This window comes from Odontesthes bonariensis, chromosome 16 (assembly GCF_027942865.1).
Source record: "Odontesthes bonariensis isolate fOdoBon6 chromosome 16, fOdoBon6.hap1, whole genome shotgun sequence".
In the NCBI taxonomy this organism is placed as follows: Eukaryota; Metazoa; Chordata; class Actinopteri; order Atheriniformes; family Atherinopsidae; genus Odontesthes; species Odontesthes bonariensis.
Genome location: NC_134521.1, coordinates 27409247 through 27481335, shown reverse-complemented (window position 1 = coordinate 27481335; position 72089 = coordinate 27409247). Strand labels below are relative to the sequence as shown.

Genomic DNA, 72089 nt, shown 5'->3' with positions numbered 1-72089 from the left:
GCTGGCCACACATGCCACTGCAGTGCCTTGTCTATCTTTCCTCTTTGATCTGACACACACAGAGCGTAAACACACAGATGCTCTGTCCCTATCCCACGCAAACCCAAACGCTGTCAGAAACACACATGCACACACACACACTTTCTGCCACTATACTGTTGCCTCATCTTCACTTGCGTTGCTCCAAGTCATGGGCCCAGCACCAACACATGCTGATAAGCTTTTGGCAGACAGGAGGTATCTATATTCTCCATGATGCAGTCAGAAAAATAAGCAGCACTACATGTTACAAAAACAGAGAAAGAAATCCGAAATCCCCTCATGCAGGGATATATTTTAAAACTATTTCTTAACTCTGGGGCTGGGTGTGGAGGGGCGGCTGTTTATGGAGGAGAGAAATATTGTCTCTTGAAAGGCAGCGCACCCACTTGAATTTCAATGCAGGAGAGGTTCAAGTGTTGCTGCAATATGGAAAAAAACAAAACAATAATAGCTTTGACTCCAGCTGTGATTGAGCATTACCTTTGAGTAGTCAATTCCATTCTCATTCCATCAAGTTGGGTTTGAGTAGAGCCTGAAGGCGTGTGATTTGCAGGCTGTTGAGACCATATGATGTGTGAGAACATACTGTAGCTGTGGGATTATAGACTATTTATAGATTCACTTGTATGACTTCATGTGATTGCTAGGTTCTTCCCTTTTTTTGGTTCATTAGGAAGGATTGTGCACAGGTTCTAAAGGGATCAGTAGGGGAGTTGAGGTGACAAATCTGTGTGCATGTGTGTGTCACAGAAACACAAGAGCAGCAGCTGATCAAAGGGGTTGTGTGTTAGAGAAGGTGTGGGTGGTTGTGCATCTTCCCATTGTTGACAAGACAAAAACTCACAACACACTCCTGTTCTTGTTGTTTTTAGATACAGCACTTTGTGTGTTGAGTGTGTGAGGGTGAAAAAGAAATAAGAGAAAAAGTATTCACTCAACTCATGATCTTTTACACTGGAATATAAATCATATATGTACAAAACTTCTTAAAACTGACTGCAATCTTAACTTATTGTCACTTCATGAAGATGTCCTTGAACACTGCATCTTTTTGGACGCTCACAGGCTTCACAGTGGTGTGGTGGTTAGCACTGCCATCTCACAGTTTGAATGTCATCAGGGGCCTTTCTGTTTGGAGTCTGCATGTTCTCCTCTGTGCACGCAGGGGTTCTCTCCAGGTACTCCAGCTTCCTCCCATTGTCCAAAAACATTCATGTCGGGTTGAGTGGTGATTCTAAACCCACTCTAGGATTGAGTGTGGGCATGTATGGCTGTTTTGGTTTTGTGATGAACTGGCAACATGTACAAGGTGTACCCTGCCTTGCATCTGGCTGAGGCTCCAGGCCCTCCACAACCCAGAATACAATGAGGTGAGTATAGAAAATAGACGGATGGACAGTTTTTGTCACCTCTACTCAGCAGTGTTGGAATTTTCTCTTTTGAAAAGGTATTGAAGCGACTTCACTATCTTTGAGCCTGCATGTGAGGCAAGGAGCAGCTCACATACAAAGACCCCGCATAGGTGGGATTCCACCACAAGGTGCTGACAATCCTGCAAATCTTGCACACATAATGGTGGAAACACCAGCAATCTGTACTTCTGGCAAAAAAAATCTGTGCACTCTGCAGGTTTAGTGTCCCAGGTACAGTATAAATGTAAGTGGCCTGGAATCATTATATTATTGTTATATTATATTTTTGCTATATTTGATTTGATACATCTTCTACTAGAATTGTCAATTCTAGCACTGTATAGATGGCTCTATTTCAATAGATAAAAAGCCCACATTTAAAGATTTTCAAGCTCGATGTTATTTCATGCAAGGTCATATAGAAAACAGATCAATCTTAATTTGTATAGGTTTTTCTATTCATGATAAGGGTGCTGTCAGATTTGGCACAGCAGGGGGTGTAAACACTCCTCAGACACAGCAGGAGGTTAAAAGGGTTTGGAATCATAAGAGCATTAGGAGTTTGTAGATAAGGAGCTCAGAAAGTCAGCACTGGGTGAGTGGTACTGTTTGTACGTCTTCACAGAATAAAGATGGTCGATCTCCAGCGCTTTCCTCATGCAGCATTTTTATTCAAACCATATCGCTCTACAGGGATATTCTTCAGTTTCAATGATTCCTTCAGAATTTAGAAAAACATTTGAAGTCCTTGCTTTTGTTTTTTGTGATTACCATACACATATGTAGTTACTCTCCCACGTGTGATGCCTGGTCCTTTGTGACCAGAAGAAGAAATAATTGACACAAACTTGCTTATTGTCTGACATCCAACAGACTGCAGCTGTGAAATTTTACCTCCTGTCCAAAAACTTGGCAAGTTATCCCACTTGTGCCTGCCAGTGAGAGAGTGATTTAATGTTTTAATATACAGTAATTTGAAGAACAAGGTACATTTATAGGCTTATACATACACACAGCTTCGAAATTTTTCTTTTTTTCCCAAACAAAGAACATACTATGACATGAACTGTTATCTGAAGTTGTATTTACCCCATTTTAAGACTTTTTAAGGCCTGATTTTGTAACATTTGGCATAGAAAGACAGTGTACTTTTCCCCCTCAAATGACTGCATGCATGTCTGTATCTGTGTCTGTAGTCATTAGGTGGCATGTTTTGTAGATCACTGTGGAAAACCACTGTGGAAAGAAAGACTAAAGCCACTTTGCAGTCCAGTACGGGTCGGTTCGGAACGGTACGGTACGGGTCGGGTCGCTTTGGGGTCAGCTTGCGTTCCCACTGTACAAAGGGGACCCTCAGGGGTGGGCGGGGTGCGTGCCGAAGCGTAAATAGCAAATAAACCACTCTCTGCCATTTTTGCGTTAATCAGCTGGAAAACTTTTTCGTTTGGCACACCGCCATCGAGCTCCCGGTGCACAGCCTCCTCACAAACAACGGAGAGCAGAGCCTGGAACCGGTCCTGTGTGTTCGGTACTCCAAGCAGAATGGTTACGAAAATGGTAACGGTACAGTACGGATCGGTACGCTTCCGTGGTAATGGCAACACTGAAATAACCGTTCCGGCCCGACCCGTACCAGACTGCATAGTGGGAACACGCCAATAGAGGGCAAACACATCCAAGATAAAACAGTCAAAGTTACAGTATGGTGACTTTAATGTCACAATGAAACCAGTAACCTTTTGTTTTCATTATGATAAACTGTGCATCCTTTATTTCACGATAACCGAACTGTCCCCAACATGTATGAATAAACAAATTCTTGAATGTGGAACGCCTCTTACTATAAGCAAGCACAAATCTAATTGTTATAGTATAAAAGTATAACAGCAGCTGTAGCTGGCGTGGTTTAGGAGTATTTGTGTTCTTTGTGAAAATTTTGACCAAAATGTTCACGTCTTCTTCTAGTTTTCCTTTTTGTCATCAGTTCATTCTTCCCTCGTTAGTTACCTTGCGCCCGGTTCTTGTTTGTATTCACCACTCGGAACAGGGAGTTTTTGCACCATATCCTTTTTCAGAGTGAATATACCACAGTCAAAGTGGCACTACTGATAAGAAGCAATGAGAATATTGAAAAGGCTGTACTGAGATGCATCCCAGATCTTGTCGGGGCTTGCTTTTATTTTATCGGTTACAGACAGGAAAACCTTTTTTAGTCTTCCTTTTTTAACACACCAAGTTCCCATTTCGTGTCATTTTGCTGTAGGAGGAAGTGTAACAAACTGGTTTCACACAAATATGTAAAAATGGGTGTGACCTCATCAAACCACATTACATGGTGAAGGCATGTACAGTAATGTGTCAAGACTTTCTATTACCATGTGAAGCAATACTCATCTATTCCACCGACTTTTCTGAGTTAGGATGTCGTGATAATTTAACATCAGACCAGCCTGCTTGCCTACCAGGGTGTATTACAGCCTGTGTGAAAGCGTTTAGAGATTCGATAATTCACAAAGGAACAGACACTGAATTCTACAGTTGTCTTTCAGGTAAATTACCCAAACCATATTTCTCTGACACCAACACAGTATTTTGGATGCCTTTATAACCACCTGCCACCTTGTATTGTGTTACAGGGTTTGTGTTCATGTCATATTTTTACGTGAGTTCAGGTTGCATAAAACATTGCCAACTTTGTTACACATTTCTGGCCAGAGCCTTATATTTATGAGGAAAGGTAATGTTTTTTTTCTTTTTCTTTACAAAAAACAATCCCTAAAGACTAACATATCCATCTGAATTGAACACAACTTAATAGTTCGCCTTGAAGAAATCCTTTCTGAGTTCAGCAGTGACTTCCATCACATCATGGCTTGGATTTTGCTCTGTCAGTTCTGACTGTGACTTAACAAACCAGGTTCATCCATCCATCCATCCATCCATTCATCCATCCATCCATCATCTTCCGCTTCTCCGGGGATTGGGTCGCAGGAGCAGCAGCTTAAGCAGAGAAACCCAGACGTCCCTGTCTCAGGCCACTTTCTCCAGCTCTTCTGGAGGGACTTCCCAGGCCAGCCGAGAGATATAGTCTCTCCAACATGTCCTGGGTCTTACCCGGGGTCTCCTCCCAGTGGGACGGGCCCGGAACACCTCACCAGGGAGGCATCCAGTAGGCATCCTAACCAGATGCCCGAGCCACCTCATCTGACTCCTCTCGATGCGGAGGAGCAGCGGTTCTACTCCGAGCCCCTCCCGGATGACCGAGCTTCTCACCCTATCTCTAAGGGAGACCCCAGACACCCAGCGAAGGAAACTCATTTCGGCCACTTGAATTCGCAATCTCATTCTTTCGGTCACTACCCACAGCTCGTGACCATAGGTGAGGGTAGGAAAATAGATTGACCGGTAAATCGAGAGCTTCGCCTTCTGGCTCAGCTCCTTCTTCACCACGACGGGCCGGTGCAGAGCCCGCATCACTGCAGACGCCGCACCAATCCGTCTGTCAATCTCCTGTTCCATTCGTCCCTCACTCGTGAACAAGACCCCGAGATACTTGAACTCCTCCACTTGGAGAAGGATCTCATTCCCGACCCGGAGAGGGCATTCCACCCTTTTCCGGCCGAGGACCATGGTCTCAGATTTGGAGGTGCTGATTCTCATCCCAGCCGCTTCACACTCGGGTGCGAACCGCTCCAGTGATAGCTGAAGGTCATGGCCCGACCGAACACCCCCTATCAAGGGGTCCGGCACGCCATACTCCCGGAACACCCCCCACAAGACTCTACAGGGATTTATGGGGACCACCTTATGGGGACACGGTCGAACACCTTCTCCAAGTCCACAAAACACATGTAGACCGGTTGGGCGAACTCCCATGCACCCTCCAGGATCCTGCTGAGGGTGTAGAGCTGGTCTACTGTTCGATGGCCAGGACAAAAACCACACTGCACCTCCTGAATCTGAGATACAATTTTCCGGTGAATCCTCCTCTCCAGTACCCCCAATTAAACCTTACCAGGGAGCCTGAGAAGTGTGATCCCCCTATAGTGGGAACACACCCTCCGGTCCCCTTTTTTAAAGAGGGGGACCACCACCCCGATCTGCATGTCCAGAGGCACTATCCCCGATGTCCACGCGGCAGAGGTGTGTCAACTAAGACAGCCCTACAGCATCCTGAGCCTTGAGGAACCCGGTACAGACCTCATCCACCCCTGGGGCCCTGCCACCGAGGAGCTTTTTGACCACCTCGGCAACCTCAGCCCCAGAAATGGGAGGCCCCACGTCCGAGCTCCCCAACTGCTTCCGCATCGGAAGGCGTGTCGGTAGGATTGAGCAGGCCCTCGAAGTATTCCCCTCACCGACTCATGACGTCCCTAGTTGAGGTAAGCGGAGCACCTCACCATACACGGTGTTCACGGTGCACCGCTTTCCCCCCGAGCCGCCGGACGGTGGACCAGAATCTCTTCGAGGCCGTTCTCCATGGCCTCAACGAACTCCTCCCAAGCCCAAGTTTTTGCCTCAGCAACCGCCGAGGCTGCATTCCGCTTGGCCTGTCGGTACCCATCAACTGCATCACACTAGCCAAAAAGGCCCGATAGGACTCCTCCTTCAGCTTGACGTCTTCCCTCACCTCTGGTGTCCACCAGCGGGTTTGGGGGTTGCCGCCATGACAGGCTCCGACCACCTTACGGCCACAGCTCCGATCAGCCGCCTCAACAATGGAGGCACAGAACATGGACATTCGGACTCGATGTCCCCCACCTCCCCAGGGACATGGTTGAAGCTCTTTGCATAAGCACAAACAACAGTCAGGACTCTTCCCCCCACCCTAAGGCGGAGGGAGGCTACCCTCTCGTCCACTGGGGTAAACCCCAATGTACATGCGCACAGCCGGGGGGCAATAAGTATGCATACACACCTGCTCTGCGCCTCTAACCACGGGCAACTCCAGAGAAGAGAGTCCAACCCCTCTCGAGGAGGCTGGTTCCAGAGTCCAAGCCATGCATCGAGGTGAGTCCAACTATATCTAGCCGGAACCGCTCAGCCTCGCGCACCAGCTCAGACTCCTTCCCCAACAGAGAGGTGATCCCAAGAGCCAGCTTCAGTAGCCGAGGATCAGACCGCCAAGATCTCCGTCTTCGGCTGCCACCCAGCTCACATTGCACCAGGCCCCTCCCACGGGTGGTGAGCCTGTCAGAAAGGGGACCCACGTCATATTTTCGGGCTATGCCCCACCGGGCCCCATGGGCACAGACCCGGCCACAAGGTGCTCGCTGCCGGGCCCCACCCCTGGGCCTGGCTCCAGGGGGAGGCCCCTGTGACCCGCATCCGGGCAAAGAAACGTGTTTTCCAATCATTTCATTCATCATAGGGGGTTTTATGAGCTGTTCTTTGTCTGGTCCCTCATCTAGGATCCGTCCTTGGGTGACCCTACCAGGGGCTTAAAGCTACGGGCAACATAGCTCCCAGACTCATTGGGGCATGCAACCCCCCCCCCCACCCCCCACCACGGTAAGGTGACAGCTCATGGGGGAGAAATCAGGTTCAATCAATTAAAAATACTGGAGGCAGAGATTTAATTCCAATTAATAAAATCTCAAATGCCACAGAAAAAGGTCTGAATATTTAACAGAAGTGTGACATTTAAAAATTCTGCCAACAGTTTTGCAAAGTTGTTTCAGCTTTGTCATTACATTTTGAATTTCCCCCTTTGGGGGATGAATAAAGTATTTTTCAATTCTATTCTATTCTATTACAGGATGTGGAATTAAGATTCATGGTGGGAAATGAACTCAAATGATTGTAGCATAACATTGTAACATATACATATGTACTGTAGAAAGAGCTCAGTGTCTGCAGAAGACACATAGAGACACCATGTGCAGAGTGAGAACACATTCTGAAATATGTCTGTCAGATTTTACATTCATACATTTTACATATACTGTATGATAACCAAGGGGATTTCTTCACCCACATTTCCTCTCAGAGGGTCAGATGCCCTTGTATACTTGTATGCATGTATGAATGTATATGACTCACAGGATGGAGGGAAGACCCTCCACATTGCAGTCTTCAGCGGGAGAATCTGGCTGTCAGCATCCTACACGTTGTACATCCCGAAGAGTCAGCAGAGCTCGACACTGCTGCGTCACATTAAAGGCAAGATGACCCGAGGGTGGTGGCTGCCTGCTTTGTCAGTCTGACAAAGCCTGTTTGGCCATTTTCGTACCATTGCAAGGGCAATTGGCTATGTGTGACCTTTCATAAGGCAACGTAATATGACAAGAGCTGTTAACATCTGAAGAGCACCCAGGGGTTTCTGGAGATATGGGTCATTTTCACAGTTGAAAATGTGCCTTATTGTCATCTTTAAAATGGACTTCCCCTTTGTTTTCCATACAGACATCTTTGATGTCTATGAAGTTTTCTATTGGCCAGTAGATCTCTCTTTCCTGCAAAACATTTCATGATGTTATGGCTCACAGTAGAGTCACTCCAACAAGAATGGGAAGATTGACAAAATAAGAGCAAGTTGTCAGTAGAAATCCAGAAATAGGGTGCCCCATTGGTCTCTAATACAACAGTTTCACCTTACTTTATACAAACCTCAAATATTAATGAAATCAACCAGAAAATATTGTCATCTGGCATATAAACTTAAATATAGTTGATACTATTCCACTTGTTGGTGCATAATGTGATAATTTTAGCAAAGAGCTGTGACCTATTGAGCAGTGTCGATTGAGCGGGCTGCATTGGAAAAGACATGTGGCAAGATGTGATGATTGCTCAGTTAGCCTTAAAAAAGTTCCCTGGAAGTGCAGCTTTTTTCCTTGTAGATGTGTATTTGATTTAACCCTCCTGTTATCCTTGGGGTCTATTTGACCCCTTTCAATGTTTGACCACTCACAATTCACAAAGTGCAATTTCTTTTTGCTTCATACTTGATGACTTTTCCTAATTAAGTGGGGGGAACATGGTAAACTGACATTTTTCATCATAACACTTTCTTGATGTCCTGTACACATCTTGTATACATCTGTGTTCCTTGGGGTCAATTTGACCCCAAAGCAATTTAGCTGCATAAAACATACAAGAAAATGTAGAATTACTGTAAATTCACTTACACTGATGCTTTATTGGTCTCAGTTCACATGAAGGTCACACTTGTACATACTTCAGAGGGCTTGTTTATGTTTAGGGCCCTAACACTTATAGTTCTAATGACACAAACATTTGTCAAACAGAAACGATTCCCACGAGAACTTTGATATTTGATCTTTCCCGCGCTTCAGTGGGAGGAGCCTCTTACACTGCAGCATAAAATATAAAAAGACCTGACCATCACACAATTTCCTTCTATGATATCTGTTAGCCAGAAGAACAGATGACTTCGAAGGAAAGATTTTCTACTACTGAGGTTTTATCCCAGCTTTTTGATCGTGACAGTGACATAGAGGAGAATGAAGATGCTTCTGAAACAGAGGATAATGTTGAGGAGAATCCTAACCATGACTTATCATCAGATGAGGGAGAGGAGAATGAAAGCCTTCATGTTGATCCCCCTGTAGTGTCAGACGCTCCAGCAGACAGGTTGCAGTCAAAAAATGGCAAGATATCATGGTCCGTCTCCCCACTTGAACAGCACGGGAGACGAAGCGCTGCTAATGTAATCAAAATGGTTCCAGGGCCCACCAGGTATGCAGTTAGTCATGTCCAAAGCATGAAAACAGCATTTGAGCTTTTCATTACACCACCAATAGAAAAGCTCATACTGGACATGACAAATTTAGAGGGGAAACGTGTATATGGAGACACATGGCAAGACATCGATGACACCCTTTTCCAAGCCTATGTGGGGTTACTCATTTTAGCAGGGGTCTACAGATCAAAGGGGGAAGCTACAGCTAGTCTATGGCATCCTAAAACAGGAAGGGCTATTTTTCCTGCCACAATGTCTCTGAAGACATTCCATATGTTGTCCCGTGTCATCCGCTTTGATGACAAAGAAACCAGGCAGGGTATTAATAACCATGATTGCCTTTCTTATATCATATTAAAAATTACAGAAATGTGTAGTGAGAGATAATAAGAAGGTATTGAAGTAAAATAAATGTCTTTCTTTCCAGTTTTAAATCAGCCAATGAGATTTTATGGATATTTTCACATTTTCGTCTAGTCATTGATTAGGTGTTTTGGACAAATGGGGTGTGTGTGAGGGGGGCAGGAACACTTGAAGGGCTTTTTTATGCTAACAACAAATAAACCTGAAGGGCCAGACACAAATGGTTGGGAACATTTCTGAATTACAGTCCTTTTTTTATAGATTAAAATCGCTGGGGTCAAATTGACCCCAAGGATAATAGATGTCTGAAAAAACGAGGGTAATAGGAGGGTTAAGAAGTAATGAAAAAACACATTGCAAAAGTCTCAAGCCATCTCTTATTTCTTTCTGTTTTCCAGGGAAATGGGAAATAAGTGCAGTCACTTATTGAAAAGTGCACATGTAAATTGAAATAAAGTACATGAGGCAAGCTTGAAAGTCTAAAGTTAGTTTGAGCTCCTTTATCCTCCAACACAGCCTGAACCCTCTCAGACGAGCTTTCTGTCATTTCTTTAAGGAGTCTTCAGGAATAGTTCTCCAGGCTTCTTGAAGGACATCCCAAAGCTCTTCTTTGGATGTGGGCTGCCTTTTGTTCCGTTCTCTGCCAAGATGATCCCACACTGCTTCAGTAATGTTGAGGTCCTGGGGAGGATTCATCCCTCCATCAGACCTGCTGCCACTGATTTTCAGTCCACTTCTTGTGTCATTTGGAACAGCTCAGCCTTTTCTCCCCGTTTCCTTTCCTAAGAACGGCTTCTTGACAGCCACCCTTCCATGGAGCCCATTTCTGATGAGGCTTGGGCCAACAGCAGATGGATCAGCTGAAGGTCCAGATGCATCTCTCAGCTCCTGTGTCAGGTCTTTGCTGGATTCTTTCCTCTTTCTTAAGGACATCACTACTGTTCATCTGCTGTCGACATTTTCTTTTCATTTGTCCTTTTACTTTGCCAGTTTCCTCAAATTTATTGAGGACTTATTGCACATCATGCTGAGATATGCTAAGTTTTCAGCTCATAGCTCTTTGGGAATCCCCTTGTTGCTGCAAAAATACTATTTCATGTCAGTCAAACAGTGTACATTTGGTGTTTTTATTAAAATTATTTTTTATAAATTATATACTTTTGTGACAGGCCTTAAAGCTGCAGTCTGCAGGATTTGTTGTTGTCATACGTAAAGTCCTAATTTTTGGCATTTTAAGAGTTTACATGATCTATCAGAACGCTTGAAGTTGAAAACGGTGACCTCCGTAGTCGCAAAATGCAAGAAATGCTTATTTTTTAACCGAAAAATAAAAAGTTATTCAACTTCCTGTCCCGCCCCATCAAAACACATGAGAACTTGTGCACGTAGACGTGCACGCCAGATGCGCTTACACGACTCCTCATTCATCAACTCACCTGTCATTTGCGATCATGGAAGACACAGTAAGTAGACAAGCCCGTAATGAAGTTCAATAGTCTAGATAAATAAGCGTGGGGACGAGCCTACCTTGTATCGCGCGTGCACAATCGGTGATTGACAGGCAGCAGAGCCCAGCTCCTAACCTGATTGGTTACCTTTTACCGGTCCGGTCTGCAATTTTGTAAACAAACCTGCTGGCTTTGGAGGGACCTAGCGGGACATATAGGGGACCTAGAGAACTCATTTTTTTTTGTATTGGGGTATTTAATGTACTACTTTCAGAATCCCCGGACAGTTCCAGGCATTATGCTTGAAAAAGAGTTGCAGACTGCAGCTTTAAGATACAATTTAAATTAGTTCTTTGCTAAGTTGTCACTTATGTGCAAATACCACAATGGTCCATCCGATGAGCTAGAGGCTGTCTTTATGCTTGAATAATTCTCACCTTCAGTGGCTCAAAGACAAAAACACATTGTGAAAACAATGTTAGGCACAAGGACCAGACTGAAAATTATATAAGAAGCAGCCAACGTCCAAATAACTTTGAAAGACCAACACCAAATGCCCCTTTTCCACCACCAAGCTAGTCCTACTCTACTCGATTCGATATGGCCCTACACTACACCACACGACACGGCACCAGTAACATTTCCTGTTCCACCCAAACTGTGACCTGGAAGTGGGCGGAGTCGGCCCGTTCACCACTAACATGACGTCGGTTTCAGGTGACTACAAACTGTAATAAACACAACGATGGAGTGTAATGTGTAATGCAGTTGACAATCCATATTGTTTAGTTAAACCAAGCTCTTTATTAAAAAAGACAGTACAAAAGTAAACAGCAGGAGTTGTCTCAGATACAGGCGTCGACGCCAGTGTTGGTGCCGGTGGAATGCAGATAGCAGCTGTTGCCTCAGCTGCAGATTGCGATGCCAGTGTTGGTTCTGAAGCCTGCGGGATTGGAGGATCTTCGCTGACCTCAGCAACCGAACACTCATCGGTTGCACAAACCGAGTCTTGAGGGGAAAAAAATACAAAGTGTGAACATATGAAACGCATACACGTAACTGCATAGGTGAGACACTGTGCTAGCCTTCCAAAACAGCGTTGTTTGCTAGCTCACTCAGAACAACTTACATGAGACATCTGTGTAACGTTTTACACAAGTTAAAGACTGAACATGTATTTGTTACGATATAAAACATGCATTTGTTAAGATATAAGCGTTGCACCAAGGGGATAAGAACACTTACCATTTTCCATCGCCTCCAACAAAGACGTCACCGAATCCACGCTGTTCGCCGGGCGGTGACCGTAAATGCCGTCCATTTGGTCGAACCACTTCCATGTCTTTCGGTTTGACCCACTCCGGCTGTTGTGGTCCTTTACCTGCCGGTAATCACTCTTCAGCTTGTCTCGGCACTGCTGAGAATTCCAGTGATAGCCATGGTTAGCCATCAGCTTGGCTGGAACTCCTTCTCATTTCGTGTCGCTCCGTCCAGTTCCTTCTGTATGCGGTCCTCGGCCACCACACAGAAAGGTCTGCACCTCGCTCACTGTCCATGGGTTGGCTTTCCTTCTATGGTCTTCCATTTTCGCAATTCTGTTTATTCTCTGTTGCTCTCGCAGGTGTGTTTTCATACATGGCGAGTGATTATTTAAAGCTCCCCGAGCTTCGTTGCGTGTATGACATAATTTCACCTGACCAATCAGTGGACAGCACTGATCACGTGACGTTTTAGCACCGACTAGTACCGACTAGACCCACCTCTGAAGCAGGTACTTGCCGGGGCTAAAAATTGTAACGGGTTCCACCTTCAACCCTCGGTGGAAAAGCTCCCAATCAGGGTAGAGTGGGACCGTGTAGAGCTGTACTGGTACAAAAATGTTCGGTGGAAAAGGGGTAAAAGTATTGCCTCAAACCATTTAAAAAAAAAAAAAAAATCAGATGAAGGTTTGGTTCCTTGGAAGCAAGATATAAAGAAACAAATGTAATGGGATGCTTGGCTGCTAGCTTGGCTTTAATTGTCTTTTGTTTTTGTACCACTGACCCACAATACACAAAACTCTGCAAAAGATGCATATCAGCTTCAGATGGCATTTGGTGGCATTTCTTGCAAGATAAGCACAGATTTTCACCTGCTCAGAATATGGCTACAGCTGGGTTATCGACAACAGTAGAATCAACTGCTTCAGTTACACCCCTCACTGCATACCTAATACAGTTTAAATAATTACTATTGATTTGGAGATATGTTTGTAAATGATTTTACAACTCAGTCAGGGCAGTTAGCATTACTTTTTCAACTAATCACACTGTGACTTATGGTTTATTGTCAGTCATACAATTTGGGTTGTTCTTATTATATTATTACATTAAAGAAATTATATAAATTAGTTATGAACAGGCCCAGCGTTGTTTTTCTTAATCGTGTGCCCTATTACTCGATTCGGGCAAATTAGATGTGTTTACCTTATCTATACCCCCCGCCCCCCCTTCCTGAAATGGTACAGTCTTCAAAGTTACCGCATCGGAGGTGGTGGAGCATCCTCCTACCTGGCGTTTTCCGAATTATGCCCGTTAACAGTGAAGAAGATTTAGAATGTCAAGTAAAAGGCCACATGATTCTGGCGCTGACAAAAGAAAGAAAAGAAAACGGAGAGATGACGCTCGTGCATCCCGTGCTGGTAAGTTCGTGTTTTTGGTGTAATTGTTTTGCTAATCTAACGTTCAGTGATATTGCTGCCAGCTAACATCAGCAACCTAGGCTAGGTTAGCGATTGGATTTGACGAAAAGTTTGGAGTTACGAACAAAATCTACGAATGCTGGCGACCGTGTGTAGAGTTTGTGTATAGTTTTCGTTAGCATATATAACGCTTGTCACTGTTGGAATTTGGAAATGACATTATTTATCCATACTGCGCTCTGTTATGTACACAAGACGCAGATGCCTTTGAAACAGGCGATCTAAAAACGAGTAAATATATTACACATGTAGTAACAATTGTTGGAAGTTGGCAGGTTTAAGATTAGGTTCATGGTTGTGAATTATCTATGTAAATCGACTCTAGAGATTGCACGTTCTTTCTACATGTCGAATGATAATTGCGTAATAAAAATATGGGCTATATATACAATCACAAAACTGCAGTGGGCTATATGTTATCCGTATCCTTTGTTAAAATGTTCAATAGCTCTATGCCAATGTGTACAACAGAACGTGCACATTACATATAGACCAATGTGACACGTTCAGTACGGCCGTGGACCATAGACTGTGGACCGATAAACACTCGTACGCACACCAACCGGCATTTGCGTGTTAAACACCTTGTTTAACACTGGCGTTACCGCCGCTTAACTTAAATAATGAGGAACTGCTTTTAATTACGACTTGGCCGAGATCTTAAAGTCTTATTCATGCGTTTCCCTTGAATTCTGCATGACAGTGACCTGCAAGAAGTGTATCCAAATCTTTGGATTGCTCTAAGAATTCCTTTTACTCTTCCAGTTACAGTTGCCTCTGCTGAGCGCAGTTTTTCTAAACTGAAACTCATTAAAACCTATCTACGGTCAACAACGGGACAAGAACGCTTAAGTGGCCTTGCTGTCATTAGCATCAATGCTGACGTGGCACATGGTGTGTCTTGTGATGACTTGATTAGTGATTTTGCTGCCAGGAAAAGTCGTTGTGCACCTTTGTAAAGCCTCCTGCAGCTGTGGAGAATGCACACACAATTTAGTATTTGCACACTATCCAATAGTTACAGTTCTGCATATTTTAAGAAAAATATTTTGATTAGGACAATACTGCACTTTAAGGTAGTTTTTGCGTGTGTGAAAAATAGTTACATGTGTGTGTGTGTTTGTTTCTTTTTATGATGCTGGCTTTCTTTTATACGTTATTTGTGTGCATAATTTTTTTCGTTCATCTTTTTAGCCTGCAGCTGTTGTTATTGTAATGCTGTTGTTAAGAAAGTTTTGTATATTTCATGTAAATTTTAAAATAAAAGGCGAAGGTTTGAGTGGGAACTCTGTAGATTTTTTGTGTGTTTGGGGGGGGGGGGGGGGGGGGTCCTTGAAATTTATGCTTAGGGCCCCCAAAAGCTTAGCAGCGGCCCTGGTTGTGAGCTATATGCACAGCTCACAAACCTTCCGAATACACATAAACTGATATATGAGCAGTCCATGATGGCAAAACATTCATATAGGCAGACTATACCTCTTGAGACATGAACATTTTATCATTCAGCAAGTCTCAATCCAAAATGATGGACATTAATATCAGACCTGCATTGATAAACACCCCAGTGTTTGTGGAGGATGTTTTATGAATAGATAAAATACTTGGGGGAAATTCAAATTGCCCAGCAGCTCACAAATATACATATTCCAAAGAGAAACTGAGAAATGTGAAAAGAAGAAATGGCTTTTCCAAAGCTACTGTTCTAAAAATGGAAGAATGTGCCTGTTAAAGGCAGTTGCTACATTAAGATATCTTATTATTGCAACTAAGGGCACTGGCACAGCACAACCTAACATGCCAGACGGTTTGTTACACAGAACCATCTGGAAAGTTGCTTGTGGAAATGTCTGGAAAGGGGAAGACACTTTGAAAAAGTACTTGGCAGGTGGTTGGATGAACCACCTGTGTATTAGTGTCTAATTCAAGGAAAACTTAACAGGGCAGATCAACAAATCCCAGCTGAGTCAGGAAGTAAGTCGAACTCGGCTGAGGTCAGCTGGAAGTGGTATTTTCCACTGAAATAGCAAAGAGTTCGAAATAAAGCTTTTCCTTACCTTAAATAGATCTTAAAGCAGCCCTTATGATGACCTTTCTAGAAACTAACATTTTGACAAAAGTCACATCTAAATCTCACCTATTTCTGCCATCATAGAACACTGATTGGCTGTGCAGCCGTCACAAGGGCATAGCTTGATGCCTGACATTTTGGATTATTCTGGGATTATGTTCTGTTTGAGAAACAAATTCCGCAAGGTTAACTTGCACCAAAAGCAGGTCTAAAAGGTCTATATAATTTACAATGAAATGATGTAACACACAGAGATCAAAGAAGCCATTTGGGAGAATGTGAGAGGAAAACCTCATATGGTAGATGTTGGGCATGACAGAGAAATCTTCGTGTTAAATTTAGTTATTTAGCAGCATTTTAACAATGAAATAAAAAAATGATAGATTATTCAGTATTAAAGAAAATGTAAAATCTGTCTTGATCTGTTGCTCTTCGCAAACAAGTGTTGGTGAGTGAGTGTATGTTAATATTAATGTGAGATCGCTAAATGCATGCGTCTCTGTTCAGTCATAATTCCAAGTGCTCACACTTTCTTTTCATTTTGTTGACTCTTTCTGCCTGCCAGTGTTTGTGTTTGCATGTGCATGTGTCTAGCAGCCAGTTTAAGTACTACTACTTCTGAATAGAGGATGTCAGCCTCTGGGGTTTAGCTTCCGCTCCCCATGCTGTGAACACTGTTCTATTCTAGGAACCTGCCTAAAAACCAAGAGGAACACAGTTGTGACACTTTCTGACACTCTTACCTCTTGTGCAGTTGCTGTTTAGTTTTGACTGGGGTGGGCAGGAGGGAGCAAAGGAGGGGCAAGGAATACCGATGAAAGGACAAAAGAGGGAGAAACTGATAAGTTCACCTTAGAAGTATTTCTTCAGGCAGCCAGCCATGCATATACATAACCAGCTGGCAAGCTGTGTAGTCAATCAGCTGGCTCGGCTGTTAGCCATCAATCTGAACAGAAAGCTAGCCCAGTAAACAGCAATCCAACATGCTGGAAGCAAAGTAAACTGAATGGTAGAGATGCGACAGGCTTTGTACTTTGGCTGAGGCAGGTGTGTGTCTCACTTTCATACGGCCACCTGAACAGAGAATGCTAATAGAAAGTGGCAAGACAAGAGGTGTGAAACAGGAAGCACAGTGTTTGACATGAACATCCCATAGCTTTATTAGGTACATGGAAAGTAGAGATGGACAGAGAGCAGCAGAAAGTGCTACTCAACAAACAGATGTTAGTGTATTTGTATTTTGTGTGTGTGAGACTTAAGTTTGTTTCCTTGTTCTGTTACTGTTGGTCTGAGTTGCTCTCGATGGGGCTCTATGACTACTAACAATCGTGGGCATTCCTGCAAAATTCTGGGCTGCCTCACTGTTCATATCATGTAACGACTGTTGAAACAGCAAGAGAGATAAAACAAAGCTCTTGTTTTTCCTCCTTGACATGATTTACGAATGGGAATTAATATAAAAGATTGAATTAATTGGATATACTGAATGTTGAATCACCACACAGTCGCTGCACTTTGCTATTAAAAGAGCAAAACAGATGTTTACTTCACTGAAAAGGAGAACGTTTCCTGTCTCCCTCTAGGTTGACAAAAATACCACTCCATGGGAATGTAAAATACTGAAGAACAAAACGAGACAAACAAAAAGAAAGGACCAGCATGGGACAATAAATAAATTAGTAAATAGACACTGACCAAATGCCTTCAAAAAGAATTTCAGAAACAATATTTCTCTCGTGGAAGGACAGCATATCAAAGGGCTCTAGACTTGAAAGTACTCAGCATTTGTTTGATGCATGCATAGTGATTTCTGTTTATAATTAAGATTTCAGAAAAATTGAATGGATTTCATAAATAATACCATGAGAAGTATCATTAGTAGTTGGGGACAGCTGCATGGCTGCAGGAAATTTCCAGCCGTCGTGTTTGTGGGTAGGTATCCAAAAATTCACACTATTTTGTGCAAACAAATGTACAATAAAGGGACAAATAACTTCCTGTATGCTCGTGAATATCTCAAGAATAAACCATATGCTAAATTTGCATTCAATTAGCATATTATGCCACCAGATTGTAAACACATGCAAACTGGTATTGATTCTGTCTCTTTCCCTTGACACACACACACATGTGCACACACAACCTTACAAAATATGCGTCATTAACTGAATTGCGGCGGGAAAGGAAATTGTGACTCGATGTATGAGTTCAAACTCTGAGACTCACACCGCTGTGGCAAGTACTGTACATGACAGAGGCTGCTGACACAGCATCCCCCTCTTGGCTGTGGCTTATAGATTAGGTCAGACCTAATGGAGTACAAATGGCGTGTAGAGAAACAAGCTTTTTTATCTCACTTCATTGTGGATGGCTGGCAGCCAGGGCAATGACACATCAGAGGACAACAGGCAAGTTGATGAAATGACTAACTAACTATCTAACTGAGCGAATAAGGTAGTAAGATTAGTCTCAGGAACCTGTACAATTTACAAGGTATTTAGATACACAGTACTGTTGGACAGGTTACCCTCAAATGACTCATTTGTATTCATTTCTGAATCCATAGAGCATTGAATATTGATTTTCAAAATAAGTGTATACCAGTAGATAGATATTCTAGTTTGTTCTGTGTCCTCCTGTTATGATTTATTACAGATAATAAATTCTTTAATTCCAGCTGTTCCCATTTATAGTTCCATGGTGGCGGAACAGATTACGAAATGCCATCAGAGCAGGGGCATCCTGTCTACCCTCAAGAGTCGCTCCAAGACTTGTCACTTCCAGGAACAACACCTCTCCTAACATGCCTAACACACTTAGCCGGTAGCTCTAGAGAACGATTGACTTTGCCTGGGAACATAATTCACCTGAGCGCCACTACGGTTATTAGGGTCAGATAATTACGAGGATTTGGTAAGCTAAAACTTTTAAGCGCTTTAATTCTTGTTAAGAAGAAGGATCAAACAGATCAAAGTGATGCTGAGAGCAGTCCTCAGAGACAGCTTCTTATAACATGCTGTCTCCTGCTCCTCCCGTCCCAGAACTGACCGTGACTGCACCCACAGCTGTTCTTGGTCCAACACTAATTATCACATTCCATATATGGTCAGGGAACTTACAACTTGGTTAAGCACTCATGAAGTTAATAACATACTGGTCGCGTAGTACAAAATCAATTCATATGATAATATAATTAAATCCTAATTCATCCCAATAACCTCCGAGCCAGACTTCTTAGAATAGAATAGAAAAATACTTTATTCAATTCTTGTTTATTATCAGTCTGAACTTAACGTCTGAGAGAACGTTTGCTCACTGGTTACACCGAGTACCTCACTCATAAAAAGGTTCTGTTCATGTGGTGAATCCCACTGGTTTTTAATGGGAAAAGAAAAATCTCACATGTGCATTGTGCACGTGTCCAGTTTTTGTTTAGAGTAATTTTCTTTTCCTTTTTCTAGCCTCTTCTTCTTCTTGTTTCAATTTAGGATCCATTAGTTGCATTTTCTTATCAAGCTAATTTTTAACAAAGCAATAAGAACTAGTAGAAATATTCTTAAAATACTCTGAGCATACTTTGGAGAGGTGGTGTAAGTGCCACAGAACCTGATGCAGTGAATGAAAGATGAAGTGCAGATATTACAAGACATATGAGTGCACACAGAGCTGTAGCCAGAAGTCTTTAAAGAACACATTGTTATATTTATAGTTCAAACTTCTCAGTTTCCATAGTTAACTAGGCTCTCTGTCATCAGGCTTGTCGTGCTAATTGGTTCACAGTTTGTTTTCTTACCCCATCATAATGTTCCTTCTTATTTTGCAGTTCTTGCTGGGGAATTAGAGCCATCTGCTGCTTTTATCTACAAAACAACCCTTTAAAAAAAAAAAAAAAAATCACCATTCTGTTATAGATGGAAAACTAATCTGGATTTTGTTCTCTTCATTTAAATGTGGTCTGTACTTATTTAAAATCTTCTTTTGTCTTTTTTCAGTGTGTCAAGTGAAAGCATCTTTGGCTAATGACCTTGAAACCAGACAAAAACGAGTCATTAGAATATGAGTTTATATAGCTTATACACTGGGACAACATGATCATTATGCAGTCTTCTCTCCTTATCTCAGCTTTCTGGCCACCCAAGATTGAATACCTAATGAATTGATCATTACCACCTGATGTTCCTTCAAAAAACCTCCTATCAGAGTCTGCCCTCACACGAGCAATTAACTATAATTGCTCTTCATTCTCACACAAAGTATTTCAATGCCTGCTGCTTTGATGTCCTATTCTGACTACAAATGTGATGAATATCCTCTCTACCCAGCCTCTAACAGGGGGATAACCATAAATGACAAGGATTTGATGGGTGGGAGAGCTAATACAGTCTCTTGTGTGAAGCAAGATTTGGAAAAAAGCCCACCACTGTGTTCTTCTGTCCTTACTATTGAAGCAGAGCAAACAAACACTATATACCTCTACTGTGTTGAGTCAAATTCTGCTTATCAGCCTACATGATGACCCCCATGAATTTGATTATATAAATGTCTTGATCTGATTATTTTCATGAATTTAGCTATTAGCTCCTAAATACGATCCGTACATATGTTAACACCCTGATAACATTCAGTCATATACACTTTTTCTACTCTTTAATTTTCAATAAAGCATGAACGGAGACATTTAGTTTGTTTTTCCCCTTCATTTCTAAAGAAAAAAGACCGACAGGAATCAGGAAAGAAAGACGGAAGCAAGACACAAAAGAACACAATGCAGTCGGCATCATTCGGCATCATTCTGCATTTTTGTTTTCATCAAACCAATCCACAAACCAGTAAACTGCAAAGAAGCAATCGGTGCCTAATAAATGGCTTGTTCTTTCTGCTGTGGAATACATCAAAGAGAACATTTCTGTGCAGAGACTGAAAGCTGCCTTCTGCTCTGTTGTACTGAGCAACACAAACAGAGGTCAGAAGCAGGTTGACTTGAGAGCATTTATCTTTCCCAAAGCATCTGTCAACTATATTTTTAGTCAAAAATCAGTATTTCACAACATCACAAACAAGGACATCATGTCCAAGTGTAAAAAGAATTCCAATATTTTCCCCCAGACACAAATTGACAAGAATGGCCTTGTATAATGATTTTGTATATACCCACTTAACTTTAATATAGACAGAAGATGTGTGATTTTTTCATTATATTTCTATTGATCCTTTCACACGCTTTTAAAATAAGAATTGATGCTATGTCCACTCAGCTCTTCCAGAATGAGATTCATTGTTTCGAGTCAGCACTGATAACTCCTTGATAGACTCTTTGGTGTCTCAGCGGTGCTCCAGACAACTACATCACCCACTAAAAGCAAATTGAAACCATTAACAGGAGCTGTGAAAGTCTATTTTAAAACTGACAACACATCAGCAGTGAGGTATGACGTTTGCAAAGACCTCTGCTGCATGTCTAACCTATTTAAGCACAAGGACTGACATCTGCAATTGCATCTTCTCTAACCAACAGCTGATAATGATGGTCTGCAATATAATAGATTGACAAAGGCTCAGTAAAGGTCTGCAATGAACCTTTTTCAAGAAGGTGATCAGTATCATCTGCATATGCATAAGCATGCATTCAAAGAAGCTATTTGATATGTAAAGACCACTTTGATTGTCAATTAAATCATTTGAGAGAGGAACAACTAAAGTTCCTCTGTGAACATAAGCTGTGTATTGGCTGCACTAATGACGTAAGGTGAAATCACATGATAAGGATTGATTTTATATGGTCACTTACCAAAATTGTGCTCAGTTAATGGAAGCAAATTTGCAGTGTCTGCATTTGTTCCGTCCATGGCTTATTTAACGTAAATTCCACTATCTGCAGCAGTAAGCAAGAAAAAAAAAACATGGACGCATGTTTTGAGGACAGACTTTGCAGAAAACTGCTGTGATCCCCATATCTAAAGTGGACTGCAAACCTATGTCATACCCATGGATGAGAAGCTTTGGGGCAGCTTTCCCAAAAGAGCATGAATAGAATCGTACCCAATTGCAGAATCAGCACTGGTTAGTGGAAGCAGACCCTGAAACCATGCACCTTATGAAGATAACCAGTGTCTGCGTGAAATCCCAGATATTCATCACCAGATTTTCTGCATGACGTGATGTAAATACCACACCACGCCATGCGGCGCTACGTTGGCTCGTGTAGTTCAGTGTTGGTAGGCCTTTGCTAAGGTACTGCTACTTTTACCTGTTAATTAATCTGTTACTCTAACAACTCTTTTGATTTTTTTCTTTTTTTTGAGGAAAAACAACGGCAGAATAAAATTTTATTTATGTTGGATGTGCTGTATATAAATTTACATTTAACTGCATTTAACTACAATCTTTAAATGGCTCCCTTTTTAAATTCAATCTGAAGATTTGAGCTCAGATCAAATGAACTGGACAAAATGTGGCGTATCATTAATCAAGAGAGTATTCATTATTTCGCAGGCATACAAAAGCTCCACCTTGAACAGATGTTGACCAAAGCGGGAATGTGCTGATATTACTTATTTCCCACTCTTTGCTTTTAAGTGTGCAGCACTTTTTCTTGGACATCATTCCTTCTGTGCAGTAGTGATGCGGAATGGTGCGTTCAGTAAGCTATGATTGATTGATCCACCTCCCCTCTTTGTTACTCTCTGTCTCAAACAGCGAGGCTGCAAGATTGTTCTGCTGTCAGTCTGCATTACTTAAGTTGCCTCCTTTAACACCGTCAACTTATAAGAACAAAACTTTTCTAAGGACAGATGGAGTATGACTACTTTGCAGTAAAAAAAAGTTTACCAACTACTAATATTTAGGCAGAAAAAGGGTGAAACTAAAGCAAGTCATAATTGTCTGAGGCGAGCATTAATGGATCAATGAAGGCATGAAATTGTAAGCTCTGGGTCGATCTGAAAGTCGAGCATAAATCTATGTTTTTACAGGCATTACTTTCCAGAGCACAAATAAACAAATCCACAGCTCTCTTGCACAATCTCGCAAAAAGGGAAAAAAGCTCGTCCCTCACCTTAGATTCAGGCTCTGGGAGAGGTGTCACAAAAACATTTTGAATTATTAACAGGCAACGGGAAGACTCCAACAGTTTGATGGCTCGCCAGTGGTGTCATCACATCAATCAGTCAACGACAATTGTGTTTCCAGGGCTGGCTCCACTGTTTTTGGCCCATCCAAAAATGATCAAAAACACAAAAATCAAATCTGAAGATGCAGTTTGTGTCTCTCACTTCTTTTTTTTTTCTCTCCCAGCATCACTGATGTTTTCTGGTAGCAACTTTGAAAGGAATTTTGATTTTCTCCTCTTTGATTAAGATTGAATATGAAATTTAGAAATAGAGTTTACTTGTTAATTAACAGTTTGTGTAATTATCTTACTGGGTAAGAAAATCAAACTGCTCTGATTTGTACAAAATAAACACTTTTATTTGTACAAGGACAGACTCAGTCTTTTAATTATTTATCCCATCAGGCCTGTCAGTGCCTATTGCGAGAGGTATGTAATCTCTCCAATGGATTCTGGATCTGCCCTTGGACTTAACCTTGGTTGGACGCACCTCTCAAAGGTAGAACAACTACAAACTGCAAATGATATGCATATGATAACCTGTCTCCTAAAAACACTTATGTCAGGGTCTATAGTAATTGTTATTCTGTTTCTCGCCTCCCTCTGCTCCTGTTTTTTGCTCCTGCTTTACTGTGGGTGTGGATGTTGGTGGTTCCTTTGATTATTCATCCATCTCACTCGGGGGGGATCGGTTTAAAAGCTCTGGTCTTCTCTCCTCTCGTTACCAGTTTGTCTGACGCCTACAGCTTCGACCAAGATTACGTTTCTTGTGTTCAGTAAAGACTGTCAATTTCTGTAACCGATTTCTGGTTTAAGTGGTTTACACACAAGAGAACAAAGTGACCTGGATATGAAGCACTGTTTGAAAAAGAAATGTAACCGAGCCCTCTTATGAGACTCTCTTCTCCTGTGCTTTTGTTTCCTGTCCACAAGACTTCATCTACGCTTCAGGTAAGTCTAGAATGAGTCTTCTGACTCTTCTGATAGCAACAGTGGCCCATCCATTGAAGCATGCTTTGTTTTCAGCCTAAATAAATCTCAGCCATTTTTTTTCCTTCTAAACATCAGACATCAGTTTATCTAATCTTTCATGAAGCAACCTTGTGAACCTCAGGGAAGTTTGCTGATAGATAAACAACAAGAGAAACTTTTTTGGTTTCCTGCATCATGGCTCCCTGAAAGCCAGGTCAGTATAGATCAGGGGTCGGCAACCTTTAACACTCAGTGGGTCAACATGATTAGATTAATTCGATTATAGCTATAGTTGGGTTAAGCTCCTTATCTGAGCAAGTGTAATTATCCTTGGATATATGGCGGTGAATGAATCGAATCATAGGTAAAAAGCATGTCAGATAGGTGGCGCTGAAACGCCTTCCGTTTCAACTGAAATCCACAAATATTTGACATGTAAATATGAGAGGTTTGACATATGTATATGAGAGGTTTGACCATTGTATATGAGAGGTTTGACATATGTATATGAGAGGTTTGACATGTGAATATGAGAGGTTTGACGTGAATATGAGAGGTTTGACATATGTATATGAGAGGTTTGACATGTGAATATGAGAGGTTTGACATGTGAATATGAGAGGTTTGACATATGTATATGAGAGGTTTGACATGTGAATGAGAGGTTTGACATGTGAATATGAGAGGTTTGACATGTGTATATGAGAGGTTTGACATGTGAATATGAGAGGTTTGACATGTGAATATGAGAGGTTTGACATATGTATATGAGAGGTTTGACATGTGAATGAGAGGTTTGACATGTGAATATGAGAGGTTTGACATGTGAATATGAGAGGTTTGACATGTGAATATGAGAGGTTTGACATGTGAATGAGAGGTTTGACATGTGAATATGAGAGGTTTGACATGTGTATATGAGAGGTTTGACATGTGAATATGAGAGGTTTGACATGTGAATATGAGAGGTTTGACATGTGAATATGAGAGGTTTGACATGTGAATATGAGAGGTTTGACATATGTGTGTAACAAGGGTTAATTTGACTTGTGTATAATTCCACAAAATTATTGTTTTAATTGTTCTTTTGACATTAAGCACATTCCTGGTCGGTTGAACGTGGTGGCAGATGCCCTTCAGCAGGGACCCTTTTGTGAAGCCCTTGAGGGAGCGGCTGCTACGTGAGCCCTACCCTGAGCTTGTGGGACAGGCTCAGGATGTGAACTGTGGGTGTGTGCAGGACACTTTTCGTCTTACTTGTCAACCTCAGTCCTTAGGAACTGCCCCTTGTTCAGCAGCTCTCCATGGCTCTTTGTCAGAGGATGATGTTGCGTCGCTTCTGTCCTCTTTGGATGACTGGGAATCTGGTCCCAGGCAGCGTGCAGCCTCCCTTGTTGACCACCTCACCACCTTGGCACTCTCTGGTCACGATGTGTTGCCCTCATTGTCTCTCAGTGACCTCCAGTCTCATCAGCAGCGAGATTCAGTCATCTCGAGGGTTGTTCACTATGTTGAGAGGAAACGCAGACCTTCCAGGCGTGAACGCTACAATGAAAGTCCATTAGTCCTGAGAGTTCTGAAGCAGTGGGATAAGTTGACGTTCCTGAATGGCATTCTTTATAGGGTCACAAAGGACCTCTTAAGCAGACACAAGAGGTTTCAGTTTGTTGTACCTGATTCACTGAAGCCAGATGCCTTATCTGGAGTTCATGACCATGCTGGTCACCAGGGTCAGCCCCGTACACTTTCCCTTGCTCGCCAGCGCTTTTTCTGGCATGACATGGAGAGAGATGTGCGCAATCACGTGAGGTGCTGTCAGAGGTGTGTCCTCAGTAAAACCCCTGAGCCATCTGCCAGAGCCCCGTTAGAGAGCATTAAGACCTCTGCTCCCCTGGAACTGGTCTGCGTAGATTTTTGGTCAGCTGAGGGTTGTGACAACAGGTCAATCGATGTATTGGTAATAACAGACCATTTTACAAAGCTTGCGCACGCTTTCCCCTGTCAAGATCAGACTGCTAAGAAGGTAGCCAAGAAACTGTGGGACAATTTCTTTTGTGTTTATGGTTTCTCTCAGCGCTTACACTCTGACCAGGGGGCAAATTTTGAGAGTGAGCTAATCGCTGAACTCTTGCAGCTGTCGGGGGTAAGCAAATCCCACACATCTCCATATCACCCTATGGGAAACGGTGGAACAGAAAGGTTCAACCGCACCCTGGGTAACATGTTGAGGTCTCTGCCCCCTCGATCCAAACAGAAATGGCCACAGATGGTCCAGTCGATGACATATGTGTACAACTGCACTGTTCATGAGACCACTGGGTTTGCACCTTTTTATTTGATGTTTGGAAGGGTCCCTAGGCTGCCAGTTGACCTCATGTTCAAAATAGTATTTCGAGATGTGACTGTGTGTGACTATGACGCTTATGTGAAGTCGCTTTTGGAAGACCTGCACTGTGCCATGGCTTTAGCTCAGACAAACTGCACAGCTGAGCAGAAACATCAGCGGGACCAATATAACAAGCGAGTCAAAGGTCAGCCTCTATCGGTTGGAGATCGGGTGCTTCTGGCGAACAAAGGCGTCATAGGGAAGCGTAAGCTCTCTGATAAATGGAAGCCCACTGTCTACACTGTGGTAGCTACAAAACCGGCTTTACATATTTGCCGGATTAGAGATCAGGAAGGACGTGAACGAGTCGTTCACAGAAATTTGTTGCTTCAGGTCAACTTCCTGCCCCTTAGTGACACCTTGGATGATGTGCCTCTGTCTGCAGTCGCTCCTAATGTTACTAGAGCCCCCTCTCTGTCTGAATGGCATGGTACTGAAGTGACTGGGTTGGACACTGCAGCAGCTGATCCGTCCCTCGCAGGGTCCCTTTCGAGTGAGTGGGATGATGGTCGCACAGCCTCATGGGTGCATGAACAGTCCTCTGAGTCTTTTGGTCAGGACAGTCCTCTTCCTTCCCCTCCAGTCTCCTCTGTTCCAACCGCCACTGCTGGTGTCATAGACGCCCCACCTGCTGGTCTCCAAGACCAATCGCTGGTGCATCCTGCCCCTGTGCTATGTTCACAGACCACCCACCCAGATTCTGCTCAGATACCGGATTCAGAGGTTGGTCTCACCTCACGGTTCGGCAGGGTACTTAGGCCTGTGTGTCGTCTTATCGAGTCCATGACACAACTTGAAGCCTTGTTAGGGCTGGAACAAACCTCCCGTAACATTATTCATGTGTCATGTTGATCTTAATATGTATTGAATGTTTTTATGGAGAGGTTTGACATGTGAATATGAGAGGTTTGACATGTGAATATGAGAGGTTTGACATGTGAATATGAGAGGTTTGACATGTGAATATGAGAGGTTTGACATGTGTATATGAGAGGTTTGACATATGTATATGAGAGGTTTGACATGTGAATATGAGAGGTTTGACATGTGAATATGAGAGGTTTGACATATGTATATGAGAGGTTTGACATGTGAATCGATAAGATAATTAAAAGAATTGAAAACATCACAGGAGACAAAAGGGGGCTCTACCACCAGCTCTAAACCAAACCTGACAAAAAGCAGCACTCCTTTCAAGCATGTGCGTCAGAGGCGAATATTCATCAATATGGTTTATCAAACCCCTTGGCCTTGCATAAAAAGTACATTTTATTTTTAACTCAGGGATTGTAGGAATTCTCTATTTATTTTTCTCAAGCTGTGTCATTAAGTGATACAGCAGCACAGCAAAGTGTTTCCAAAAAGATGAAAAAAAATGCCCATAGTCGAGGCAGAAGACTTAAAAATTACCTTTTGTTCAGAATGTGTCTCAGTTGAGACAGCTTGAACATTGTGATGTTATTGTCGATCAGGTGTACAGTATGTCTATGACACAGAAGGAGTATGTCTTATATACACTCATGTTAGTTTTCTATTAAAAATATGTATGCATTCTCATTGAATCATTGTGTTTTTTTAAGGTGCAAAATGATAAAAAAATATTACATTGCTGATCTTTTCTGATGTGAGTCATTAGGGTTTGCAGTTTTGGAAATGTCTTAATGCTTGTTATAGATTTGTTTAGTCTGAATATCTTCCTGCAACTTTGGAACAACTGTACTGTTCCTTTAAAATCCTCCACAAAAAATGACTAATCTGTTTATAAAACATTACTTAAAATTGAAGTTTGTGGAATATTTCCCTTGTGCTCACACTGTTGGCAGAGATTAGTTTTTCTGTTGAATTAATCTTCTAATGGAGCCTAGTGTCGAGGGTCAGGGCCATCACATGTGTGCAGGAGACGCCTGACACTTTCCGACCTGTTTTATCCATCAGCCTCATTCACTTAATGTACTGATGTTTGGTAAATTAGGGTGTAGGGGGGACGGTAAGTGCTGAACCTCTCTGGTCGAGGCTACAATCCTGGCCCAACTCTTGTATTCTTATTATATTTATTTTCCTTTCTCTCATGACAGCAAAATTCAGATTTATATTTTAAATTAAAACCTCCCAACTTCTGTGCTTAAAAAAGGAGAACTCAGTTGCTTACACAAAAGAGTAGCTTTTGATTTTTTTATAAATCAACTTCCATTTTTTTTTAGCTTATTGTTAGAAGGAAAGTAAAAAGCTGACATAATGTCATATTTGTGTCATCAGTACAAATGCCCATCATGTGCATTTTGTCGATTTACTGGGGATAACTTTACAGCTCAGGCCCAGTATGCTGCTTCTTGTCATCATTGGGATGTTTGCCCTCAGTCCAGTTTGAGTTCGGAAAAATTTGTAAAGCATAGTTAGCCCTTAAGTACGGTGGCCTAGATGAGTCAAGCAGTACAAAAGCTGCAACACGAATGTCATCATATTTGAGCGATGGTACAACCCCGATGCCAAAAAGTTGGGACACTGTGTAAACATAAGAGCTTGAATAAGGGCAGCTGGACTTCTTCTTGGATCTAGAAGACATTTCACCTCTAATCTGATTAGAGATGCTCCGATCGATCGGCTGCCGATCATGATCGGCCGATAATGCCAAAAATAGCCTGATCGGCGATCGGAAAAATATGCCGATCAAAAAACCGATCACGTGACGTAAATTACTAGCGACCACTTTCTAATGTGGTACATGACGTGTGTACAGAACGGAACGGAACACGTGTATCCCTTTTCCAACCCAGTTTAGACAAAACCACATCCACTACCGCAGTACGGGAAGCGAGAGCCTGACCCAATAGAAACTAGTACGAGAACGCACAGCGCAAAGTCTCTACCATCCACCAGCATACGCGGCTTCCGTACTAAGGAAGTGGGCGTGGTTTTGTCTGAACTGGGTTGGAAAAGGGATACACGAGGCAAAACCTCTACAGTGCATCTCGGCAACATGATCTCCCCTGTCTGGAATTTCTTTAAAGTGTGTCAGAAAGATGTGAAACTTGCCGTGTGTAATGTATGTAATGACGAGATCCCTCGAGGTGGAAGTACCCCTCGACAGTTCAACACCTCTAATCTCATTAGACATCTACGAGTGCGCCATTTCACTGAATATACCAAGTATGAGAAACTTCTCAAGTCGAAGACAACAGGTTCATCCCCATCCCTTAGTCAGCCAACTGTAAGTCAAAGTTTACAACGACGTGAACCATATAGCAGGGAAAGTAAGAGGTGGAAAGACATCACGTCTAAAATCATGGAATTCATTTGCCTTGGCGAACAGCCACTGTCTGTTGTGGAGGATAAAGCATTCCGTAGCATGATAACCTGCCTTGATCCTCGTTACGACGCACCAGGCAGGAAATATCTAACTGATGTATGTCTCCCTCAGTTATACCAAATCGTGTACACACACATTGAAACCCTTCTGAAGGATAATATATCCATTAGTTTCACCAGCGATATTTAGAGCGCAGACGCCTGCCCACTGTCACTACTTAGCTTAACAGCGCACGTTATTGATGCTAATTTTGAGAGGCACAATATTGTGCTACACTGCCAGGAGTTCACGGGGTCTCACTCCGCGAAGGCTTTGGTTGAGGCTTATCGTGGCATGTTTCAGTCATGGGGGATCCAAAGTGAACGAATCCATGCCATTCTGACTGTTAACACAAAAAACATGCAAAAAGCCATGAGAGACGCAAATTTTCCAGGGCTGCCATGTATGGCTCACACGCTACAGTTGGCGGTACATGAGGCAATACTGTCCCAGCGCTCCATTTCTGATGTTGTCGCGTCAGGAAGACGCATCATTGGACACTTCAAACACTCTCCGTTAGCATACAGCCGACTGGAGCACTGTCAGAAGCAACTCGGCCAGCCAGTTAAAAAACTCCGCCAAGATGTACCAACGCGCTGGAACAGCTCATTCTACATGCTGCAGAGCCTTTTGGAAAAGAAGCTGGCTCTCGCCTCATATGCAGCAGAATACGAATTGCCATGCAACTTCACAGTCCATCAATGGAAACTGATTGAAAACACAATAATCATCCTGGCCCCGTTTGAAGAGTTGACCAAAGAAATCAGCTCCTCATCTGCGTCCGCTGCGGACGTAATCCCATGTGTCAGAGTGCTCACCCGTCTACTAGAGAAAACAGCTGAGACGGACCATGGTGTCAAGACGGTGAAATCAGTGCTACTGGAGGCTGTCCGGCGACGATTCTCTGAAATTGATACACAGAAGTTGTACACAATTGCTACAATGCTAGACCCAAGGTAATACAAACTTCCTGTTCTACATGGCCAATTAAATAAATTTGTGTTATTTATAGCCCGATAAAATAATATAATCTATCTATAATAATATCTATAATATAATCATGTGAAAATATTAAATATATAAAATATCAGTGGGCAGAGGATGTGTTTTTCTAGTCTAGGTTACCTGACTGTAATTCTGTATGGCATATCACTATAAGCTAATCAATTTCACATTTTCATTTTTGTTATGTCTACTTTAGGTACAAGGTCCCGGATGCACTCAAACCATCTTTCCATGAACAGCTTCAGAACATCCTTGCAACCAACCCCCCTGAACTACCCACTACCAGCACTGTGGAGCAACCCGGTTCCAGCAAATCAACGGACAAAACCCCATCTGCCTGGTCTTTGCAGGCAATGTTTGATGAGTTAGTTGATGAGGTAGCAGGGCACAGTCAGGAGGAAATGACCATAATATCCCAGGTCAGCCAGTACATGGCAGAGTCTGTATTGCAGCGCAGTTCAGACCCACTTGCATACTGGAAGGTGAACAAAGACCGCTTCCCTGCACTTGCAAAGGCAGCAAGAGCATATCTTTGTTCACCATGCACAAGTGTGGATAGTGAGCGGCTGTTTAGCACAGCTGCAAACATCATTGATGACAAAAGAAACCGTCTCACCCAAACTTGCCATTTGTTATTGGGCACTGAAGGATTTTGTCCTTTCTCATAGTAGGCCTTGCAAGTTTTGGTTTTGTGGCCTTTTGTTTCTTTTTTCTTTAACCAGTATTAAAAAGCCAAAGTTCTCAAGAAGCCCAAGTTTATGTTTTGTGAGTTTGCAGCTGTCTGCTTGGCATTGTGCTCTTTTATTTACATGTTGAATAGAAACAATTTTGGCTACATTATTTTATTTTTGATTATCATAATAGAAAAGTGGTGTTATGTTGCTGCCAATTACTTAAATGTTTTCATGGTACAGTATCGAGAGGCTACAATATGCCTATGTTTCACTTGATTCAATCCTAGTAATAACATGAGGTCCTCCTGAGCCCTCTTTGTTTTATGTCTCCTGGTATGGGACAGATGGTCTTAAGTTGCCGAAATTCCTTTTATTTTTTTTACAAAGACTAAAATAAAGGCATTCTGTACATTTCAAGACCTTGACTGTTTCTTTAGTTTTTTTGGCAGTTTAATTTCTATAAATGGTGCACTCTCTGCTAGATGAAAGGCATGGAAATGTCCGATTCCTTCCGTGATCGGCAGTGATCGGCAATCGGGCAGATCATGATTTTGTTGATCGGTGATCAGTCCAAAAAATGCTGATCGGAGCATCACTAAATCTGATAGGCTTCTTCAGTTCTGAGCTTAATTTCTGAGCTAGTTTATGAGCTGATACTCCCCGCCATCCAGCTCAGAACATCTGGAGGACGCGGCGTCAATCATTTCCGGAAGGTATTTCAAATTTCAGTTTGTCTGACCTGAAAACAGTTTTTCACTTTGCCTCAGTCCATTTAAATGACCATTGGGCCAGAGAAAAGGGCTGGGTGTCTGGATTGTGTTCACATTTGGCTTCTTCTATGCATTATTGGGCTTTAAGCTGCATTTGTGGATGGAACGGTGAGCTGAGTTCACAGTTATATCTTGAAGTGTTCCTCCGGACCATCATCATCAGGAGCATCCAGGACTGAATTTTGGCTGTGCTCCTGGCACAGAGATGTTTCCAGACTCTACAAAACTTTTGATTTATATGTTCATTCGATGATGGAATAATTCAGTCTTCAAAATTTTTCCTTTAGAACATTTTTCTGAAATTATGTCACAATGATGCCAAACCTCTCCCCGTCTTTACTGACTCTGTCTCTATGTTCTTTTCATCTCTAGTCATGTTACTGATCTGTTGCCAATTAATCTAATTAGCTGCAACATGTTCCTCCAGCTGTTTCTTTTTAGGACCACTTACTTTTCCAGCCTTTTCTTGCTCCCATTACAGTTTTTTTTTAAGACGTGTTGCTGCTTCAAATTCAAGTTGATCCAATACTGTTCACAAAATATATATATTTCACAACATTCCAACTTTTTGGTGTTATGGGTTTGTAAGATGTCATATAGATGCATATAATGTATGCATGATACGGAGAGTGTATGCATGACTCTAAATATTAAAAATGGATCTCAGTCACGCAGATGCTCCCAGGTGAAAAGATCTGGTCTCACATTAAACAACTGCAAAGTATGTGCAGAAACACATCAGTATGTATGTGCCCACAGCCATTAATATGCATGACAATTTAATGGTGAAAACAGTACGAGCCCGGGTGACCCTCACACTCTTCTCTGTTGGATTTTTTTCAGTTTCCCTAGAGAAGCCCAATAATTCACACAGACACCTCACCAACAACAGTTTTCTGTTCAAAGGGCAGGAAGCTTTCTGCTTGAAGCCTGGAATGTTTTCAGTACTATAACTGGAAGGATGCTGAAGTGACAGTGGATATGCAATTGGTCTCTGCTGCTGTCGTTAATGGTTTGAACATTCCCTCAGTACTTTGCCAAACCCGCAGCATCAATATTCAAGTTCAAGGCTGGAACTCGGCAGTCTCAGATTTAGTTTGGAGTACTTGATGATATCAGAATTTTGTGTTCTTAATTCATGTAGAAAATGTGAGTTTATATTGAGCTGTAATGTTCATACTGGAGCCAGTTAAACCTATTTCCAACATGTATCCAACCTGCTTCTTACTCAATCCATTTGATCTTTTACATCAAAGCACCAACGTTGTCTCTATTTGGGTACTGCACTTTATGTTTACTGTCTGCTCTCCCTTGTACCACACACACTTTTTGTATAATAAATGTAATATATAGATGCACATAAATATATAGAAACCCTGAAGGCTAACCTCTACTTTCTTCATTTTCAACAAAAACTTGATGAATTAAACTTGGCTCCTACACTTAAAAGTGGCAGCTGCCGATGACAATGTATTGCACAAATGTGGCATTTTGTTCTGGTAGGTATCCATGCAATCCCAATTTGTCCCCATGAATTGACATACAGATGTTCCTTGATGGCAGAAGCAGCAGCTTGATGGCTGGCAGAGCAGGCTTGCCATTGCAAAGTTGGCCCATCTACATCACATATCATCATTTTACTCAGTTAGTGCCACGCCAACCTTCCACATCCAGGGGGAAGTGTGTAAAATAAGCACAATGTCTGGAACACAACTTTCCTGAAGCAGACATGCATTCTCTCTCTCTGATTAGAAAGTGCATAGCCCCATGAAATCCCACTTTAAGGAGCATGAGAGGATAGTGGTGGAACAGCATGAATGCAAAACACCAACCAAAATACTCTGGTTGTATTCCGAGGTAAACTTATCTGTTCATTGCATTTCACTTTACTGTCTCATTCTCTATTTGAGTTTCTGCCTTCCTCTGCTTCATGTTTTAATTTACTTTCATTTTCAGTTTATGCTTGCTTAAAGGGACATTATGTAATTTCTTCCCCCATCTAGTGGTGCAATTTTATTTTGCAAAGTCGAATGAATTTGCTCTCTAGCGCCTCGCGTTTTCAAATGTGCGTTGCAACTTCTTGAACTACGGCAGGCGGTATGTGTCAAGATTCAAGAAGCTATAGCTTCAGACTCAAGGTCCATACAAGCAAAAAGACATCAAGACACACAGTACAAAGGATTACATAACACACATACAACAACACTATAAATACAGATGACAGATAACATGTCAGATAACATAAGTTGACTTAGCCTTTGGTGTGCAAATCATATTCCGGGAGTTACCAGAAGTGACGTTGACGCAGCGGTAGCGTTAGCAGCAGTGTGTAGTTGCTATCTGGATGTTCTTTTAAATAAACTCCCGGTAAACTTACAAACTTTCTAATGCCTCGTTTTGTGAGTTAAGAGCCTATGTGTACTACGGCAGAAGTTTGGTAACAATCAATGCATTATTAGTGGGATAATTTACGAGATAAAATCAATTTACCATTAGCGCCGGTAGCGGACGTGATGTCAAAATGACGTCATTTCCGCTTCCAGGCCTGGCGTTAGTGATACGTCCCCTACCCGAGGACCATATATTAAATTGATTTTTGGAACAGGGAGATGGAATAGGGGCTTGCTCTCTCCACTCCACGCATCGATCTGGTATTGCAGTATCTCCAGGAACGGTGCACTAAAAAAAAAAAAAAGGCCTGGGGTTGGGGAAAACGCGATTCAAAGTGCTTTATGTCCCTCTCGGCACTTCGTCTTTTTTCATAGACCGCAAGGACATGGCAGCCTCCATAGAGCTTGCCCGCTCTATGTAGATACAGACAAGTTATTCTTCACTCAGGAGGATAATTGAGATTTTTGACAGAGATAATTTTACACCAATGAGGACTAATTTATGAATGAATATGTTGATTTGAGCTAATAAATTACTTAATTTATTACATAGTGTCCCTTTAAGTTCAGGCATTAAAAGTTCTTTGTCAGGTTTGGAAAAATATTTTGGCAGCTTTGCACGACCTAAAAAGTGACAACAGAATGCAATTTAAGTTCTCATCTGTCTGAACAAATCTTCAACACAGAGGCAACCATGTTACCAAGTCAGTGTGGGAGAAAGCTTGTTGCTTTTAGTGGGACCCGTACTACGGTACATTATTTCACACATTACAAAACACCTAAACATGCTGTGCTGTTTAGGAAGGTTTGATCATTCTAAGTATACATGTGAGACTAGACTGGCTTAGTCAATGAATTCCGTGTCATCAACTCCGTATATATACTACCAGGTTTCTTTTAATCAGTGCCAGATCATAGGCAGTGTTTCCCTTAGTCAGTTCACTTCTGTTTCCTGTCTAGCCCTGCTTGTATTACTTTTACTACAAACACTCTTTATCTAACAAAATGTAAGGGTTTTTAAAACAGCGATTTAAAGTGAAAGCAAAGTGGGAAAAGAAATAAAACAGAAAACATTATTATCCACATTAGGAGACTTATTTTTCCCTTGCCATCCCAGCTGTTTTTATATGTCCATGTATCCATCCATCAGCAGTCTTATGTGAAAAGGGTTTGTAAAGTCAGCAAATCACTATTTAGATCACCAAACATTTTTCTGTACCAAACACAAACCTCACCAGAGTAATCGTCGGTGAATCCTTATAAGCCCACAAGCAATAACTGCAGAAATAATTTATTTGAATTATGCGAGGGAGTTTTACCCTGCAGCTTTGTTAAGAAATGCAGTATCGGCAGGGACAAAATCTAAAAGAAAGTATTTTTCAAAAGCAGATCGTATTTGAATCTATAGGCAGTTCAAATGAATTGGCTGTCATGAACTGCTTGTCTCTTTTCCAAGTGCCCATTGTTAAGACCAGTAATCCATAATTGGATGAAATGATGTAATATTTTTTCTCATGTGAATGGAAATCATGATAAAAATTTAAAGTGTTACCACCCGATTCTTTCAAAGGGCTCACTACCTACACATCATGTTTAAAGCCTCCATTGATTCATTTCAAGCCCATGACCTTTTATGTGGGAAGCAACAATTGTGCCCAGCATCTCTGGCAAAAAGACAACAAAAACAAAAACAAAGTGCAGAGGAAAAAGCTGCGAGTCAGACAACAGCCAATTCATTTCAAAAACAGTGGCTGCTCTGCAAATTTCATTCTACTCACAAGAAAAAAATAAATCACAAGAAAAGTATTATCAAATGAAAGGTGTTGTAACTGCGGTAGGTGTTTTTCACTCAAAATCTTTTGAATCTGAATGATTGTGTTAAAGGATAACTGCGGTATTTTCAACATTAAGCCTCTTTTCTGAGTCGTCTGCAATGTTTTAGAACCCCCCTCAGCGCTTTTTTGATGCTTACTGCTGTCTCCGGTATTTGCCTAATTGTGATTCTTCTCAACCTGCTTCAGAATGGCAAGTCATGTGCATTTCCAAAAAGGTCCATAAAAGCACCATAAACGTCCGTTTTCAAAATCATCAACTCACCGGAGTGGTTACTGGTGTGCACTGGTAATCCATATCAAATTTCGTTGCGAAAAGTTGCTTCTGTCGTGTTTTATTTGACATTTTGTAAATCCCATTGAGTTCTATTGAAGACTGGATGTTCGTTGATATTACTCCGTCACCGAAACCATCAAGTGGTGTGGAGTATAGCAAGTCAGATTCAACTGCTGAGCCAAATAAAACACGACAGAAGCAACTTTTCGCAACGAAATTTGATATGGATTACCAGTGCACACCTGTAACCACGTTTATGGTGCTTTTACGGACCTTTTTGGACATACACATGACTTGCCATTCTGAAGCAGGTTGAGATGAATCAAAATTAGGTAAATACCGGAGACAGCAGTAAACATCAAAAAAGCGGTGAGGGGGGTTCTAAAACATTGCAGACGACTCAGAAAAGAGGCTTAATGTTGAAAATACCGCAGTTCTCCTTTAACAATAAGGCATATTTGAATGATAATCAAGCGTTGGAGTGTGTTGCTGATTTTTGTCTTTCTGATGAAGTTTCTGGTTTTGGTAACTCTGTGATTTCAGAAAAGGTTTTGGATTTTCACCGCTTTAGTTTCTGTTTGAGTGTTTTGTCCTTCTTTTGTCTCCTATTGTTTTACTTGTCTCATGTGTCTACCTCTGATTGTCTGCTTTACCTTAGTTGTTGGCAGCTATGTCTTTTCAGCCCTTGAGTGTGTAATTATAGTGCTGTCAGTCTGTCTGTTCATCTTGTCAATTATGGTTCTTTGCTCATCTCCTGTTTTACCAGCCTTGTTATTCCCCTGAATTCTCAGTTGGATTTAGCCTCTTCGGTGCCTTCAGTCAGTTTTCCCTTTAAAGTCTTTTGTTTGCCATTCCTGCCTCCTGTGTTTTTCTATGTGTTTGGGACCTCTTCCTGCAATCCCTTTCGACTTTGAGTGCGCAGCTTTCATTTAAGATGATTTACATCAATATAAAAATGACAGTGCATGACATTAACTATTTCATGCACAGGGTTCAAATTAAATTCAAGCATAATTGGTTAAAGTTCAGAGGACTTAAAGCTGCGGTCGGCAACTTTTTTTTAGTCATATTAGCTTGAACTGTCATGGGATTCTGGAAGTAGAATATTAAATATGCTGTTTAGGAAAAATAACGAAATCTGTAGCTCCCTCTGAAGCCTGTAATCATGCTTGCAAAAACCGAGCGCTCCCGGCTGTTTTTAACCAATCAAGTTAGGGTGGAGGAATCCTACCTGTCAATCACAGCTTGTGCACACGCTGCTGAGCGTGAGTCTGCCCCAGCTTGTGTGCGCTCACACTGGTGTGAACTCACGTGCACAACCTCATCCACAGAGGGGGAGGGGTTTGGGGGGGCGATTCGGAGCTTGTTAGAGGTTGGGGGAGGGACCTGAAAGTTGTATCAGTTCGAATTTTCCGACTTTAGACCCGGAATTTTGAAAACCTGCCGACTGCAGCTTTAAATTGAGATTTGGTAGATTTGGAGATGAAGTAAGCTATTTGTGGAGCAAGTCAATACTACTCGAATGAAGTGTAAATTATAAATTTCCACAAAAAACAAAACAAACAAGAGGAAACTTTAAAGGCCTACAGAAAGCTGACACTACACCCAATACATAATGATAATACATACACAGAGGAACAATAATGATCATTGGACCCTACACCAAAACATTTTATAAACGCATGAAATTTGCGATTTTTTTATTTTTATTTTTTTTCCCTTGTCCTGTCCAGCATTATGGCAGCAGAATTGTAATCTGAATACCGTTTATGCTAAACACATTTGCTATGCCAAGGGAAGCTTTATGAATGTAAAGCTCCCCTTGACACCCATCAACTCCTCATTTTTATTTATTAATTTTTGTTACAAAATTTAACATGATATGATAATAGTGCCGAACCGGACCGGGGGACAGAGAGAGAGGGAAAGCGAAGAAGAGAAAAAAAGAACAGAAACATGAAGAGACAAACATAAAAAACAATGAAAAATCCGACAACCAGCTGCTACACCTGTAAAAACAAAACTGAAGACGATTCACGGCTTTTGTGGGGAATCCAACCTTAGAAGCACCAGGAGCACCTGTAAGCAGACAAGCAGCGAACAAACACACAAACAAAAAAAAAACACAAGCAGCAGCAATCTCATATGATACACAGGTGACCTTAAACCACAGGACAGCACAACAACTGCTTAGTGAGCTGCTTAATGAATGTGAGTGTGAGTGTGTGTGCATGAACATGCAATACACGTAGATGGTCCCACATCTACGATTTTGAATTTGCCGCTTGGAAATCCTTCCTGGAATTCCAGAATGGAGGCGGGGCTTCCGTGCGACGTCACAAATGCCATGTTTTTTCCTGGCTGCCGCTATTGTAGTATGCTTGTTGAGTGGTGAAGGCAATAAAACGTTGGGTTCAGTGCAGTTTTTATTGCGAGTAGATGTACGAAGTGCTGTGGGTGCGTGTGTTGCCCTCAACACCAGCAGCTCACACCCCCGGGGACAGAGGAAGCAGAGAGACCTGCGGTCGGAACTTGTGTCTGTGTCTCCCTGTTCGCCTGCCTCCTCTCTGGTGAAACCAGCCGGAGCGCATCCCGCAGTGTTCAGCTCCCTGCGGTGCGGACACTCAGGGGGAATCCACCTGGCGGAGAGCGGACACACCTCGGGATGGATGCCCTGAAATCACCCGGAGCACATCCCGCAGTGTTCAGCTCCCTGCGGTGCGGACACTCAGGGGGAATCCAGCTAGCGGAGAGCAGACACACCTCGGGATGGTTGCTCTGAAATCAGCCGGAGCCATCCCGCCGTGTTCAGCTCCCTGCGGTGCGGACACTCAGGGGGAATCCACCTGGCAGAGAGCGGACACACCTCGGGATGGATGCCCTGAAATCAGCCGGCAGAGCGATCATCAAGAGCCCCGGCGTCCCGCGGCACACATGGGGAACTTCCAAGCATAAAAGTGAGTGGGAGTATACTTGTGTTTGGACAAGGTTTCAGTGCCGCAAATGTAGCAACAGTGGTGTTATCTGTCAGAGATGGAGAGGAGGGCGTTATGGGATTCTGTCTCTTTGTTGCAGCCTAATGGACTGTTATGTTTTATCACCGGTGACCTTTTTTTGTTCCTCCTGCTTTGGTGCCAAACAGTCCAGCTGTGTATACAGCGGTGGAAATAGCTGCACAATTACACGCTGCTTTTGTGACTCGTGGCCTAGACCAAACACAGTGTATGCTCACCAATCGGCATTCTGAAGACGACCAAAATCACCATGATCACCATCATCGTCCCCATTGCTCTCGGACTCGGACTCCGACCCACTGTCACTGGCAATTGCTGGCTCGAACCTGTATAGTTCTAGCCCCAATCCCTCCTCGGTTTCTTCTTCAGGCTCTTCATTGTCTTCTTCATTGTCATCAACAATATTCGGATCGAAATTTGCCGTGAAGAAGCTGTCCAGGTCTGGCAAACTGCTGTTGATTGTTGAGGGTTGTTCCAGCAGCTGGCACTCGTGACGTCACGCACCTGTCGTCTGCTACTTTTGGTTTGCCAAATGGCGGGCTATTCGAGTCAAATGTGGTGATAGTTTATTGGGCCTAACCAGGACTATCCAGGGGCCTAAAATAATTTTAAAATCATAAAAAAATTCAATGGTATATAAGGAATCGATCTGCTATTTCAGTTTTGTGCAAAAAAAAAAATCACCTTTCTGTAGGCCTTTAACAAGCTGATCTTGAGAATTGACCAGCAAATGAAACACCTCAGTTTAGACCAAGAAGAAAGAAAATAGGCAGATTTAAAAAAAAAAAAAAAAAACCTACAGAGAATTTGAAGTAATATTCAGTGGAATAATAATAATAATAATAATAAAATAAGATCAAGGTTATGCAAAATAGAAATTGTAAAGTAGAGAAAAAAACCAAAACAGTTCAAAGCATTTTATCTGCCAAACATGGCTGTGATGCTGTTATGTTCCAATGAAACCAACAGTGACAATCATTAAAGGGATAGTTCGCCTCTTTTGACATGAAGCTGTGTGACATCCCATACGAGTAATATTATTTATGAACATTTTCTTACCCCCTGCTGCGTACTGTGAGCCGAGTTCCGGCCTCGTTTTGGCGTTGATGAAGGTAGTCCGGCTAGTTGGCTGGGGTCGCAAAAATAAAGCGTCTTGCTTCTCAAAACAATATGCGTTCAAAAGAGTAATACATTTGCATCACAAAATCGTTCTCCAGGAAAAAGTCAGACCTCACAATCGCTTGGCGCTATTTTCTCTCCCTTCATATCACTGCCTGCTGTGTAGACCATGCAGACCGAAGTGCAGACAGAGCAGTCCCCTGCTTCCGATCAGCAAACACCGTAACAGGCGCGGCGGTTTGTGTTTGGTGCAGAAAAATTTTTGGTGATTTAAATAGTGATTATATTAACAAACATAATGTATTCCCAGTTTAGACTGAGAGTATTATTTTACCAAAAGCTGTTTCCTGTATGGAAATGATGACGACATGCCATTATATTTTTTTGGGAGATTAATCTGGCCAATTTCTATGTTGTTTTCTTTTCTTTTTTTACACCTTTACCAAAAGAAATTGTACAAAAGAAATCAAACAGGTCTTAGAAAAAATAATCCTAATATATCTCTGATGGGATTTCGGACCACTCTTCTTTGGGAACAATCTCCAGGGCTCAGATGAATAAACTTTTTGTACGCACAGACTGGAATATTAAAGGAATAATGTGCAGTAAGATTGGAAACCTTTGCATTCTTTAGACCACTCGCACACATGTTCTTACACAAATTTAAGACTGATATGGAAAGGATAGTGGTGTTTGTAAATGGGCAGAGATGGGACCAAGTCACACATGTGCAAGTCTCAAGTAAGTCTCAAGTCTTAGCTTTCAAGTCTCAAGTAAGTCCCAAGTAATTTTTTCTTGAGCAAGTCAAGTCAAGTCCTGTAATAGGTCAAGTCAAGTCAAAGTCAAGTCACCTTATTATTGCAATTTTACCTACAGAATCTGATCTTAATAAAGTGAAAAGACAAGATATAAGTAACTGTCAGTGAACATCATTGGCCAATGTGTCCAACCTGTCCACCTATCATATCAAGCTAACGTTAGCTAACTACCGACTAGGCTAACAGGATAATATTATCTAATATGACAAGCACTTACTGGTCAGAATGGATCTTCAAATGACGAACAAAGTTCGAAGTTATGCTAGATGCTTAACACTCAAGTCATTCAAGTCATCGTGTCTCAAGTCAAGTCAAGTGCCGAGTCTTTAAGTTCAAAGTCCGAGTCGAGTCTCAAGTCTTTCGTTTTTTTGTCAAGTCAAGTCACAAGTCATCAAAACAGCTACTCGAGTCGACTCGAGTCCAAGTCACAGTGACTCGAGTCCCCATCTATGGAAATGAGTGTTTAGAGATTTATCTGATTCTATGGCACAAGATAATAACTGACTCGTGTTGTTTTTGTCTTCCAAATGCTGTTTAAGAACAGCCATCTTATAGTAAGATGCTCCACCTGTACACCTGTGTCTCCTCCACCTGATCATCTGCATGGCAGGAAGACACAATTTATCATCTCTCCATTCATTTACTGCTGATAAAGAAATGATGACAGGCCTCCTATTGTGGTCCAGATGCTGTTTGCGAGCTGTGCTTTTTGGCCTCTCGTTTGTAGTGCAACCATTTAGTTTTCACCTCTGCAGAGGTTTAATTACTTCAGTTTTTGTCCACTCATCAGTTTTTACTCCGTTTATGATTCCTGAACAGGGGCGACCGAATAAAAAAGATTTTCTTGTTACTTTCTCTTTACGAGGACTTTGTGGCTTGTTGAAGGAAACACTTGAGAACGACACTTGCTCTGATGTAGAAGCACTCATGAGTTAAAGCTCCGTTTTTCCACTTGTAGGGATGATTCTTTAGAAGATGCCATTTTGGGCCACGTTTAATGGTATGAACGAATAACTATTTAGCTTTTTTCATCTTTATTGGAGGACTGGAGGAAATGTGGGTGGAAAACGGCTTTATTCACTCAGATCATAAAAGGGACCCATACACACAGTTTTATAAATGTAGCAAAAATTATGCATATGTGTATTTCTGCCTTTGTGCTACACATAGTTTTTTTTCACAAGACTACATAGAGTTTTATTAATCGGGGACCAGGTTGGTGGGTTTCCATGTTATCCCTCCAAGTTTGACTGTATGTTTTTGAATTTGAGTTTGAGTTTATTTATTTAAAGCAGGGACAATACATATTAATGAACATATACATGTAAATATGCAAGATTATAGCCAATGGCTAATTTCCAACTTTAGTCCCTTCGGCAGATTGATGTCAACAACATAGGATAGTAAAATCAATAAAACAACAGTAACAACAATTAGAATAGTTAGCCTTCATGGCCAGTGTGAAAAGAGGGAATAATTACAGAGAGAGAAAACACAAACCCATTCTATCTGTTTGCACTTTAAGTGTTCCCTTACATAAAATATTACCCCTCCACCCCGATTTCCCACCCGGTCTTGCCTAAAAATATTGTAGCCTGGTACATACAGTCCCGCCATCGGTGAATATATATTTAACCAGGTCTCAGACAAACATAAAAAGTCCAGGTTCGAGTTACTTAATAGATGATGAACTTGGTCACACTTGGGCAAAATGCTTCCAATATTTAAATGTCCACCAAGTAGACCTTTTGGCTTATATGTGGGTCCCAGATTACCTTAGCTTGGTTAAGGGTGCTGTATAGATTTGCAGATCATTGTTTTTTGAACGCAGGAGTCCTGTGGCATAACCCACTCCTGGACTCATCCACAACTACACCGCTGATGGAGTCTGAGTGAGCTGCTGGAAGTTTTGGAGGTCCCGCTGGCAGCGATGTCAGCCCAGCCAGCCAGTGGTGGTGGAGGTCCAGCTTGCTGAGGTGGAGGCCCGGGCAGCAGAGGTGGAGATCCAGCTAGCTGAGGTGGAGGCCCAACCAGTGGTGGTGGAGGTCCAGCTAGCTGAGGTGGAGGCCCAACCAGTGGTGGTGGAGGTCCAGCTAGCTGAGGTGGAGGCCCAACCAGTGGTGGTGGAGGTCCAGCTAGCTGAGGTGATGGCCCAGGCAGCAGAGGTAGAGGCCCGTGCAGCAGAGGGAGAGGCCCAATCAGCAAAGGTGGAGGTACAGCCAGTATAGGTGGAGGCCCAGTTAGCAGAGGTAGAGGCCCAGCAAGCACTGGAAGTGATCCAGCTAGCTGTGGGCCTAATCCCGTTGAAAATTGAGGTCCAGGATTTAGTTCAACATCACCAGCCAAGAGAAGTATCAGCAAAAGATTAAAAACACCCAGGAGTGGTCTACCTGTGACAGCTTGTTCACCTGAAGGTGGCCTGGCATGGCCATAGTCCAGTACTCTTGTGAACAACATGTGCTGACTCCATCTGGCTGGATACAGGGTTTGATTATCCCTTTTTCTTGGATATGTTGAACTCAGCAGAAGATAAAGAGTTATCCACACAAAAGAGCAAGACGTCAATAGCACAATCCAAGGTCTTTTCCGTTCTTTGGCCATTATGTTGCTACAGGTTCAAATGCTAACAAAAGCCACAACATTTGTTCTTTCTTCAAACTCTTAACATGGAGTTACTTGTCCAAGCTTCTTCTCTGATAATTTTTTATCAAGACAGTCACTGTACTGGCAGCTTTCCAAATAGCCCTACAAAGGAGAACTCACTTCTCCAAAAGAGGAAAAGAGTTGTTTACCTTCTCTTTTCAAAAGCCCACCCACACAAAGAAAGTTTTTGTGATCAATCCCGTGGTCGGATGAGATGAAAATAAAGTTGTTTGGATGTAAGGCTGTAGTTCTTGTTTGAGGAAAGAAACAAAATAACTCAACTCTTCTCAAGAACAGAATTCCCACAGTCAAGGGTGATGGGTCAACAGCACTTCGTGAGAACTGCCCTCAGTTCCTGTGAGAACATTTCAGGAAGTTCTTAGAAGCCATGGAATTTCTTAAAACATAGTGATCTGAAGCATACAAAGAAACAATAACATTTTGAGGTGGGCCAGCCAGACTGCAGACAAGATCAAATGGAAAGCCTGTGAAGGAATAAACATCAGAGTGAGGACAAGAAAGTCTTCCGATGTCCAAGTAGCAGAAACATTCACAGAAAAGGAGGGACGCAGAACAGTTGAGTTGCTGAGGAGAGAAAAAATAAAGGCTTTGGGACTGACTCCTCAGAAAGGGTATAAGGGTATATGACTGTAGCACACATTTCCATCCAGGAGAAAAAGCGTTTGTGTAATTAAGTGGATTTACCAAAAATCACAATGATTTACTGTGTGGAGACAATGTCAAATTCCATTTATTGGAAGGTGCACAGGGTGGCATCGTATTAAGTTTGTTTGTTGAATTCAGATTGTTACTGTATGGCAGTAAAAGTGTTCATTTATTGGTTACTATTAAAGGTAAGTTCAAGAATATGCACATGAAATGCATATGAGAAGCAAAAAAAGCACTAACCAATTACTCTTTACTCTGTGGATGGATAAACAAAATCTGCAGAAAACAAAATTAAATTCATATTCAGTTATATGAAGATCACGCTGAGTGCACTCCTTCCAAGGTCATCATCCATGTTTGTGTTGCTTCTGGCAGCACCCCCCCTTGCTTTAGTATCTTTTTCTTTTTTCCTGTTGTCACCTGTTTGTTTTCCACTTTCAACTCTTTCTCCCTTTTCATTCACGCACAAAGTCAAATGTTCTTCAAAATACAGTAACTCTATTTGCCATGTTAGCTTTCATGCACCGGCAATCTCACAGTTCAAAAAGTCAAAAGTCAAATTTTAATGAGGATACTTCACCTTGCAGCCTGCGGATGTGACATGTCCCGAGATGCATACTAAAAGAAGATGAGCCATGACATGAATGAGAAGGAAAAAAAAAAAAATCACCTCAATCAGACAGAGCAAACATAAGAGAGAGTGAGTAAGCTGCAGTGTAGCTCTGTTTCAGACCTGCAAGCCTAAATATTGCATTTCTGTGGTCAGAGAAGCTCTTCTCCCACCTTGTGTTTGGGCTGGCAGATGTTTTCTTACCCATGGGAGCCGCTGGTTCACATTCTTCCTGCTCTGCCTTGACAAGGAGAGGCATGGCTTCCAAATTTAGACACAATATATCTCAGTAATTGACTCTATTCCTGTTCTCCACATGTAGTTCTGTTTTTATACCAGTGCATGCTCTGCAAAGGGTGGAGACACACATTTCTATATTTTGATGCAAATTTTTGTTTTAAAAAATACATTTGTTTGATAAAATTACATTTTATATCAATGGTACAATTTTAGGAAAAAATGATTCAACCAAAACAGTTTTGTATATGGAAGCAGGAAACTGGTCCGTTTGTCTTTAGATGCAACTTTGTAGCTATGTTAATTTAAAATGCATGTTTATTTTCCATGATTTAAATTTTAGTGAGTGTTAATGGCAACCACATTAAACTATTTGTGGATTCTAACTATGATCTAGCAGATTATGCTTAAATGACAATTTGACATTTCTAGGGCTATATACAAGGTTAAGAATAAATATATATATATATATATATATATATATATATATATATATATATATATATATATATGTTGCCAAACACCAATACAGAGAAAGGAGGAGACCAAAGCAAAGTGACAGATTGACAAGGACAAATGGGAACATGCTGCACAAAGCAAAAATAGACAGTAGAAAACTTCCGGGAGAGCCTACAGCAGACTATTGGGCACACTGCCTACTGGACTCCCAGGACGGAGACAACTGGAGGGCACAGATAGGGCCTCTCCAACCTGTTTGCTCAGTGAACTAAACAGACATATACCCTGCAGATTATACAGTAGCATGATGGATTAAGGAGTAAATGGGTAAAAAAAGAGAAAAAAAGACTGATACTGATCCAAAACAGGAGGTGCTATATGCAAGGTGACAGATTGGCACAAACTCAGAAGGTTACTCTACCAGGCAAAATGTCTATTTCTTATGGCCAGGGGGTTCTTCAGATGGTCATGATTCCCAGTGATGTGCTTTACTGTTTTTTTTCTTTTTATAGCAAGAAAACAGCTTGTCCTACTTATATTACCCTACTTATATCTAAATGAGAGATGGTAAAGCAATGTGTTATATGATGCGCTAGTCCAAACATATGGTCATTTGGTAACTGTCAAATGTTCACGTGAACCCACGCTGAGAGATCCAAGTATATCTTATCATAGAGGACACTTTAAAGTGTGTCGCTATGCATTGGCTTACATTTCACAGACCATGACATTGACCTGCTGATAGTGCTGACCCCTTCTCTGTTCTCACTATGGAAGGGTGCAATAAAAAACAGCACATTCAGCTATTAAACTCTATTGTTCCTCTATACTCCGTATTCAAGGACCAACGATCAGGATGCTGCAAGACGACTTTTATTCCTCTGCTTCTCTTTACAGGTTATGCCCCTCTATCTAGTGCGCCACCTCTGGCTTTAACCAACCATTTCATAAACTTCCTATTCCACCGTGACATAAATGCCGTATTGTGTGTCTGTGCGCTGTCAGAGCAGTTACCTTGGAGCACTTTCAAGATCCTCAAAGAAACCTGGACAAATGCAGTTACTTTGGCTCCCTACTGTGACTGAAAAGCAAAGTTCCAAGCCTCCAAAGCCATGATTAAATTGAAAACATTTAAGAGTTATGCTTTCATGTCGGCAGAATTGCTTTGCAAATCTGAGCATACTTATTTTAAACTGACACATTTAAGATTACAGTCTCAATTTCCTGTTGGTCCTAATAAATCAAATATTCTGTGCCAAAGGTATTAGTTAGTTTTTAGCTTTTGCTCACTTGCTTACTATTTGAGGACAAGCAAACTCTCTAAAATAACGTTTCAATGTTGACAAGAAAACACTGCAAAGAGAAAATAATGCTATATTGTATATGACACATGGGTTGGAGAGAAGCATAGTTACAGTTGGGGTCAGAGATAATAGTTTTATTGTTCAACAAACGTCAGGTTCCCAGAAACCAAACACTGCAAGGCAAGTGTGTTTGTAGTTTGATGTGATGCAGTTTGCAGGAGGCAATTTACTTCTGATTATGTAATTTATTACTGCTGCAAAAAGTGTGTCCTAAAATTTATCCTTGACACAACTGTGACAGATGTTGTGAGGCTGGGAAGCTTCGGGGAGCAGAGAGCAATTGGTGGATGAGAGGGAATTCATCCACTTACTTTGATTCATTAGGAATGCTGACAGAAGACTTTTTCAGACAATACTGAGGGTCCAACCAATTTATACTGTACTTTATTGGACCACTGGAGCAAGTCTAAACCAACTCAATACTTTTCATCAGTTTAATAATTGATTGGTTTTACTTGAAATCAAATAGCTGCCAATATTTTTAAAATAAAATGTTGGAGCTACCACTACTACGACTACTAAAGATTTAAAAGTCCATACAGATGAGAATAAGAAAATGTATGCAAAGGAGAAGTCTCAACACCATCTGGAACAAGATTACCAGCAAGTGAGTTGCTAGTTACTTTTCAACAGTGGATGAAAAGTGGAGTCCACTGTTTTATCTGCATTTTCCCTGGTCGGAGGTCGCTAATGGGAAGAGTACAGAGGTATTATTTATTAAAGGCCAGCAATGATAGCAAGGATTTCTGTTACATCCTGCCTTTCCGACATGGTTCCTCCTTTTTGTGTAATAAATTATTTGAATATCATTAATTTGCTTTTGTAGTGCGTTTTGAAAATTACCACCGACTCATGCCAGGATCATGTCAGGATCTGATGGTATCCGACACACCTACATAACAGCTGTTACACACACACACCAGATTTATAGTGAATAGTAACAACACAGCCCTTATGGATGGATCCTGAGTGCCATCATCTTTTATTTTTATTTTTAAAATCCAAAATAAGCCCACATCCAACTCATCCTCCCCGCTGACTGTAGATTTGACCCATAAATCATCATTTAGTATCAATTTAATATCATTCAAACATCACAAGCTTTGAAGAATAACAGGCAGAGAGAGAGGGGGAGAGGCTTTAATTACGCTTTTAAAGACTGTATCACACCTGTACACATGTCTTAAAACATGTAAAATGCATGAACAGAAAGAAGGGACTGTTATCTGTTGAGTAACACACAATTCCTTATATGGAAAGCCTTGTCAGAATGGTGGGATGTCGGAATGGGGGGTGCAACCAAAGTATGGTTGCATGCCCAAGGATTTCAGACCATGGAGAGATTACTTCATAAAGCCTTCTAATTCCAGAACGCAAATGTTTACACAAAATTAAATGTGAAGAGAAGTGACAGTGATTGCTGGCTATTTGACAATTTCATCTAATTTTCCTTATTCTTGTTATCATAGCTGTTTTGGTTTATTGACACAAACTTGGGTTACGACTTCACAGTCCACTGTCCATTCTTCTGAACAATGAGCGATAAGAAATTTTACTGTAGTCCAGTGGAACACATGAGAGGTTGGAGTTTATTTAAAAAGACATTGGCCACTGTTAGTAGACAAGTCATTTCAAACTTTGCCACTTGTCCGCTAAACTGCAAAATAACAGCAGCGTTCGTAGTGACAGATGTGAAAGCAAATAAACAGAGAAATTTAGTTTTTTGAAAAAAGCACAGCATGCATTCAGAACTCCTGCAATTCTACGTGAAAGTTCACCCTCTCATGCTCTGGCAGCAGCAGGACAAAGTGTGTGTGCCTTTCTTGCAAAAACTTCTGTAAAAGAAAAAAAATGCTAGGAGGAAGATTGAAATTTAAACGTTATGGTTCTCACACCCACGTGCAGTGATTGACAGCACATGCCCACCTTCTGCCCCAAAAGGTTTCAAACACACAATATAAAAAGAAATGACATGCAAACATAGGTGTCTCCACAGAGACACACAACCAAATACTCCTTGTTTGTCATAAAACATAACTGAGAGGTTTTACTTATATGTTCAGATATCAGTGCAATCTCTTTAGATCATCTGCTGAGCTAGCTGTTCCATCTGCCCTTTTTCTCCGTAGATTGGCACCTCATACTCCTCAGTAAATCTCACCCTCAAAGAGATGAATATTTGTCCAAATACATTTCGAGTATAACTCTCCATCTTCTTCTTCAAATATCATCACTTCTGGCTCAAGATTGCTAAAATGTAGTCCACAAGCCAATGAGGGATGTCACGGTGTCAATGTTTACTCTCTATCTACCAGACTCCAGGGCAACGAGAAATGCACCTCCTTTACAAGACTTTTACTAATCAGCTGAATACCAACTGCTTTATAACATGAAAAACAGATCAACAGAAATAGTTCAGCTTCAGTTTGTTAAAACAGGCAGATAAACTTAGAAAATATACATTCTACCTTCAGATAGATTTCCTGTTGATCTACATTTCAACTGTTTCATTCAAATTCTCTTTAAATTTGGTGGAAAAAAGCGACTGCAGTAGTTTTTAATTTCCCTGTAATTACAGATGGTGCATGACGTGTGCTGTAGTGATGAGCCATTAAACTGTCAAAATTGACCTCTAAATACGTTGTAACGCGAAAAGGTGCTCAAGGAGGGAAATGATGGAGGGAAATTGAGTGGACAGCAATAATGCCTTTTCAAAGACAAGGACAGCAGGGAGGTGGTGCATGGCATTTAGCTTTGTCAGCTGAAAAGTGAGCTTTAATTCATTCCATATTGATGTACATTGATATCATTTCACAGATCTCTGCGGGTACAAGAGGTCCCAGGTGGCCATTTTGGCACATAAAGCTTGAAATAAATACATGCAGGTATGTGTGACCAAATGTTTGATCCGTTAGTTTCCTCCATTATTTTACTCATTAGAAGGGATCTGAGTAAATGCCAAAAAAAAGCTCCAATGTAGTCAGGACCAGCAGTATCTAGGCAATACAATGGGTGTTGTTAAAAACTCCAATAGAAATGCTAGAAAACGCTCATTGCTACTGAACACTGTTAAACTAATGCAAACACAAGTAAAGGTAAAGCGACATGTCATCAACAATCAATACTGTGTCTCCTAGACAGATTAACTTTAACAGTTAACTTATCTAAGAATGTTGTCAAAAGGAAAAACAACTAGTACCCAGAGAAAGGCAAGGAAAGCATGGATTACCAGCCCAATCTCACAGAAATATTCACATGGCAGGAAACGGAGATTGTCCTCCCCAAAACATGCCCGTGTCGTTCATGTAAGCAAATAAGACAAAAGATTATGAGAAAAGAAAACGCAGCCCCGAGCAGTTTGAGAGAAACTGCATGTTAAAGTGGTTTCCATAATGTTAGCTCCAACCATGACTGTTTTCTATCTCTACCCAAGTGTTTGGATTTCTAACCAACCAAGTGATGTTATTTTCTAAATCAACCAGAATGTGACAATGTTTCATCACAATGTGCTGCCTTTGCATATAACCAAGGCAAGCAGCAAAGTGAGGGGGCAGGACTCGCCAGCATATCACACAGGAACAGGTTATATTCATGTGATATGTTATTACAGCATTTGTTAATGCAGTCCATGATGTTTTCCCATCCTCAATCATCTCATTCTCAATGTCTAACCTGGTGTAAAAAAGTGACAAAACTGCAACAAAACGGGGTCTGAATGCTACTGGAAGGCACGTGATCAGGATTGGACTATATCATGACTATCCCACATGTCTGTCGGGTGTGTAGCACCGTCCTCCAACCCCTCCGACCTCCAAATATGTTATATTTTAATATTTTGCCTATTAAATGTGATTCAATTGTAAACAAATAACAATTTCAGACAATGCAGAGACATTGTGTTACACTATGAAATCATTTTTGTGTGCCGTAGCAGGAAAAGCCCAGTGAGATTTGGTCGGAAGTACTTGACGATGTGAGAGTCAAATCCTCTAAAACATTTTGTTTTGTTTCAGATTGTCTTTACCTTATATAATTCATTATTTATAATTTTGTTTATTAGCCCGGGATTATCTATGATGATGCTCTTTCAAACCCTGCATTATAAATACATCTCTGTCAAACCGAAGACATTTATCAACCGGCTCCATTAATGAAATATTATCTATCACCTAAATCTAGTAATCACAATCATAATTTGTCTTTATTAACCCAACATTATGCACATTACAACATGCTCCAACAACCCATGTTTTGTTCTGTTCAGCCATAGAATTTTTCACCAAGCTGAACTTGTGTTTTTATGGTTGAACCATCTATCACCTGACCCAATTACATCCCGATCGTTCATCACTGAATATTGTTAACCCATTTTACATGGCATTACATTTTACTTGACATTCATGACTTAAATTAGTTACAAAGACAAAGGGTTTAACATCAATAGATGAAGGACAATGTATAAAGGGATTGGAAGAAATCACACAGTTGTGGCAGTGAAAACAAACAAAAAGTTTAATGACATAAACAATTGTAAACAACACACAAATTTAATATAAAGTGGAGACAAAACATCGTGAAATATAGCGATATGAACCGCCACCATCTTAAAAACACTTTTAAAACGGTTTTTGCTGTTGAGGCTTGAGAGATGTAAAGGAAACCGTGTATAAAAACATTGAAGCAAAGGACCCAATGAAGATTTACCACAAGAGGAGGAGTCAGGAGAATATGGAGTAAGAATTTAAAGACAATAACGGAGGCAGGAAACTAAGCTTCGCACACAAACAACAATGATGAGCTGGCAGGGAACAAAAAAAGCCTGGAAGTATATTCACTGAGAACAAAAACAAATGAACAGCACATGTGGCTGAAAGTTGTGGCCACAAGGAAATGTGAGACAGTATAATTTATTTTCTTTCATAAAGGCTGATCTTGTGGTTGTTATGCTAAATGAGAGAATAAAGGAAGCAATGAAACTCCTTTCCATAGAATTTAGAGGATTTGAACAGCTGTTATCATGGCTTTTACCTAGAAACTTCAGGCGCATCTCACCTACTTCGCAACCTTTCTAAGCAAAAAAAGACTATTTGACCAGACCCTTATGTGAGGCAAGAAAGAGAAGCTAAACAAAATACAGTTACAGACCAGCACAGTTTTTTCATTATGAAACAAAAGGCAAAGGCTAAATCAGGATCAGAGCATCAGCCTCACAAAGAAACTGAAAACCAGACAGCACAAGGTCACACTAAAAGAAGTAAAAGAACAAAAACACATGAATCATGAAAACTTGAATATATATATATAAAAATCTTCTAAGCCAAAAGAACAAAGGTATGTCAATTATTTCTATTCATACTTTAGTGACAGTTTTAACAGTCCCACTCTTATAGTATCTTGATAGCTGGCTGTTTGGCATATCATACAGTAATAACATGCACACATTATTTTAGATGTGCCCGTTTTGTTGCACTTCATGCATACTAAATAATTACTGTACCGAGATTTAACCCATCAAAAACTGGCGCCAATAAATCTGCATTTCATGAGCAGCAAATAGCTCAACACCATGTCAACTGTTACAAACTGTACTAGATTTTGCAAGACAAGCCATAACAGAGACAATCATTCTGGACTTCTGTACATTACAAAATATACATATATAGACATAGAACAAAAATGCCCAGCAATTAGATTTTGCCAAAACTACTTAGGACAGGGAAAATGTCACCAATGATGTTTCAAATGACTTCAGGTATTCAATTGTTAACATAAATTATCGGCTGATTTACGTAAGTTTATGTATCAATATGTCAACGTAAAACAGAAAATATTCTTTAAACAACAGATCAAACAAATTATTGCATATGTAAGTATTAACCCTGCTTTCATGAGATGGTTCTGTGATTTTGTGACTGACAGGACACAATAATTGAAGATTAATGGGAGTCAGAGACCAAACATAGCAATACAGCAGCCCTACAATGTTGGTGACACAGCACTCGATTCTATACAGTGACTAAAAAAGGTTGAGTATGATATTTAATTCTCTGGTGATACTGTAATTTGGAGCATTCTTTACAAGGAGTTGGGCCCTTCTGTTTACCACAGTTCCATCAACTATCTCATTCTGATTGTCAGCAAAACACAGGAAATGGTCCCTGACCCAAGCCATGTGAATGACCATAAGTGAGTGGTCATCAAAAACTATGCAATTGCTCACATGTATTTATAGAAATATTAAACTTCTTTGCTGTAAAACAGACCCTGACTCTGTGTAAAAGACTACAGCAGAAGCTTCACCTCCTGAGGCAACTGAGGCTGTTTGCAGTGAGTGGGCAGATCCTCCTGAGGTTCTACTGGGCAATCCTCCAAAGCATAATTAAATATGGAATTATAGCATGGTTTGGAAACCTACATTACAGTGGAACTTAAAAGCAGGTTTGCAGGCATGAACGTACCAACTTTGAAGGTAATAAGGATGGCCTGAGTGAACAGTCAAGAAACAAATCAGTAAATTGATCGCAAACTCTTAACACTTGTTAATGTGGGTAGACAACCAATTGAAGCTATTGAAGACATTCGAGTTGTCGCAACGACTGGCATTGGAGTTGTATGCAAATTGTCATTCCTTAAAACAAACCATCACTGTCAGATGACAGCTCATTCTCCGACTGTTGCTGTTCAGAAACAGGGGAGGGAGGATGACCAATGATGCGACCTGGGCTACCGCTTTCAACAGAGAACGATAGACCTGCTTGGCTATGCCCTGGCCATCGGCCGGTGCAATAGAGCACACCGAGCCTCCCTCTTGTGGGGCTCTTTGTACCCTGTACACCATAGAGCCCCTTAACATCCTGAATCTTATGTTACCCTGTCGCACTAAAGTCTCACAATAACACCAACTGGTCTTCTTTCAGTGGCGGGCTGGACTTACTGAATACATGAATTTTGTTTTGGCGTTCTGCTGCAGCCGTGTAATGCTTTTACATTTATTTTATGTTTTAGGTAAATTTAGAGAAATAACACAATGCAGGTGAGAACTAAACTCGACTCCATTAGTGCATAGAGGCCAAACTGTTTTAAAAGGTCCCCGAGGGGCTGAAAGATGAGGAGCTCCCTAAAAAGCAACATACCTCATGAAACAAAGACAAGAGTTAATTATTGACCTTTCTAAACCATTTGATATGGTTGATCACTATCTCCTTTTAGACAAACTACATGCTATTGGTCTCTCTACAGACTCTTTTTCAACTCTTTTCTTCATCATAGAAGTCAATGTGGTTTTTTTTCAGGACAGCCAGTGAGACTTTAAGACTATTGACAAAGGTGTACCGCAAGGTTCATCTTTAGGCCCTTTATCATTCTATATTTTTAAGATCAATGACCTCCCACAAATCTGTTCCCGACTGTCAAATTCACTTATATGCAGATGACACTGTGATATACTCCTGCAGTTCAGACATTTAACAAATTCAATACAATCTGATTTTAATCTAGTCCAAAAATGGTTCTCTGTCAATAAGCTTCTTTTGAATAAGAATAAATCATATTTTATGTTGTTTTGCACGAGACAAAATTATTTGCCTTTAACAAACAACTGGAATATCAACTACCTGGATGGTACAGCACTAGAAAAAGTTGATGAATTTAAATATTTAGGCCTTTGCCTAGACTCTCAGCTATCTGTCAAACTTCACATCAACCTAATCACAAAAAAAATATATGGAAACAAATCTTCGTCCTGTAAACACTTTATATAATAGTCTTTTTTAGATTTGTTCTGAGGTGCCCATACAGGACCCACCTCTGTCTAATGTATGAGTCCTTGAATTGGCTGGCTCCCAAGACTAGAAGGAAATTTCTTAGGTCATTATTTACTTTTAAGTGTATCTATTCTAATTTCCCTCCATATTTGAAACAATATCTTATACCCTTCTGTTCACAGTACAGTCTAAGGCATACTTAGATCATTTATTTTTCTATACACCAAGAATCAGGAAAGAAATTGGTCGCCACACATTTAAGTTTAAAGCTCCAGCAGACTGGAATAAACTACCGCGATCACTTAGATCCATCACCTCTTTTCAAATCTTTAAATCATCTTTATTTACTCATGGTCAAACATCCTGCTCTTGTTTTTGATTTTGTTTTTCTGTTGGAATCAGTCTGTCTGGATGTACTCGCCTGTTCCTTGTGCTAGAATACCTTATATTTAGATTTACCAACTGTGCTTTACTTTATGCCTTGATGTTGTGTACACTATGTGTGTATGTACTGTATAGTATGTAAGAATATATATATGTACATGTATAATGTGTAATATTGGCTGGTTGGTAGATGGCCAGGCTTAGGGGAGCATTAAGTGTGAGTGATTAAACGATTAAACGTTTATATCTTGTTTTGGATTTACCTTTAATTATGATTTCATACTACTGATGATTCTATTTATGTTTTGTAAGGACCCCCTCAAAAATGAGATGATGCATCTCAAGGGGCTATCCTTGAAATAAACATTAAACATTTTTCCCAAATCACAAAAATAAAATTCTAAAAACATGCATGTATCTAACTGAATGAGAAGTTTCCCTCTGAACATGAATGATCATCAGCAGTTCATACCAGTGTGGGGTCAACCCAAGAGATTAACAGTGCAGCAAACTAATCTATCTGTGTATGATAGAGGTCATGCCACGACTAAAGACTGATATCGCCACTGCCACATCCTTTGCCCCCTGTGCAGCAAACATAATTAAGGCTTTTTAATCATGTCACCCTCTCTCACTATGAAAAGCAGGCAAAGCAGATGTTGTGAAGGGATACCGCAGGCAGTCAACAGTGACAGTCCAAATAAACACATTCTTTGTATTTTCTGATGCAATTTCATATAATTAGTGTTCAACTTGATGAATGGACACCTGACAGAGCAGCATAATATTAGGTGAGGAGACGTTTTCCTTTCTGAATCTTTCAATCCGTTTTTTCATTTGATTCTCAGATTAGATATTTGTCGGTTCTTGCTTTTCATTTAAAAATGAGGCCACTGTTTGGACATGAAGTAAATCCTGCAATGTTGTTTAGATTTAACTATGCCAATTGAATTAAACTAAATATGTGTCTGTTCTCTTTTGTCCAAATTGATGAATTCAAAGTATGAAAGCCCCAGTATCTACTTGGCGGCATCTTCTGATAAACCTGAGGGGACATAAAACATCAAGGACTTAATCAAATTTAGTTAACAGCGCCAACTTTTGTATGAGGTCCAACTGTTGAATGAAATGTTGCCGTGTCCAGATTTAGCTGTCAAGCGACAGATCAAGCTATTTTTTTTATTGTTTATAATGTCCCTCTCGAAGCTCTTCTCCATGCTGAATTAAGTTGCTCCTCTCTCTCATTCCCTAGCAGCTCTTTCATAATGTACAAATTACTTAAAGGTCACTAGGTTGCTGGGTTGACGCTGATGCTAAGTGACAGTGTTATTTTTAAAATCAATGCCATCTCTTTTAGATTGTGATGCATCTCATCATACAGAAAATTATGTGTGTATTTTCACAAATAATGCCACCTTTATTTCAAGCTCCTATCGAAATAAAAAAAAACATCAATATTCCAGCTTATATGTCTGCATTTCACTGACCCAGGGCTTTTAAACATGTTTTTCTCCATGTTTTTTGCAGCTTATTGCTTGAATGCTTAACCATTTGATTACTGGAGCTAACATTTTAAATGTTGAACAACTGGATAATTGAGAAATATGTTGCTCTTTAAACATTTACTCATGGTTTGTGTTGTTATTCATGTACAGCACTTTGTTTCAGCCACGGCTGTTTTTAAAGGGCTCTATAAATAAAGTTGAGTTGATTGCTTACTATCTGTATGGTTACGGCTTCGTTACCTCAAATTAGAAGGGAATGGTAATCTCTCATTTTCATAATGTGTCGCAATAAAACTAACTTAAATCAACAGTAAGTTTCCATTTTTGGTGAAAGCAGTGTCCATGCATCTGTGTCATAGTTGCCTCCACTGAATGTGAGACAAAATGGGGAATAAATGGTTAAATGCTATGTTTAGTGATTGTTTTATCTACTCATTTTGTGACATTTTAGGAGAGAGGGTATTAAAGAAATCTGGGCGATATGTTACATGGACATTTGCATATGTATTCTTTTGCTTCTAAGCTAAATTTACACTACCTAAAATGTATAACTGACACATCAATGAATACTTTTGACTTCAGTTTTTACACACTCACATGAAAACACACACATACTTTAGTGTTCTGTTAACTGTTTATGTCTCATGATCTGTCTCAGATGACATGTTTAAACTATTCATGCAACAAAAAGTCCAAATAAATCAGTTTTTTAGGAAGGCTGCGAAATGAGGAAAACTCCAATCATCCTGGCTTATCCAGCAAAATATGAGCCGGTGGCATTTTTACAACATCATCAATAATTCCAGGACAGAAGCCTCTGTGCTTTAGATATTGAATACAGTCTCAAAGTCAGTACAATGAAATTTAGAGCTGCACTTATTTGATAGTTGACAGAAAAATGAAGAGGCAGCTATTTTGATTCAGTGTTTGGAGTAAAGAAGAGCAAATGTTTGAGCTTCATAAATGTGTATGTGTGTGTCTAGGTCCTCTGTGATCTACATCGAATTGAATTCTGGGTGGTTTTTGAGGAAAAACAAGGCATTTGAGTCATGTTTTGCATTTTCTATCATGATCTGTGCTTTTGTTAAGTCTTTAATTTACAGTTTAGCCTTGCCATGTTATGCCACTTTTTATCCTCAGTTCCCTCTGGCCTGGTCGTCAGCTCCACTCCCTTCACCTGTGCTCATTGTCATCAGCTGCACTCACTCACTAATCCTCCTCCTCTGTATTTAGTCTCCAGGTTTCTTCACGTTCTCATTTCAATAAAAAGTGGCATAACATGGTAAGGCTAAACTGTAAACTAAAGACTGAACAAAAACACAGATCAAACATCACAATTTGCATGCATCTACTTGGACTGTGAAATGTCAGAATAGTATTCATTTTGCCATTTTACAAACAAATTACTCAAATTAAGCCTCGGAGCTTGATAACAAAATAATCATTTGCAATCCTTAACCCTTTAATGTCCTCACTGAGAAAAAAGAAAAACTTCTTTGCAATTTTTGCATTTTATTTGGGGCAAGAATGTGAATCTGTGTGTAATTATATATGTTCACACTTGGCAGTACGTAATCCAAGTGGAAGAAACGGAACAGGGCGAGTTTCTTCCACAAATATTTAAGATGCAGTGTGGTGGGGTGGTCCGTGGCGTAGTGGGTTGAGCAGGCGTCCCGTGTACAAGAGGCTTTAGTCCTCGCTGCAGCTGGCCCCGGTTCGAGTCCTGCATCGGATGGCCCTTTGTTGCATGCCCTTTGCTGCATGTTGTTCCCCCTCTCTCTGCACGCAACTAAAGCAGCTCAGCTATTAAAGTACTTTCCAAATGCCTCTTCATAATAGCAGTTTAAAAGGAGTATGTGCTCCATCCTAGATAGCTATGACTGTTAGACGAGACCTATGCACAGCACTTCATCAGCTGCACAAACTCATGCTCACTCAGCGTGAAAAGTGATCCTGCAGCCAAAGAGCAGGAAAGCATGTGTGAGCTGCAGGAAGCACAGGGTCAACACCCTATGAGAGAGGGAAAGGCCATAGGGCAAGCATACATATGCAGTCAATACAGTGCTATATGAATGATAAAACTGCAAATGTGAGGTTTATGGTTTACTTTAAGGGTGAAGGGAAAGACAAACAAATAAATGAAGACGGTAACAGATTATGAAGGCATGTAAAAATATGCCACATATCCAGATAGACCAAGGACAATGGACAAGTGGAAAGTTGAAGAAAAATATCAAGGTGTAAAATATCAAGACTGATCATGGAAAATAGAATTTCTGTTTTTCTATCATTGTAAGATGACCACAACCTGGAGCTCCTGTCAAGAATAAATGAGATAGAGAAGGATTATGATTGGGCCCCTTGCTATAAAAAAATCTGGGGTCCAGAAACAACCTGAAAGTGCTGAAAAGTAGACTGTAACTCCAGCATCTGCAGAGTTTAAGTTATTCTGTCGTTCAGTTCTTGATATGCTATAAGATGTATCATAAGCACACTGTGTTCTGCCAATGATAGACTGACAGGTTTTCAGTCCAAGCAACCAGTCCCATGAAACTACAAAGTGGGACTAATTTCTCAGAATTTACTCACATTATCTGTGCGTGCTGATGCAATCTCAGCTGAGTGAGTCTCAAACTGTTTTGCTGCTCAGCTCATTTTTTGGTTTTCCTCTTATTGGTAATAGTTACACCAAAGACCATGAGAAACAGTTGAAGTAGTAGCCTAGTTAAGCCAGCCGATGTCAGCTCGTCACAGTACTGAAAATGAAATAAAAGCTTCCCAACTGTCTTCCCAGGCAGGTTTATTATTTAGTTTTAAACTTTGATTATCAAATATGAAAAAGCATCTAAAATAAACAGACTTCAAAGACCTTACAATAAGCACGTGGGATATGCCATGAAATAAACTCTGTAGTAGAAAAAGGGAAGAAGGATCTGTGAGCAGTCGGGCTGGCCCCTTCCCGTGATTAATGGTCTTGGAATGTCTCTGACAATAAAAGGTACCTCTGTAAACAGAGGGCTGCCTAGGCTGAGAGAAACTTATTTACACATTCATGGCTCATGTGTTTGTATATGCAACCTGAGTTGAGATGAGATTTCAGAATGGCTCTGACTTAGCACTCCGCCAATTTTATGTGTCCTTAATTTTACTTGATCAAGCTTCATCAGTAAACACTTTAGATCTCTTGAGCTTTTTTTGCAGCACTCAGTTTTACCCACCTGCTGCAAGTCGGCTCACAAAAATTTCCATAAGTTTATTTATAATAAGGTTGTTGTTTATTTATGAACCCACCAGTGAGAGAAAAAGTATGAGCAGAAGTATTTGTTAATAGTGTATTTAGTGACTATATGACCTGTTTGCTGTTATGCAGCCAAGGCATGAGATATATTATGAAGTTAACATTATACATTCAACTGGCATAGATGACTTTTGATATGCAAATATTTTAATTAACTTAAATTCAAAATATAATTTAAGATTCTTCTCTTCACATATGAAGCTCTTAATGACCGAGCTCCATCATATCTTAAAGATCTCATTAGAAGATATTTTCCAAACAGAGCACTTTGCTCCCAAACTGCAGGTTTACTTGAGGTTCCCAGAGTTTCTAAAAGTAGAATGGGAGGCAGAGCCTTCAGTTATCAGGCCCCTCTCTGTGGAACCAGCTTCCAGTAAATGTCCAGGAAGCAGACACCCTTTTCCCTTTTAAGACCAGGCTTAAAACTTTCCTTTTTGATAAAGCTTATAGTTAGGGATGGCTCAGGTGATCCTGAAACATCCCATAGTTAAGCTGCTATAGGCCCAGACTGCTGGGGGGCCTCATCTGTCACACCTTTCCTCACTTTACTCTCTTTTTCCCCTGTTTAATTTCTCAAATGACATTATGTACATGTGACATTATTGTGGTCATTAACTCGTGTTTCCCTGTTCCAACAGGTATCCTTTGAATGGTGTTACAGTGTTTGTTGTCCCCCCTTTCTGTCTTCTCCAACCCCAGCTGGTGGAGGCGGATGGCCACCCTTCCTGGTTCTGGTTCTGCCAGAGGTTTCTTCCTGTTAAAAGGGAGTCGTTTCTCTCCACAGTCGCCTCAGGCACGCTCAGGCCGGGAGATTGGACTGAAGACAAGTTTCAGTGCAATCTGTTGGTTTCCTTAGCTAGGAAATTGTTTTTGAATTGGATTATTTTGAAATTAATTATGATTACAATGAATTGAACTTCAATTGGCTTGAATTGGACTTTATTATTAAAGTGCCTTGAGATGACATTTGTTGTAATTTGGCACGGTATCCAAAGCAGATATATAGAACAAACAGACGAAAGGGGACCACAATAATGGCATTGCAGATCACCTTCTAGAATAAATTCCTCACCATAGCATATCAGTCATAGCAATTATGCATGAGAGATTGACTGTCAAGAAGAGGGAAAAAAACATCCCACCCCGGGATCCTTGTAATTACAAACTGCACTATTCATCTCTGCAGGTATGCTGGCACCCCATTGTTACATCTGTTTCTCAGAAGTGGAGAAGTGTGTTCTTTATCTCACACAGTAATTTGAAACACAGGACAAATTTCTGTGAGCTCAAGCCTCATCAGAAATGGTCTCCATGGAAGGGTGGCTGTCAAGAAGCCATTGTTAAGGAAGGGAAACAGGGAGAGGCTGAGCTGCACCAAATGACACAAGAAGTGGACTGAAAATCAGTGGAAACAGGTCTGATGGAGGGATGAATCCTCCCCAGAGCAACATTAAGCCTGGTTTATAGTCGGTAACGCAAGACGCAAAGCAAGACGCAAGAAGAAACGCAAGCCCTTGCGCGGTTGCAAGCCCCCCATTGCGAGCTTGCGTGTGTCACCTCAATTTTCTAAACTTCACGCAAGAAAAGACGCAAGCCTACTACTTGAAAACGACATACTCATCGATCAGACAGCATGCAGAGCGTTTGCACACAGTGCACTTCACTCCTGCCCGAGCCCAAATCAGCCAGCCTGAAAAGCTGATTTCGCTTAAGCTATAAACTCTGTAAATATATAACTTTAGCAACATTTGAAACATTTTCAGGCGAGAAAGTAGTCGTTTAGACCCCCAAGGTGTTGAAAATCTGACAAAATACCGGCTATTTACAAGAAGAAGCATGAATCACTCGAAGAGGTCCTGGCGGTGAATTTCCTTTCATCATAGTAGGCTTGTCATTGAAAAAACCCGCTACTCCACCTACTCTCCTGGCAGTGAATCGCCATGCAGCACACGCAAGCGCCGGCAAAGCTAAATGAAGTATAAACGTCTCGAGCCATTAACATACGCGCAAGAATTGAAGCAGTGTGGGATCATGTTGGCAGAGAACGGAACAAAAGGCAGCCCACATCCAAAGAAGAGCTTTGGGATGTCCTTCAAGAAGCCTGGAGAACTATTCCTGAATTCCCCCTCATCTTAGCTAAATAAATTAATTCAGACTGTAAAGTAACATCAAATACCCAAAAATAAATTAATATAATCCAAGTTTCAGTTGTTTTAAACCATCAGGAACCAACGATCTTTCTCATTCATGTCGATGGATTAAAATCTTGTGGTGAACATCATCCAAGTAAAATCATCCCAAGAAATTAAAAGTAAATCAGAAATGCGGTACTTAAAGGGGTAGTTCGCCATCTTGCACATTAAGCCCTGTTTTTAGGTAGTCTGGGGTGAATTATAGATGTTCTGATCACAATTTGGACATTTGGTGCTGAACGGAGCATTTAGGTATCCACTGCTGCAGCCCCCCCCACCTTTGCATTGAGTCAATGATCCGGAAAAATAGGTCCACCAAATGCTAAAACAATTTATCGAAATTGACCCGAAAATCGCAGCGAAATGTGCCTTCCAACAGTTGTTTTAGCATTTGGTGGACCTATTTTTCCGGACACCGTTGAATAGCAGCAGCAAGACATCCAGCCACTAGGTGGCGATAGTGCGTTGTTTGTGTACAATACAAATCAATGAAGACGGACAATAATGGTAATATAACTTCTCTGGAAGCGTTTTTCGCGGTGATTTTCGAGCCAACGTATCGCTGTCCACCACAGACCACACGGTGAGTTTCATGTCTCTGCAAACGAAAGTTTAATGCCGTTTTATGATTGTTTGCTTGAGTGGTCATTGACTCAATGCAAAGGTGGGGGGGCTGCAGCAGTGGATACCTAAATGCTCCGTTCAGCACCAAATGTCCAAATTGTGATCAGACCATCTATAATTCACCCCAGACTACCTAAAAACAGGGCTTAATGTGCAAAATGGCGAACTACCCCTTTAATCATTGTGGGACCGACTGATGCTTCCTTTTCACACCAACTTTGAGAGCTGAAGATGATTCATCAGGTCACTTTATTCCACTCGCACTTAAAACCAATAACTAACAGAGGTATAAAACAGGTGTATATCTCTATTTTATAGATAACTTTAAAATGTTGGAGACATTTAAAACTGACCCCTTTCCACACAATAAATTGTACTTTTTTTTTTTTTTTTTAAAGCAGGACGTCGAACCCCTGCCTCCCGTGGGACATTCGGTGTCATTGCCGTTACACCATTTTTATTTAGACATTCATCCTTAAATCTCCATCATCAGTTTGAATCCAGGGATAACCCAGGACAGTAGGCCAGTGCATTAAAGATCCATTCTGATCCCTGAACCCCAACCCGCGGACCAAACAGGGTTTAGTGTGAAAGTGCCCTTAATTTACAAAAATCACGGGCAAGAAAATTAATTAAATTGTTGCATATATAAGTTATAAATGTCTTATAGTAAAATTTAATGCATAACAACAAGTGTATTCCGACTAGCATTCGAGATCTTACAGTACACTACATACTTGTGCTGATTATTACATTTTTTGTGGTTACATTTAGTTTGCCGTGCTATTGAATATGCAGCGAGGGCCTAGAGTGAGGGACAATTAGTATTCTCTTTACAAATCGAATTCTGAATTGAGAATTAATTTCAATCAAACTAATGAGACCTTTCACACTTAGCATTTATATCAGACAATGACTGTGTTAGCATAATTTTATTCACTCACCCGTATAAAACAGCCTGGGGAAACAAACAGAAATGCCTTATTTCCATATTGTTTTCCAACATTTGATAAAGCTGACCGTCTGCTACTGTGGACGAAGTATATCTGCCATTTGTAAATAGGGTGATCACACTGTAATTGCGAAACGAAAATGAGCAGAGAAAGAGAAACGGTCAATCAAAATTATTCATATGACAGTCACTGCAAACTGGGCTTCAATGTATTTGCCTCTCTATCTTTATGTCTTATAACATAACTAGAAAAGTCGAAAGGAGAGATGAAACTTAAAATATGAGATTCATCCAATCAATTAATCTCAAATCCTAGTTGTGTTTAAGTGGCCATACAGCAACATGATTTAATATTGATGTTAATCCATGTCTGCTGGTCTATATTTAGACTACTTTAGGCTCACATTTGTAAGAACAGCCTCAGCTCAGTTGGAATTAACCAACACAGCTTTAAATTATTATCTCTGAGGATCCTATGTGTTAATCTGATACCACAGGAAGACAACAAAGAATCTTATTTTCCACTTGATTATAATGTAAGGTTGCAGTAGCATAAATACTTATTTAGCCTTTCACACACACATTAACACTTGGGAAGTAAGGCTTTGAAAAGTGGTCCACAGAATGAGGAAGTTGAAATAAAAAAGGCAAAAAAAAAGTAGTTTCATAAAAAAGTTTCATAAGTAGTGTATTCAGCCAGGATGAGGGAATGATAAATGCAAGTCAAACCAACTAATCTGCATTTTAAGCTCACTGCCCCGCTTTTCAGTTCCAGGATTTTACAGAAAAAAAGGAGAAAAAAAAAATCACCAAGCTAATCCAAACAGTATTTACAAGGCTTAAGTGTCTTTTCATAGTATGCAGCATAGATAAGTAGAAATGATTTATTCTATGATAAACTAAGACAAAGAAAATAGAAAAATAAATGCACATTGCATTTTAAAAGCATGATCATTGTTAAAGCTGCAACCCTGCACAGAAAAATCCAACTTTGCAATGGTCTTTCCATCTTACAGTCACATATCAAATAACTTCACAGGAGACTCGTCTTCTTTATCCAAACAAAAATTAAACAAATCCATATTCTTCTTCATATAAAAGTTGGTTCTACTACTACTTCCTGCCATGAACTGATATCAGATTAGCAAAGAATAAACCTTTTTAATCGAGCATGAATAAGACTTGGGTGGAAAAGAGAGGAAAAGGCCTGCCGACGGATGAGAAAGCATTGTTCCATTTGAAAGGAGAATAAAAATTCTGCCAACTCTGTGTTGTTGCTCTGCACCTTAAGGTGGATGGGACATGTAGGAGGAAAATTAATGAGGTCCTGTGAAAGACACTGTATAAAGTCACTGCAAACAGTTTTCCTATTCTCGCAGCACTGGCAACATGACATGAATGAAAAATAGGAACTTTTATTATAAGTAAGTAAATACAAGCCATTGTGTACAGGGTTTGCTCAGTCTATGCATCTGTTCCCGGAGGAGGTAGTTGGTTTACAATGCTATATACTGTAGAGGTAGCAAAGATAAAATTATATTTCAATTTTGTCTTTTAATAGGACACATTGAGGCCCCAGACTGTTCAAAGGTGTTGACCATCATAAAATATTATGTATTATATGTGATTAAGAGATAGGAAATGAGGCAGGGAAGCGCAAAACTGAGAGGGAAAGTGTGGTACCCCTACCATGCTGATTAATCAGGGTGTCCCAATCCTCTAAGTGAACACTGACTTTAATGACCAAAAGTTATTGCAGTGGAGTGATTATCGTGGCTTAAACACAGTTGGAAACACTTCAGTGTAACGAGAAAGCCCATTATACAATTCACTGGGGTGGGGTTTTGGAACTTGGCTTACAGCCTCAATTTGTACATATGAGAATTGTCCATCCATTTTACTTCAGAAGAGCTTAGTCACAGACATAAGTGAGGTTAGCTGTTTTTTTGTCCAGGATCTGTATTTGTGTCTGTGCATGCTAAACTCTTTATGCAATGTCTTACAGCAATTTTCAATCTGCAAAAGTGTTTCAAATCCATCATTGTTCCTAATAATATCAAGATGCGTGTCCAGTGACAATGTCCTAAAATTAAATCAGGAGTGAGTGTGATGGAATTGGTCCTACACGGGCCCCTCACAACCCTGTGTAGGATAAGCTACTGGATGGACAGACGGATTGAAGATTATTAATGCAAGTATTTACAGGCACAACTTACTAAAATGTATTCCTTAATCACTTAAAACAGGCTTTGGTAATAACTGGCAGTGCATTAACCAACAATATAAACACAGATTTAAAAAACACAAATAATAAAACGGGTCAAGTTATCAACAATAACACATCAATCCATCTACTAAAAGGGGTGTCCATCCAAAGTGCCTTAGGTTATTTTTTTTCAGGACAGGTTGCTAGTCCAACACAGGGCCACACAGAGACAAATGAGACAAACAACCATGCACTCACTCCAATTAAACTAACATGCAGACTTTTGAACCGTGGGACGAACCCGGAGAGAACCCACACATACGCAGGGGGAATGTGCAAACTCCAAACAGAAAGGCCCCGGCTGAGATCTGAACCAGGAACCATCTTGCTATGAGGCAACGGTGCTAACCACCGCGCAGCCCAGAAGTAAAACAATGTTGACAATACAATGTACTGAATGAGTGTGTGAGATTTTTTTATTGTCTCGTGTCAGTATTTAGTGTCCCGGTAGTGTATGGGAAAAGCTGCTATTTGGTCTCTTAGGTCTTCTTTAATACTTCTACGTCCAGGAAGGAGATGATCATTGATGATCTTTTTTGCTCAGGAGTGGCGTCGAAAGCTTGCAATGTCATCCAAGGAGGGCAGGGGATAGCCAAATGTTTTTTCGGCTGACCTTATCCCTCTCTGCAGCTTATTTTCTGTCAGCAGCAGAGCAGCTGGCACACCGGCAGCACACTCTTGGTGGTGGAGTGGTGGAAAGCTTGTTCCTTCTCAGTACTCTCAGGAAGGGAAGTCACTGGTGGGCCTTATTCACCACTGCTGTTTGCTGACCAGGTGAGGTCCTCTGTGATGTGGGTTCCCATGAATTTGAAGATGGGCACAGCCACCGTATCCACAAGGATGCCAGGCATGATTCTGTTGAACATCATTGATCATCTCCATCCTTTGGACCTGAGCGCTTCAGGGAGAAAATATCTAGCTATATAGTTACTCTAGATGGCATTTCCTTGGCTTCTAGTACTACAGTGAAGTATCTTGGAGTTATTTTTGACCAGAATTTATCATTTGATGCACATAAAACGAACAAAAAAACAAAACAGGTTTCTAGGACTGCCTTCTTTCACCTTTGTAATATTGCCAAAATTAGGAACATCCTGGTCTCAGAGTGATGCAGAAAAACTAGTCCATGTATTTATTACTTCAATTTTGGACTACGGTAATTATTTATTATTAAATTGAGAATAGAATTTAAGATTCTTCTCCTCACATATAAAGATCTTAATGACCGAGCTCCACCATATCTTGAAGATCTAATAGTTGGACATTTTCCCAACAGAGCACTTTGCTCTCAGTGTGCAGGTTTACTTGTGATTGCCAGAGTTTCTAAAAGTAGAATGGGAGGCAGAGCCTTCAGTTATCAGGCCCCTCTCTGTGGAACCAGCTGCCAGTTTGGGAAGCAGACACCCTCTCTACCTTTGAGATTAGGCTTAAAACTTTCCATTCTGATAAAGATTTGGTCATGTTTTTAGTTCTGGTTTTGTCATGTTTTAAGTTAACCTCATGTCTTAGTTTTGTTAGTTTTCAAGTTCCGGCTTAGTATTTAGTTTTTGCCATGTTTCCCATAGTTTCTGTTGCCTTGCCATCACCTTTACTCACAACACCTTTGTTTTTTCCCCACAGCTGCAGTCACTCACCAATCACTCCCTTTTGTTTCCAGGTTTCCCATGAATCAGTGCCAGATCCTCACCGTCACTGTCCCTCATGATAGTCACAGTTGTTCTAGTCAAGTTTGTCAAGTCTGTCAAGTCAGGTTTGTTCTTTTGTGTTTTTCATACTCCTTACCCAGTTTTGTTTTTTCATAGTTTAGATTATGTAATCCGGCTCAGCCGCGCTTTGTTATTTTCCATGTACATTAATGATCTCCCAGATGTCTGCCCGGAAATTAATGTCTTGATGTATGCTGGTGATGCTGTGATTTACACTCAGGGAAAGGATGCTATGTCAACAGCAGATAAGCTAACCAATGCATTAACCAGGGTGCAGGGCTGGCTACGCAATTCTTGTTTAACGTTGAATGAGAAAAAAACTGTGCACATGCTGTTCTCCAAAAAAGGAACAAGTCATAACATACCACCAATGTCTCACAGCAAAATGTCTAAATGCAATGCCCATAACAAACACACAAGTCATACCAATGACCCACCAATATCTCCAAATGAACATGTTGTCTTCTTGGACGGAGTAGAATTGGAGACAGTAACTGAATTCAAGTATCTCGGGGTGACACTGGACTCCAATCTTACTTTTAAGAAACACACCAAGAAGGTTACCAGCACTTTAAAATTCAATATACAAAATTTTAAACAAATCAGACCTTTTATTACAAATGCAGCTGCAAAAGCCGACCTGCACTGTATGATTTTTATCCCATTTCGAACACTGTTTTACATCCTGGATGTTTGCGGGTGTCACCACTCTTTAAACAATTATACAAGAAAGCCGTAAAGGTTTACGATCGGAAACCCCAGTCTTCCCATCACTGCCCAATTTTAAAAAGCACTACTTATTAACCTTTGAGAATCTCAGAACATTCAAAAGCACCTGTCTCATCTATAGATCTCTGAACGGGCTGGCACCACCACCCCTGGGTAACTTAATTAAACAGAAAAACAGGGTGACAATGACAAGATCAGCCATCAGGGGGGACTGTGAGGTACAGTTTAGGAGAACGGCATTTGCACAGAAGGTCCTATCAGTCTTTGGTTGCTCTACATGGAACACAGTTCTGTTGGCCATGAGGGAAAATTCAACATATGTAGCTTTTAAGAAACAACTAAAAACATGGCTTACAGATAACCAGGACTGTAAACATGAAGGGTAGTTTTAGTTTTATCTTGTGATGTGGTGATATGGAATGTTGTATGTTTTGTTTTCTTGTTTCCTGTTTTTGTCTTCGCCTTGTCTTGATTTTAGTGTGAACAGCAGGACTGCAGATGGAAATTAGCCTTGGAGCTAAATCTGGCATATTTACATTTTATGTTTATTAATATGCAGAGTCCTGTCACAAATAAACAAATAACTAACTAAACCAAGTTTTTGTTTTTGGAATATTTGTATCCGTGTCCCATCTCCATGCCGAGCATCACGACCACCCAAACGTGACATGCTTAAAGACCACTGGCCCTTGCATGCACCTGAGAAGGGCAGATGCAAAATGCCAGGATGCAAGGGCATTGTGAGAAGCAAGTTCTCCAAGTGAGCAGTTTACCTCTGCTTCACTGTAGAAAGGGACTGCTTTGTGGACTTTCACGGCATGAAGAGAATGAATGAACTTCAGTGAGACAGGTTCCAGGTTATTATTACCAGACATTTCAGATGCTGTATTTCATTTGTATGTTTTTACTGTACAAATGTTTGTTTAAACATTTCAAAAAGTATGAGATGGATTTGTTGACTCTTGGTTAAAATAAAATTAGTTTTTGGTAAAACATATATATATTTTTTAATGATACTTTTCACCATTGCATATCATTGCCATATGTCAACAATTTACTAACGACCCCCCCTTTGAACTTTTGTTAAGATTTTTTTATATATATATATAATTTAGCTAATTTGAAGTAATAAAAACAAGCAAAACATTTTCTACCATGTCTAAGTAATATTTCATGCAATAGAGGGTTAAGGATGGCTCAGGTGACCCTGAAACATGCCATAGTTAAGCTGCTTATTGCTGTCTATAACTTCTATTTCTCTTTCTCAGCAGGTATCCCTGGCGCTATATGAATAAACTGAATTGAATTGAATCGATGACTTATGTTTACAAATAAAAGCAAAGTGTGCTTTTCATGTTTTTAAGAATATAGGTCATTTTGGCTGAATGTTACTACTTCGTCTATATTTCGTCTTTACCTGCCCCGTGTCATGGATTTTTGTCTCCAGTAGAAATACATTTCTATCAGATAACAAGCCAAAACAGAACCAGGTCTCAGGACATTTTTTTTAAATCAAATGTACAAAGTATATGCTATATTCTACATGTTTTTTTTATGAATTTTTATGTTGTAGAGGTGTGAAATTATTTTATCAATGGAGAAATTGAGCAGCCTTGCTTTGTTGTCTACAGTAGTAGATCAACCCTCATCTTACTTTGAAGCTCCCAGCTCCCTGAAGTGACGTCGACGCAGCTTTAGCAGTAGAAAAGCTATCAGGCTTGTGTTGATAATAATAAACTCCTGGACTATTTTCAAACTTCCAAATGCATCGTTTTGTGAGTACAGACCATATTTGTACTACTGTAGAAGTTTGGTGTCATGGCATGTGATTTTAGTGTGGTAATTTTGGAGATACTGCCAGGATCCATTAACCCTTGTACGAAGCTATTCGGGATAACTCAGTAACTCAGCTGATGTTCAGCCAATATCGAAAAAACTGCGGGTGGGCTACTTGGCTGGATATCACGGTTCAAATGACCCCAGGTTGAATCTACTCCGGGGTATCGCTTTTAAAAAAAACAAAGAAACATGCGTATGTTATCATGAAAATGCTGGAGCATGCAAGCTTTGATTCTTTGTAATTCTTGTTCAGAAACTTCAAGTTTGAGTTAGTTTACTCATTGTGTTGCTGTGCATATGAAAGCTGACATGATATTAACCACTAAGCAGCACATGCATGTAAATTTTACCAATACAGAATCACATGGGTGTCAGTCAGTCTGTCTAACCAACATTCCAAAATCGTGCAATAATCTCTGTGGTGTACAATAATCTTACTTTAATAATTCTTATCTTACTATATACAGTACTTAAATCTATAAATGCATTATTTATTTATTTAGTAGCATCATTATTAGTACCATTTTCATTACTATTACTAGTATACTACTATTATATTATAATTTTTATTATTATCTTTATACGGGTGCTGGTGTTGGGTGTTTTCCACTTTTCAGTACATAACAGTGCTGAGTGTGAGTGAGATGGAGATTTCAATTTCCCTGAGGAACCTCCAGGGATTAATAAAGTAGTCTATCTATCACAGTCAGTGGTTAATATGGCCATACGATTTGAAACCTGGCCCACTTTGGTCAACATTTCTTCTTACATTTGAGAATATTATTATAGACTATTAGTACCATCTCAGGACTTTTGGCTAAAAAGAGGCATTCGATGTTCTGAAATGTCCCCACTCACAGCCATGCTTCTCTTCCAGGTATCTTTCAAGAGAGAATGAATAATCAGGAGTAGAGTTGAGTATTCTGCTTTCATCAGTTTTGCCGTGTTTCCTGCCAAATCTTATTTTGTTCATCTCCAGGCAGGTTCAGTCACAGCAGACATACAAGGATAAGAGAGGATAAAATGCAAGAAATAAAAGCTTTGGATGAAAAGTGCATTACATATGTCCTCTTAAAACTTCTGTGGCTCTAAAATGTTAAATACTGTATGAGGACAATCACGATGTTCCAATATTGGGTCAGACAGACTGCATTTACCCACTTAAACTTACCCTGGTGTCTCATGGGGAGTGTTATGAAATGTACAAATGAGCTGTGGTACGGTTGGAGAGAGCGCTTTTCTGATCTGCTGTTACAGAGAAAAACACAAATTAATGGATGCAGTGTATAATGCAAACTCAAATGCAAAATAAGAAAGATTCAAAGGATAGCAGTAAATCCAAGTAAGCAAAATAGTAATA

The 72089-nt window shown here is 40.7% G+C and overlaps 1 pseudogene; it reads left to right on the top strand.

Annotated features, from left to right (window-relative positions):
• Positions 1-34601: 34601 nt before the first annotated feature.
• LOC142402352 (U2 spliceosomal RNA) lies at positions 34602-34724 on the top strand (annotated as a pseudogene).
• The last annotated feature ends 37365 nt before the right edge of the window (positions 34725-72089 follow it).